General features: G+C 38.0%; 1 protein-coding gene, 1 non-coding gene and 2 pseudogenes across 2 annotated transcripts; all 4 read left to right on the top strand.

The window, feature by feature from the left end:
* Nucleotides 1-612: 612 nt before the first annotated feature.
* Nucleotides 613-1,292, top strand: LOC114505690 (annotated as a pseudogene).
* A 15,879-nt stretch (nt 1,293-17,171) lies between these two features.
* Nucleotides 17,172-17,484, top strand: CRNDE (colorectal neoplasia differentially expressed; the record flags this gene model as incomplete). The annotated part of the gene is given in 3 exon segments (XM_028523459.2): nt 17,172-17,373; nt 17,376-17,405; nt 17,408-17,484. Coding segments are annotated over 3 exon segments (309 nt in total), but the record flags the coding sequence as incomplete, so codon positions are not given.
* Nucleotides 17,485-58,911: 41,427 nt separating this feature from the next.
* LOC114505688 lies at nt 58,912-63,150 on the top strand (annotated as a pseudogene).
* A 4,143-nt stretch (nt 63,151-67,293) lies between these two features.
* Nucleotides 67,294-67,424, top strand: LOC114505859. The gene has a single exon (XR_003685318.1). It is a non-coding gene; the product is annotated as a small nucleolar RNA SNORA1 (small nucleolar RNA).
* The last annotated feature ends 4,665 nt before the right edge of the window (nt 67,425-72,089 follow it).

The following is a 72,089-nucleotide window of genomic DNA, read 5'->3' as shown; positions in this document are numbered from 1 at the left end:
GAGTGTGATTAAAATTATTTCAATATAAATTGAATATACTTTTGGATGAGTGACTTCAGATGAGTTTCCTCTAGAAGAGTGACTTAAATTTCCACCAAAATATAAATGACAACCACAGGCACATTTACTGAAAAGGGACAGGTGGCAATTGATTAAAGCCAGACCAGTTGGAAATCACTTATGGTCCCTTAGAAGCACCTCATAACCTAAAAGAATCAGTGAGTTTTTGGCTTTTGAAAACTGCCCTCTGTATGTTTCTCCTGAATATACTTGTTGGGATTATTTTAACAAATAAGGCTTTTGGAGAGCAGCGAACAGATTCTGTGAAGCCATCTTCAGGAGCTAGAGCTGTCGCATTACCTCCTCTTTCACTTCTGGTTGCAACCAGCAAAAGCTGTTCTTCACCATAATAGGCTTCTGCTGCAGTGTGGGTGACATTTCATAGAGGGTTCTCTGGCCAATTTGCTGGCATCTCTGGATGGCTGCGCTGTGCAGAAATCTGCATGTAGAGATCATGGCTATGGAGAGGCACCAGGCTTTGACCGGTTATGTTGCACAGTTCTTGCAGTGGTTTGGTAGAACTGGGGACCTGATGACACATGCCTTCCACTCATGTCCACAGGCTCCCTGGCCAGTAGCTGCCTGGCAGATGGCTGCCTCTAGGATGAGCTCCATGCCCAGACGTGTCAGCAGGGACCCCACCTTCAACTGGTTCTTTGGGTATGAGAAAGCCCAGGAGCTCCTACTGCGCTTGCTGCTGGGGGCCCAGCCTCCTTGTCCACTGCCAGTGTAAGATGTGGGCTGTGGGGCCTTGAGCCTGCGTACAGGCCTCTACAACAAGTGCCTGCACCCTGTGGACGTGCTGGGGGTGGACTTCTCCCTTGTAGCTGTGGGTCACATGAACATCACCCTGAAAGATGGCCAAGGCCTCTGTGCCCTGGGCCACCCTGCCTCCTACCTCCACTTCATGCAAGCTGATGCCCAGAAACTGGAACCAGTGGCTTCCTCAGCCTTCTTCCTACTAGTGCTGGACAAGGGCACTTGAGATGCTATTGCAGGTGGTGGTCTGCCTGGGACTTACTAACTGCTGTCAGAATTCCTCAGGGTTGAAACCTCTATGGAACCCTGATTTAATTTTCAGATGAAGACCCTGATGCATGGCTTCCTGGCCTGGAGCAAGGATCCTAAGGCTGGACTGTGACTGTGCAGGAGATAGGCCCTTTGAGGAGCATCATCTACTTTACTTACTTGGTTCAAGGCTCTCATTAAAGACTTTTAGTTTTGACCCTAAAGTTTTATTGGGTGAGAGGTGGAGAGAGCTTTGCCTTTGCAAGCAGGCTGGGAAATGAGAATTTCTCATCCTGGCTTTCACGTTTACTAGCTGGGTAATAGTATTAACTATTTCTGTCCCCCAGTTTACTCATCAGCTGGGTAGGATTAATACCGGAAGTTATGGGGATTACATACGTGATAGTTGAAACACTTAGCAGGACCAGGCCAAAGATGAGTGTTGAGTAGAAATGGTACAAGTGGATCATTCCCCACCCTCAACTAACTGGAACTCCTAAAAGCAGCAGATCCAAACCCCAGCATTGACTGACCTGTGTGACCCAATGGCCTAACCTCTAAACTAATTTTTCTCACTTATAAAAGGGGAAGATTGTGAAAAGATGGGTAGAAGGGCTCCAACCTAGGTGAAATGTTCAAGGGAGAGAGAACAAACAATACTTACCCTCAAAGCTCCTGGGAGGCAGCAGATGGGAGTATTCTACAAAGTGGCTTCTGCAGACATGAAGCCTGTTGCTGGGTCCCAGGGAGAATCTAGAGGGGTTGGGAACTTTCTGACAGCTGTGTCCTTGGGAATCCAGGAGGCATATGTTTTTCTACCTGTTCCTGCCCACACCTGAGCTCTGGGTTAAAGGTCCTTAAGGAACATCTGGTGTCCAGTTGGCTCCATGTCCAGCCTGGGTGGAGAGAGGGGACTTAAAGAGACCATCAACAATAAAAAATATTCCTAATATATAGAATTTTTTTAAAAGATAAAATGAATTTGTGATACTTGTTTCACTTTAGATCACATAAATCTTTTGCCTTTTACAAAAAAAGCCAGCAAGATCACAGTGTGTTTAAGAGTAGAGAGGAACAGTGAACACTTGTAGCCCCAGGATCACAATGTCACTAATCTCTTCACAGAGGCAGTTGCAGATCATGTGGAAGTGTGTAAGAAGTGCTAAGGAGGGAAAAAAATGATGAGTATGGTAGTATAAAGTATATTAAGGAGAAAGACAATGGAATAGAGAAAGATGGCTGTATTTTTCCGTAATTAAATACTGTATAAGCAAATGTGTTTGTGTGTGTTCATAGGTGGCAGGAATTGATATGCAAAATCAAAAGGGAAATGGAGTGGATTATCCATCAGTTATTGCTATAATCTTACTGTAAAGCAAACCAACTCAAAATCCAGTGGCTTAAACAATCATTTCCTTTCACTTGCACATTTCAGGCTGTGCTTGGCTCAGAGGTCTGCTCCATCCCCAGAGCATGTAATTCACATGGCAATTGCCAATGAAAGGGAAGCAGCCCAGCTGTGCAAGTCCATGTCAAGGCCCTGCTTGCATCACTTTTACTAATATCCCTTTGGCCAAAAAGAATCACTTGGCTGAGGCTGAATTCAAGGACTGGAAAAATAGATTCCATCTCTAATGAGAGGAGCCACAAAGTTACACAGCAAGGGATATGGAAATAGGAAGGGAGGACAAGATGGGAACAATCTACCACAAAAGGAACCAATTAACAAGGGAGAAAAAGGCTTATTTGTTTTTCTCATTAGAAAACAAAGCATTGCAATCATCTGTGTTTGAAGATTTATATTTTTATTTTTCCAAATAGGCTGTTGGGCAAAATCTTTCTGGTACATGGAAAAGAGACTGTCCTTAGCTGCCAGCCCAGTCCTCTTTGCCAAGCCACATCACATTAGAGGCAGCATAAGATAAAGAGAGGCTGAGTAGTATAATGATTTAGAACACAATTAAATTTTGGTTTCATTATTCACTGGCTGTGTGACCCTGGGAAAATCACTAACATACCTATGCCTTGATCTCTTCACCTGTAAAGTGGGGATGATAATAATGCCACCTACTGCACAACTATGAAGATGAAGTGAGTCAACTTAGAACAGTACTTGCCACATAAGTAAAGCTATATGTACAGCTCTAAAGCCAAGTGGTGGTTAAGCTACCCTCTGTGCAGCCTCCCTAAAAGATTTCAAGTATTGCCTTATTTTCAGCTCAAACCTGCTTTCCAGAGGTTCTAGTGGTGTTTGTTCAGGCATTTCATAAACCAATAAAAAGACGACGCTATTTGAATTTTACCAGATTACAGGATTCAACTCAATTAATAGACCTCATTAATTTCTAACTCTTAATTCATTACACTAATATGCTCATTTCATGGACAGACAGTTCCCCTAGCTATATCCATGGTTTAAATTTTATTACAGGTTTTAACATTATCCTCTAAATACCTTTTTTTGGCCTTGCTCCCTGATTTCATGAGCTGAAAAGCACACCATTGGATGGTGCATGGCATGGGGGCCTTCCAAGAAGCTCCCATAGGAAACATGGCAAGCCCTCATTAACTTGGATTCCACTGACTCTGAATTTGTGATCATTCTGACAGAGGATAAATGAGAGGTTCTCAGTGTTATTGTAAGAAAAAGGTGTCACACTCAAGTTTTTCCAGGTTAAACTTAACATGTAGTTTTACATCTGAAATGAGGAAAGAAGAAAAGAAGCTTGGAGAGCAGAAAAGGCCCAGATCTTTGAGGACGACTTGGCCCAATTTTAAGCTTGGACATTCACACGGTAAGTAGATTTAGGAAGTAAAAACACTCTGAAAATAAAGCAAAGTGACTAACTTTTAAAACTGACATGAGTGTTTGTGACCCAATTGGTCCCATGAAAAATCAGCAGGTTGGTGATCTGAGCTTCAGTATAGCTGGGTTTACTTGGGCATGTTCTCTAGCTTCTTTGACCTTATCAGTAAAATGGGGCTAATGTTTACTCTGCAGAACTATTGAAAGGATTTATGGGAGTAATCTGTGTAAAGCCCCTGACATTGCATCTGGTGAGAAGCCAGAGGCTCATTCCAAAAATACTGTCACTACTCAAATTATATTTTTGAAACTCATATTTTAAAAGTGATTTCAGATTTGGTTTGAGCAACCTGGGAAAGAAAAGTTTCATTACCCTGGAGTCATATTTCATTTTTGACATTAAAAAATATTCTTCAGATTGGTCTTTTGACCTACTTATCAAACATGGGTGGCTTTTGACTATTTCCAAAAATTAAATCACCACTAAAGGAAAGAAATGTATTGCCTCTCATGGTATTTTAAAAATCACATATCATAGTTTGTAGGCAAACCTAATAAAATATTTCAAAAAAATGTTTGAGCAATGATTTCATCAACTTTGGCATTATTGCAAAGCCTCGTAAAAATACTACTTAGAAGGTATTAGAACTTCTTAGAAGTGTACATTCTAGTGGGTTTGTTTAAAAAAACACATATAATATTATAATTTTATCTCAGCTTATATCAGAAACATTGGATTTTCAGTTGTAAAATGATGTAATTTCCCTGATATCACATTTGGTAAGAAACCAATTTCAATTTCTAAGCATAAAGAGGATTTATAAAAGCACTGTAGTTTTCTTTTAATCATTTGATGCAGAAGAGAAGTCAAACCTTGAGACCAGTTAACAACAAAGTCCCAGAAGTGCCTAGAATCCAAAATATGTGACCCAGGGAAATTATAGAGAAGATATGTGGCCTAAAATAACAGCCATTGTATGATCATCAGCAGGAGGGTGAGACTACCAAGAGTCAAAACACAAAGCATGAAAAGATTTTTTTAAAACCTTATTGTTTGATTTTTAAAAGAGCTTTATCCAGATATAAATCACATAACAATTAACCCATCTAAAGTGTACAAGCCAATGGTTTTGAAAATATTAAGAGTGTGCAACCATTACTACAATATCATTTTAGAATATTTTCATTATTCACCAAAAGAAATCCTTTAACAGCCACTCTCTATTTCTCCCAACTCTACCTCTCCCCATAGCCCTAGGGCAACCAGTAAGCTACTTTCTGTCTCTATATATTTGCCTATTGTGAACATTTCATATAAGTAGAATCATATAATATGTGGTCCTTTGTGACTGGCTTCTTTCATTTAGCAGAATGTTTTCAAGGTTTGTCCAGGTTGTAGCAGGTATAAGTCCTTCCTCCTTTTCATGGTGAAATAATATTCTACTGCACGTAGCCAAGATATGGAAGCAACCCAAGTGCCCATCAACAGATAAGTGGATAAAAAAGTGGTGGTACTTATATACAATGGAATATTACTCAGCCATTAAAGGCATGATGAAATCTTACCATTTGTGACAACAGGGATGGACCTGGAAAGCATTATGCTAAATTAAGTAAGTCAATCAGAGAAAAACAAATACCATTCAATTTCACTTATATGTAGAATCCAAAGAACAGAATAAACAAACAAAATAGAAACAGACTCATAGATATGGAGAACAGACTGATGGTTGTCAGAAGAGAGAGGGTCTGGGGGGTCCAGGTGAAAAAAGGTGAAGAGATTGAGAAGTACAAGTTAGTTACAAAATAGTCACAGAGGTATAAAGTACAGCATAGGGAATATAGTCAATATATTATTATAACTATGTATGGTGTCAGGTGGGTACTGGGAATATTGGGGGAGAGTGTCTTTGTGAAGTATATGGTTATCTAACCACTCTGCTATACATTTGAAATGAAAAATAATATTGAATGTAAACTGTAATTGAAAAGTAAAATTAAAATGTTTCTATTGTATGGATATATTTCATCTTTTTCATCCATTCATCAGTTGATAGGCATTTGGGTTATTTCTGATTTTTTGGCTACTATGAATAATACTGTTACGAACATTTTTGTACAAGCTTTTGTGTGGACACAGGTTTTCATTTCTCTTGGGTACACAAGAAATATATAGAAGTGGAACTGCTGGGTCATATGATAACTCTATGTTTAATGTTTTGAGGAACTGCCAAACTCTTCCACAGCAGCTGCACCATTTTACATTCCTACTACCAATGTATGAGGGTTCTGATTTCTCCATATCTGTTTGATTTCATTTTAAATCAGACTTGTAAGATGGCTGACAGCAGATCAAGACTGTTAAGATGGAAAGAATTAGAAGGAAATATAACAAACATATATAAAGTGTTTCAGGACAGCTGACAGTGTTATAAGTGTTATGGCAGTGGATGAAGAATCAGGCAAAAAAAAACCCGTATGTAAACTGTTGGCGGGAATGCGGGCTGGTGAGGCCACTGTGGAAAACAGTATGGAACTTCCTCAGAAAACTAAAAGTGGAACTGCCTATTGACCTGGCAATAGCACTGCTGGGATTATACCCTGAGAATCGTAAAACACCAATTCAAAAGAACCTATGCACCACAGTGTTCATAGTAGCACAATTTATAATAGTCAAGTGTTGGAAGCAACCTAAGTGCTCATCAGTAAATGAATGGATCAAAAAGCTGTGGTACATTTACGCAATGGAATACTACACAGCAGAAAGAAAGAAGCTCCTACCCTTCACAACAGCATGGATGGAACCGGAGAACATTATGCTAAGTGAAATAAGCCAGGTGCTGAAAGACAAATACCATATGATATTACCTATAAGTAGAATGTAATCAACAAAACAAACAAGCAAGCAAAATACAACCAGAGTCATTGAAATAGAGAACAAACTGACAGTAATCAGAGGGGAGGTAAATGGGAGGGGATAATGGGGGGTAAAGGGGGAAGAGTTATCAAGGAACATGTATAAAGGACACATGGACAAAGCCAAAGAGGGGTAGGATTGAGAGTGGAAGGTGGGGATGGCTGAGGTGGGGATAGCTTAGGTGGGTGGGAGTGGTGGGAGGAAAATGGAGACAATTGTACTTGAACAACAGGAGAGAGGGGGGAGAGGGAGAGGGAGAGAGAGAAAGAGGGAGAAGCCAGACAGATATTTTGTGGAGGAAATCCCACGTAAAATAAAATAAAATAAAATAAAATAAAATAAAATATTCTGGGCCTGGCTGGCGTAGCTCAGTGGATTGAGTGCGGGCTGGGAACCAAAGTGTCCCAGGTTCGATTCCCAGCCAGGGCACATGCCTAGGTTGCAGGCCATAACCCCCAGCAACCGCACATTGATGTTTCTCTCTCTCTCTCTCCCTCCCTCCCTTCTCTCTCTAAAAATATATAAATAAAATATTAAAAAAAAATATTCTGAACATTATCATCATCAACAAAGATTGCATGTCACCACATGTTCTTTTGTGCTTATTGGAAAAGCAAGACCAATTGTGTGTCTCCCTCCTAGGCAGCATGCATATTCATATTTTGAGACTTTAAGAACAAAAACTGAAAAGGGGGGAGCTTAATGGAAAATAATAATTGAAGATAATTATATTTGAGGGGGAAAATGGAGAACTATTTATGATATTATTTCAATGTGCTGTATTGTCAAGCTAAATGTCCAACTGCACCTCCCCCATTCCCTTCCAGAAAACTCCATTCCAATCAGTACCTCAACAACCACTGTCCCTGTCCCACCATCCAATGACACTGCTATCCCATTTACCCTGGAATCTTTGGCAATGGCTCCATTTCTACTTCTGAATACACGGCCTTTACTCCTCAGATTACTCATTTGGCACCTTTTGACATACACTAACGTCTCTTGTAGTTACTTAACTTTTGATGCACAAATGCATTGGCTCCTCCCTTCATCACCTCTTGAGTATCGTCAGATCATTAAATTTGTATCAAACTTCCTAATTCACCAAACACAACTTGGGGCTATAATGTAAGAATTTCATAAGGGCATTCAATTTATCTTTTTTGAATGATTCAATTCTGAATCATGACATAAATTTTAGTGATATCACGAGATGACAAGGCACAAATTTTTTCAACTTCTGTACCTTGAAAATAAGCCCAAAGAAATGCCAATTTTTAAAAACAATATATCAGGTTTACCATATACCAATAAAATATACCAGTTTCCAAATAGCAACACCCAATAGCAACCATAAGTAAAAATTGACCATAAACTGATACAATCAAATGTCTGACTCACCCTGTGTACAATCCATTTCCCATATGAGCATATACACACATGCACACACACCCACTCCATCCACACAACTCCAAGAAAACTTTACCTGTCAATATCTGCTTCTGAGTATACCAAATTTGAGCAGCAACAAAAAATAGGAGTTGCCACTTTCACAAAAACCAGAAAAATCTGTTCCCAAGACTAGGAAGATAATATTTATCCTATTGAACCAATGAGAGATTTTATTTGTGGCTTTTTATGCTGCAGAGCTTATGAAATAAGATAACAATGCAACACAGTATACTTTGATTTTATATAGCATCTTCCAACCAAGGGGCTTAAGAAACTCACTCGTTATTCATTCACCTTCATAAATTTTTTAAATTGAATTAACAGGTTGTCTACCAAACAAAAGTTAAAAGCAATAAAAACAACCATATTTTTTGGAATGACTCTCCCAAATGTTCCAGTTTCCATTTTCTTGACTTACATGAAGTTATTTAGCCTCTCATTAGTTTCAACCTCCAGTAGATAAGGCAACAATGAACTGCTGATATGTATACATAAAAAAAATATTCAAAGCTTTTGTCCCCTTTGTGTTTCCCATCTAATGTAGAGCTTTAATTCTGAAGAATGAAAAATCTGTGATATATTTTTTACCTTTTCAACTCAATATGTATTTCATGTTTTATGACAACCCCACTAAGCCTGTAATAGAGTTTAAGCTCTTGGGGGAAATTCTGATGACAAAAAAGTGACATATTCCTGGGACACTACACATATTTTTATGGCCTAGCCATTTGTTCTTTGATGCTGATATTACAAAGCCCAAGTTTACTTAAATTATATGTTTATCCATGTGGTGGGGGTACGCAGTGGGGAGAATCTTTTACCAGTTGGGAAAAAACGTGATGAGGCTACTTGAGGATGCTGATTTATACAGTATAATTGCATTGGAGGTCTATCTTTTCAAGGATTTCTGTCTATAGCTCTAGGACTCTTAAGACCCATTATTGGAGCTCCAGTAAACTTCATGGCTGTTTTCTTGAAGTGGGTACTAACCATTCTAATGAATTGTTTATTAAATTAACAGAAAAGCAGGATAATGCTCAAAATTAACATTAGAATGTCAGAACTGCTTGCAATGGGCAATAATAAAATGGATTTTCTTTTTTTTAAATTTATTTATTTATTTTAAACAGAGGGAAAGGGAGGAAGAAAGAGAGGGAGAGAAACATCAATGCATGGCTTCCCCTTGCACACCTGCCGCTGGGGACCTGGCTCACAACCAACCAGGCATGTGTCCTGATTGGGAATCTAACTGGTGACCCTTTGGTTTGAAGGCTGGCACTCAGTCCACTGAGCCACGCCAACCGGTGCTAAAATAGATTTTCTCTAGGAAAGTAGGAGCTTCCATATTTGAATCACTCTATGCTCCACTCCAGATACTTCTCCATCCATATTTTTGTCTGTGGTCTGTTTGCTGGGAAAACTTCTCACTGTTTGGATGTTGAACTAGACCAGAAACTGTAAAAGTGTTTTATAATCACAATTTATGAAGTTCTAGTCTGTTATAAATGCCAAGGCAAATGTGTAGATGAAGATAAAGTAAAATATTGTCTGTAGCTTAATTTTTCTAAATAAATTATCTTAAAGGAATATTTAACAATGTTCAAGTGTTGTAGCTGATGTGTGATTTTAACCCTATTTAAAGTATGAAAAAATAGTTTATTTTAGGGGAAATCAAGACAAAATAGTCCCACTTATTATTTGTCATAGTGCAAATAAAAGAGAATAAAAATTTGTTGGTTTTAAAATCTTTTATTACAGAACACTAAAAACATACCAAAAGACAGAGAATAATGAACACATACATCCTTTACCACAAAAGAACAAATATTAACATTGGTCTTGGTGACTTTATTCTCTAAAATAAAATAAAATTAAAATAAAATAAAATAATATAATATAAATTGAATTTATTCTTTAGCTAAAGCTTCATACTTTTCCCTTACCCTTGTGGTTGATAAAAGGGCCACATACCAAATCAAACAAGCTCAGTGGAAGCCTGCATGGTAGACCTTACAAACACAGAGACCAAAGTAACCACATGGTATGGTCTGAAGTTAAGACTTCCTAACTAAAAGCAGTCATGGTGGGTAGTCATGTCCTAGGCCTATAGCTTCCTTGACAAAGGTCAATTTTACCTTAAGTTAGTCTGTCTATTATCTTTTTGCATCAATGAAAACATATCTTTAAGATGTCAGAGTAATCTCCTTATCCACACCCCTTGGGACACACCCACAGAACCTGAGCTTCAGACCACAGAGCCCCTCTTTGTTATCTTGCTCCCGAGTACCATCTCTGTGTACTGCAAAAGTTAATTATTAACTATTCTGTACCCACCAATGTAAAAGAAGTGTGTGTTTCTCTATTTTACCTCTTTTTTCCAATCCTAGAGATTTCCCACTTTGTTCCCTCCCCCATCTTAATCTACCCCCACTGAATTTCATGTAACCCTCTTTATGTTTCCTCCTTTTATTCTCATGTATAAAAATAGGCTGCAAAACTGCCATCCTCGAGAGCATTTTCTCAATCTATTGAGATTTTGCTTCCCAGCAATTGTCTGCAGTTTGGCTCAAATAAACTGATAAAAATTCTCTATAGGTTTTGATGTTACATCAACATCTTCTTTCATTACTAAAGAAAATCAAGATCCTAAAGTGGATGTGCATCATTCACATACATATATGACTCAACTGAGAAATTACTATTGTTGGCTATTTAATCATTTATTGATCCTTAAATTGATGGAAGTGAAATTTATTTCCATGTTGCAGTAAACACATGTATATATTTATTTGGACACTTGTGGGAGAGTTGGTTTAGTGTGTATGTGGACACGTGGAATCTTGGGTTGTTGGGTAGTGACATAATCAACTTTGCTATGTATGGTCAGTCTGCTTTCCAAATTACTCAAATGAAGGCTTTTGTAGTTTCAGATCCTCACCATCACTTAGTGTTTCAGGCTTTCATACTTATTAAATTTTTGCCAGTCTGCTGTGTGTAAAATGATATTTAATTTACATTTTCTTGGTTACAAGAGCAGTTGATCTTTGAATGTATTTCACATTTCTTGCCCATTTGGGTTCCTTCCTCTGTGAATTGCCTATTCAAACTTTTGGCCATTGTTTTAATGGGTAAATTATAATTTTCTTATTGATAAGGTGGTGTTCTTTATATGTTGAGATTACCAAATCTTTATAAATATATGTGTGACAAAAAATATTCTCACATTGTGTCTATTTTTTATTGTTGTTCAAGTACAGTTGTCTCCATTTCCACCCCCCAACCACCCCAGTCTCCCACTCTCCAACCCACCCCCTTTGGCCTTGTCCATGTGTCCTTCATACATGTTCCTTGATGACCCTGCCCCTATTATCTTTCTCTCTCCTCCTGTCTGGTTACTGTCAGATTGTTCTTTATTTCAAGATATCTGCTTGTATTTTGCTTGGTGTTTGTTTTGTTGATTAGGTTCCACTTATAGGTGAGATCATACAGTATTTCTCTTTCACTGCCAGGCTTATTTCACTTAGCATAATGCTCTCCAGTTCCATCCAGAAGGAGCAAAGGGTAGGAGCTCCTTTTTTCTCTGCTGCATAATATTCCATTGTGTAAATGTACCACTGTTTTTTGATCCACTCATTTACCGATGGACACTTAGGTGCTCTCAGTACTTGGCTACTATAAATTGTGCTGCTATGAACATTGGGGTGCATAGGTTCTTTTGAATTGAAGTTCACTGTCACATTGTGACAGTGTATGTGGGGAGGGGTCCGAGAGGAAACAGTGCCACTTGCTCTGTTGTCTGCCATATTTCAGTCACTTCCCCTGCTACCCACAATCAAATTGGGCCTTCCTGGTGCTGATTTCTGGGTGGGTGGGCTTGTGTACATTCTAGGACCCTGTTGGTCTCTCCAATGAACTCTCCTGTGAGGCTGGGAGTTTCTCCCACTGCTGCCTCAACCCCCATAGGTGTTTTCAGTCAGAGGTTTGAGGCTTTATTTCCCTGCACTGGAACTTGGGGTTGGATGGTCTCACTCCGGAGTTGTTCCTCCCAGTTTATCTGCACGCAAATGTGGGACTGTCCAGTCTATAGTCTGCCATTTTTCCCCAAGCCATAGCCTTGCCCATCCAGGTAATCCAGCCACTGCCTTGCCTCGAGTCCTCTCTGCCCTTCCTACCCATCTGGATGAATATTTTTTCTTTAACTCCTTGGTTATTGGACTTCCACACAGTTCAATTTTCTGTCAGTTCTGGGGTGTTTTTTTTTGTTTTTTAATTTGTTGTTGTCCTTCATTTGGTTGTGCAAGGAGTCACAGTGTCTACATGTAACAGGGTGCAGCCGAGAGGGGAGCCCCAAATAGGGATTTGTAATAGGGTCCAGAAGAGCTTGGAGATAATTGGCTCCACACCACAGGGCCACACCTGCCCAGAATGCTGGCAGCTGTGGCCAATTATGAGAGGAGCTGGAAATGGGGCTGCAGAGGAAGATTAGTGCTGGGATTTAAACAGAGGCATAGAAGACATTGGGCGTTTCTCTTTTTGGGACTACGCGTCTGTTTAGGAGTATGCGGCTTTGGTGTCTTGGTTGGGACCATGAGACTTGGGTGAGAGTCAGGACCACGAGGCTTTGGAGGTGCTCTCTTTTGCCACATGGAAGGTGCTGGGAGGACTGTGTGCATTTGTGGGGAACTTTAGTTTGTGTTATTTCAAATGAAAAATAAATTCCTTTCCTTTTCACTGATTTCTGGTATTAAGAGACATCTTTCCTCAGGCAGAGGGCAGAACGAACCCAGATAGGTGGGGAGGAACCCCCTGTAGACTGTAACATACCTACACCTCCATCTTGGCCAGAAGTCCTATTTTTTTAGTCTTTTTTCATGCAGCTGCTCTACCTGGGTATTTCTTTCTACCTTGTCTTCCATCTCACTAATTCAGTCCTCTGCTTCATCCAGGATGCTTGTAACTCTTTCTAATGTGTTTTTGATTTCAGAAATTGTATTATTCATTTCTTCCTGGTTCTTGTTTATAGTTTCCATTTCCTTTTTCATACTGTTGTGGTTCTCATTCAGTTCCTTATAGTTGTCTGTGAATTCCTTGAGCATACTTATGACCATCCTTCTGAATTCTATATCTGATAGCTTGCTTGCCTCCATTTCATTTAGCTCTTTGAGTGGGGAGTCTTCCATTTCTTTTTATTGCAGGTTCCTTTTTTTGTCTCCCCATTTTAGGTGACCCTTTGTTTCTGTGCTTCCTGATGCTCTCTCTGCTTTGCTAGCTGCTTATGTACAGTGAACTTCTATGGTAGGAATTCTATGGGATTCAGGAGTATGGTCCCTTTGATCTCCTTGTCTGGATGTTCTAGGGTTGCCCTTTCTTTTGTTTGTGTGGGTTCTATTGTTGTACTTGGGTTTTTACATGTTGGTGGTTCCTTTTTATTGGGTTCTCTCCTCTAGTGGGTTTACTGGTGTGCACAATTCCCACCTAATCTTGCATTTGATCAGTGGCAGGGGGAAGGCAAAATGGATTAAGACAGTGAGAGTGTATTCTATGGGGTTTAAGGTACCAACAAGTAGAGAAAAGATAGGAGATCCTTTGGAGAATTACAGCATTAACTGTGATATTTCACCCCACCAGGCACTTTTTATAAAAGCTGAAAAAGAGAGAAGACTCTTATTAGAAGGGAGAAAGGATGTGAGCTCAATTTAGGGAACAGAGCTCTTGTGTGAAGTCGGATGGTGTGATATAATGAGAGTCAAGGATAGAAACTAGGCATAGTGTGGGAGAGAATAGAGTTAACTACAACAGTAATAAAGCTCAGGAAGATAATGAAATGGTCTAAGACCAGGGAGGGGTGCTGTGTAGGATTTACAATTATATAAAACAACAATTTATAATAATACAGGAACAATAATAACATGACAGGAACTATAGGATCTGAATTAAAAATAGAAAGTTAGATTGTACACAACCAAAAATAGTGTATTGTTGTAACACGAATGAAGTGAAAGAAGGAAAACTAAAATTCAATATGAAAGAGGGAACAAGGGAAACCAGTGAAACAATGCAATTAAACAAACAAAACAAAATAAACAGAAAGAAGAGAAATAAAAAATACTAATAAAATAAAAATAGTAAAAATAATGAAAAATAAACAATAAAACTGCAAGTTCTGTAGGATAGCAAAGTGAAATTTGTCTGTTTTTCAGTTGTTGGCATTAGTCTTGTGATCCCTCCCTGGATCTGTCTCTGGACCTTTCACAGCTCCAGGTCCTATTGTCTGACACTTTGGGGGAAAAAAAGCCTCCTGCTGACTTTAAACTTGCCAAGAAAGTTCTGCTGGTTTTCCTGGATGCCACAGGCAGAGGGAGGCTGGGCTTCACTTTCCTCCCTTCTATGGTTTTGTGAGGATGGGGACCAGGTCTGAGCTGCAATATTCACAGTTGCCCTGTCTCCAGCCCAGGTCCTTTGTGTGCTGCTGGCCCCCACTGTGCATCTGCACCAGGCTGGCATTTTTAATCCACCAGTTGTGCCACCCATAAGGTGCTCTGATTAGGAGCAACTCACACCCCACCTCCTCCCTCTTTGCTGGCCTGGGTGCTTTGCACTCTCAAAGTCCCTTCAGAGCAGTTCAGCTCCCCCACTAAATTAAGTCTCTCTGGGGACTGCTAGCTCCCTGAGCTGTGGGGCCCTCCTCTGAACCATCCTGTAGCACACTTCCTCCTCCATCTTCACTAGTCCAGCTGCTGCATGAGAGTCCCTTAAACAGTGATTAAGGCCTTTTTTTTTTTTTTTTTTAGTAAAATCCTCTTGTTTAAGCCTGCTGTTCTTAACAAGCACCAGGCTTTTCATGTAGCCCAACTCTTGGACCAGTCCGGAGGCTATCCAGGTCAGGGACCAATACGGCCCAACTCTCCTTCCTTCTTCAGGTATCACCCAGCTCCCTAATTTCTCTGGTAATGACCTAGCCAGGGACCACAGCCCCAGTGGGTGAACACTGCCTCTGTCTTCCCTGCTCTGGTAGGGGAGGTAGTCACGTAGTCACATATCTGATCTGGCTCTCCTCCAAAGCTCCTCCGGTAGCTGCTGACCCTAGCACCAGGTGCAGGCCAGGGACTGCAGTAGCCTTGGTCCCCATATGGGTCCCAGGGACCTTACCATCCCAACACAATCTCCTTACTATCTGTTATTCAATGTCCTCTACAATTTTGGCCTCCAAACTTCATAGAAGCTGGGATTCCATTGGCTATTCACTCTGTTCCTCAGAAGATCGGCTAGATGTTCCGGCTGGGCGTAGAGGCAAGTGGGCTCTGCTCCCACCTACCTTGCTGCCATCTTCATGAGAGCCCAATTTCTAATATATTTTAATTATAATTATTTCTTTCTTAATTCACCAGCAAGCATCATTAATACAATATTAAAGAAAGTAGTGATAGTGAGGATTCTTTTTTGTTCTTAAGTTTAAAGGGAATATTTATAATGTTTCATGTTAATAGTCAAGTTTCAATCAGAGAAGCAGAAAGAAACACTAGAAGAAATCTATTTGTTACAAGGATTTAAACTTACACAATTATAGGAGCAGGTTAAACAGTCTCTGTAAGGCTGCTGTCCTCCCATCTGATGCTGGAGCTTGAAGTCCAGGGAAGACAGTGGTGGGAAAGGAAGATGGATGTAAAGTGGGAAAGTCCAGGAAAAGATTGAACTCATAGTCAATTATATCTCAATAAAAGTAGGAAAAAATAAGATTGAATTCAAGCACAAGCTGGAGCACAGAAGGAAGAATTGAAACCTATGTCAGTTTTTATTACCTCTGTCCTTGGTGGCTGGCCTCTTTGTTACAGAGTTCAATACACACAGCTCACCCAGGAGTTGGAAAAATCCCTCCAGGTAAAGAATCATGAGAGCAAAGGCAATATGGAATGGGTAGTGGAAGAAAGCAGCCACAAACACCAGCTATGACCACCATATAACCAGTTGTGGAAATGAGGACAGGAATAATTATTTCTTCTTTATTTTAATGTGAATAAGTTTATACAGATTAGCCAAATATTTTTTTCCCTTGGTGTCTTAGCTATCAGGGAGCCCAGATCCACCTCACCTATCCCCATAACTATAGTGGCCCTTATTATTGGCATAATTGTAGTCTCCCCTTTTTTCTCAGGGGTTTCCCCATGACTGCACTTGTCCTTTTTTTGTTAACTAATTCATATGTTTGGGGGGAGTGGTAAGGAAAAATTTAGTAAGTAATGATTCTAGCAGTAACTCATAAGTAATGAGTAACCAGTATTTGGATAACTCATTTATTTTCCTTTTTATATAATATAGATTTATAGTGGTAAAACATATTTTTTCCTTTGGAACATATTATACCTAATAACAATGAAATGGTGGCTGAATGACGATTTTTTTTTCTTAAAGAGGCTTTATTAATCAGGGTTCAGTCAGAAAAGCAGAGCTGCCAAGAATGAAAGTGTGTGTATACAGTTGCAATCATAGGCAAAACAGTCTCTGTAAGGTTATTGTGTTCACATCTCATGCTGGAAATTCAACTCTATGGGCCAAGCAGCCAGCAAGGGAAGATGGATGAAAATTAGGGGAGATAAAAAACAAATCAGAACTCACAAATACAAGCTGGAGTTTATGAGGACAGACTGAAACCCATGTTAAGTTCTTGTTACCTCTGACCTTGATGGAGAACTTGTTTCTGCTGCCTCACACAAAAAAGATGAGCCAGAAGATAAGCACAAATATGTGGGTTACAAAATAGCTGCTGCTTCACTTCTGCTCTCCAAATATCATCCAAGAATCTGTCTTGGCCTGCCACCATCCCAGCTCCTCATGGTAATAGAGCCACCCACCTGCTGGGGTCCATACCAGCAGCAAGGGAATGTCCCTGGCCCCCAATCCCATGAGGCAAATGAGAGGTGATAAGTATGATGCTTCCATAATACATTTGGATGTCTTCAACTAAGTTTAGTTCTGAACTATGTGGTTCCTCCTAGGCTCAACTTTGTCCTTGCACATCTCCAGGCTCATCTGCAAAATCTACAGTTCATAATAGAGCTACTGTACTGGCAATTGGAAGAAGATTCTGAAGATAGGGAGATTCAGTTCTTGATCTTTGAAATTTCCTGTGGTCTCGTCAATCTAGATGTAAATGACATGGAAAAGTCCAGTGCTGAAGTGGTTTAAATATGTTTTGGAGGTTACTATTTATAGACTACAGTATTTTTTCAATTACAATCCTTAGTTGTCATTCAGAAGGTTATACTCTTATCACCAATTTTATTTGAAATGCTTCGTATTGTAGAGTATCACCATACATTTTCTGTTTTTAATCAAAATATAGAGCCCTGGCTGGTGTAGCTCAGTGGATTGAGTGCCAGCCTACAAACCAAAAGGCTACTAGTTTGGTTCCCTGTCAGGGCAAATGTCTGGGTTGGGAGCCAGTTCCTTGTTGGGGGTAAGCAAGAGGCAACCCCATCAATGTTTCTCTCACACATTGATGTTTCTCTGCCTCTCATTTGGTTGGGTGTCATCTGGTAGAGGGAAAGGTCGCTGATTTGATTTCATCAGGACGCACGCCTGGATTATGGGTTTGGTCCCAGTCAAGGCATGTAGGTGAGGCAGCCAATCAATGTCATATCAATGTTTCTCTCCTCTTTCTCCTCCCTTCCCCTCTCTCTAAAATAAATAAATAAATAAATAAATAAATAAATAAATAAATAAAATCTTTAAGAAAAATAAAAAATAAATAAAATAAATTTTTAAAAAGAAGGTTGACATCCAGTTTTCAGAGTTCTTACATTTGAGTAGACTAAATACTGCCTTGCCATTGTGAACTTCCTTGTTTAGGCTTGTATATTTGTGCCATTTGTGGAAACTAGTGTGCAGTACAATGTTGTGAGTGACCCAGTTTGTACTTCATTTGCTTCTATAGTTTTTACAAAGAACCAAAGTGCTATGATAAATTCTTAAGCTCAGATCGCAATACAGCAAAGTCAATTCATCAGGTCAGAGTGTTTCTAATTTTATTTTAAATTAAACACTATATTTTGAGATAATTATAGATTTCACATGCAGTTGTACTAAATAATGGAGAGATCCCTTGTACCCTTTACCTACTTTCCCCCAATAGTAATATCTAGCAATAGTATATATAATACAATATCAGAACGTGGACAGTGGCATTGACACAAATACAGAACATTTCTGTTACCACAAGAATTCTGCACCTCACTGTTTTAGGTCCATACTCAGTTCTTTCTCACCCTCCTCCAGCCCTGGCAACCACTAATCTGTTCTCCATTTCTATAATTTTGTCTTTTCAAGAATGTTACACACATGGAATTATATATTATGTAACCTTTTGGGGATTATCTTTTCTCACTCAACAGTTTTCTGGAGATTCAACTCACATGTATCAATAGTTAGTTCTTTTTTTTTGTTGGGTAATATTCCATAATATGATTGGCCTATGGTTTGTTTAACCATTCACCAGTTGGAACAGGGTTGTTTACAGTTTTTGACTATTATAAATAAAACTGATATAAACATTAAAAAAAGAATGTTTCTTGTGGGCCTCTCTCACTGGAAACATGAAAGAAGGGGAATACTGGGAAATGCAGTTCAGCTTAGCCAAGTCAACAAATGACAAACCCACCCAAATTCTTTGTTTTTTAAAAAATCAACTTTATTGAGGCATAATTTACAATAACATACCCATTTTAAGTGTATGATTAGATGAGGTTTGAAAATTGTTACTGGAAACAGTAATCAGCACAATCAAGATATAGAATAGTTCCATTCCCAGCTCCAAAAAATGTTCCCTCCTACTCCTTTGAAGTCATTTCCTCTCTCATCCTCAGCTCCAGGCAACCATTGATCTGTTTTCTGACAATATAGATTAGATTTGACAGTTCTAGAATTTTACATAAAGGAAAGCATACAGAATTATATTGTCTTGTGTGTGGCTATTTTCACTCAGCCTAAGAATTTTGAGATTCACATATGTTGTTGCATGTACCAGTACTTCATTCTTTTTTTTTTTTCTGAATAGTATTCTATGGCATGGTATATCACAATCTGTTTATCCATTCCTGTTAATGCACATTTGAGTTTTTCCCATTATTTGGCTATTATGAATGGAGCTCCTCTGTATATTCATGTATAAGGCATTGTATGGACATATTCCCTCTTTTCTACAAATGCCTAGGAGTAGAATTCCTGGTTTATTTAAATATTATCCCATTTTTAGAATGTGGCTTGTTTTTCTTCTTGTAATTGAGTTGTAAGAATTCTTTATGTATTCTGGATAAAAGTCCTTTGTTAGATATCTGATTTGTGAATATTTTTCCCAAGTCTATGCCTTGCCTTTTTCTTTTCTTTTTTTAAGGTTTTATTTATTTATTTTATGGAGAAGGGAAGGGAGGAAGAAAAAGGGAGAGAAACATCAGTGTGTGGTTGCCTCTTGTGCAGCCCCCAATGGGGACCTGGCCTGCAACCCAGGCATGTGTCCTGACTGAGAATTGAGCCTGTGACCCTTTGGTTTGCAAGGTAGCACTCAATTCACTGAGCCACACCAACCAGGGCTATTTTCTTAAAGATATATTTCAAATAGCAGTTTTTAATTTTGGTGAAGTCCAATTTATCAATATTTTCCCTTTTTGGTTAGTGCTTTTTGTGTCCTGACATCTTTCCTACCCCAAGTTACACAAATGTTCTAAGTTCTCTAAGTTTTTTATAAATCCTCTCCTGAGGATGTTTATTGATTTTAGAGAGAGAGGAAGGGGGAGAGAGAGAGACATCTATTGGCTGCTTCCCACATGCATCCTGACCAGGAACAAACCCGCAAGCCTTTGGTGTATAGGATGATGTTCTAACCAACTGAGTCACCTGACCAGGGCTGTTTTCTAAGTTTTATAGTTTAATTTTTATATTGAGATACATCATCCATTTTGAGTTAATATTTATATTTGTAGTGAGTACTAAGATCTATTTTTAAAAATATGAATACTTAATTGTTCCAGCATTACTTTATCTTTTTCAAAGATCAATTGAGTGTACACATGTGGGTCTATTTCTGAACTCTCTAGTTTGTCCCATTAATTTCTATGTCTGTCCTCACACCAATAGCAGGCTGTTTTGATGAATAGCTTTATTAAAAGTCTTGTAAGACCATCAAGACTATTCTTTTTTTTATTTTAATTGTTGTTCAAGTACAGTTTTCTGTCTTTTACTCCCATCCAGACCACCTACCCCAAGTCCTCCCCACCTCCCTCCCATTTCCGCCCCACCTAGTTTTTCTCTCTGTGTCCTTTATACTTGTTCCTGTAAACCCTTCCCCCTTTCCCCTGAAATTCCCTCCCCTCTCCCCTCTGGTCACTGTCAGCCTGTTCTCTATTTCAGTGTCTTTGGTTATATTTTGCTTGTTTGTTTGTTTTGTTGATAAGGTTCCTGTTAAAGGTGAGATCATATGGTATTTGTCTTTCACTGCCTGGCTTATTTCACTTAGCATAATGGTTTCCAGTTCCATCCATGCTGTCACAAAGGGTAGGAGCCCCTTCTTTCTTCTGCTGCATAGAATTCCATTGTGTAAATGTACCATAGTTTTTTGATCCATTCATTTATTGGGAGACTATTCTTGTTTCCCAAAACAAGACTATATGGGAAGACTATTCTTGTTTCCAAAAAATGTTTTGGATATTTTCAGTCCTTTTGCATTTTCATATAAATGTTATAATTGTTTATCAATTTCTATTAAAGAGCTTGCTGGGATTTTGACTGAGATTACATTAAATCACCATATCAATTTAGGGGCAATTACACCTTAACAGTAATGAATGTTCCAAACTGTAGTCATTTTAACTTTTTCCATTTATTTATGCCTTCTTTTATTTCTTACAACCATATCTTATCATTTTCAGTGTAGAGATTTTATACATTCTGTTAAAATTTTCCCTACACATTTCATTTTTTGTTGCTGCTTGTAAGTTGTATTTTTTTGAGTGAGAGTTTTTTTTTTAATTTTAATTGTGGTTGAAGTACAATCTTCTATCTTTTACTCCCATCCCAGCCCACCCACCCAGCCTCATATTTTTTAACACTTAAGTTTCCAGTTGTTTATTGACTGTCATTGACCTCTGTTCTTATTTTTATTATTTCCTTTTAATTTCTATGGACTTAGTTTGCTCTTCTTTTTCTATCTTTTTATGGTGGGAACTTAGGTACTTGTTTTTAAACTTTTTCTTTTTTGTAAAATGAATATTTATACTTATAAATTTCTTTTTAAGCAACACTTTAACAGCATCCACACATTTGATATATTTTTATTTTTATTCACTTTGAGTTTCCTTTTGATTTCTTCTTTGACATGTGGATTTCTTTAAGTGGGCCTCTTTGGGTTCATCTTGATTGGGACTCTGTGTTTCTTAGATTTGTGTGACTTTTTCTCTGATCAAATTAGGGAAGTTTTCCATCATTACTTTTTCAAATAGGTTTTCTATCCCTTGCTCTTCTTCTTCTCCTTCTGGTATCTCTATAATATAGATATTATTACATTTCATATTGTCTTGCATTTCGCTTAATCCCTCTTCATTCTTTCTGAGCTTCTTGTCCTTTTCTTGCTCTTTCTGAGTGGTTTTTTTTTTTTTTTTTGTATTTTGTTCTCCAATTCGCTAATCCGGTCTTCTGCTTCATCGGTCTTGCTTTTCATTCCTTCTACTGTCTTCTTGAGTTCAGAAATGGTATTCTTCATCTTCTCTTGGCCCTTGTTGATAGTTTCTATTTCCTTTTTCATGTTGATATAGTTTGCAGTGAGTTCATTGTAGTTTCCCTGTAGTTTCTGGTGGCTCATGGTGAGCTCATTGAGCTTCCTGATAATCATTGCTTTGAACTGAATATCTGATAGTTGAGTTGCCTCTATTTCATTTAGCATTCTTTTTGAGGCTTCCTCCTTTCCCTTCATTTGGGGATTGTTTCTTTATCTTCCCATTGTTTGTGAGACTCTTCTTGTTTGCCTCAGCTTCTTAAATTGGTCTGTTCTGGCTCCCTGGGTTTATGGTGTGAACTTCTGTGGTAGAATACCTGTGAGATTCAGTGGTGCAGTCTCCTTGATCTCCCGAGCTCACTGGTCTTGGGCTGTCGTTTAAGTTGGCTCTGTGTTTGTCTTTGTGTTTTGACTGTTGTTGGATCTTTCTTTGGTGGGTCCTTCCCACCAGCTGGTTAAATGAGGATCACTCTGATCACCACCTCTTGTATTTTGTTGTGCTGGTGAGGGAAGGTTCTGTTGAAGCTGGTTCTTCCATGTGTATAAGGTTTTGAGAATTCTCTCTTGCTCTTGTTCAGTTGTTTGTACTGGGTAATGTCTCTACTGTTTGGTTGTATTTCCATATAGGTCCTGGATTGAGGTTTGTGTGGTTTCCACTCCCTCCTTCACCTTCTTCTGTTGTTATCTGTTAGTGGTTCCTTTGTTGTTGGCTTTCCTCTTCCAGTGGGTATCCTGGTGTTCACCTCTTCAGCCTACTCTTTTTTGTGATCAGTTGGAGGGGGAAGGCAAAATGGTTTAAGACAGCAAGAGAGTATTCTGTGATATTTACTGCAGCAGCCAGTACACAAGAGATAGGAGATCCTTTGGCTATGTATAGTGTGAGCCGTGATCTTCCACCTAGCTAGCCGATTTTTAGAAAGGATGGAAAGAAGATAAGACCCTTGTTGGGGAAGGAAGGATTGTGAGTTGGATCTAGAAAGCAGTGAGGTTGTGGGGCATCAGATTCTGAGGTAAGGTGAGAATAAAGGATAGTTAATAGGTGTAGTGTGTGAGAGAATAGAGTTAACTACTACCGTAATAGAGTTCAGGAAACTGTGTAGTGGGCTAAGATCTGGGAGGGGTGTTGTGAAGTATTTACAATAGTATGGAACAGCTATTATTTACAATAATATTAGAGCAACAATCATTTGACAGAATCTATTTGATTTGGATAACAAGAATAGGAAGTATAGGACCTTGAGTAGTGTGCTAATGGGACACATGTGAAGTGAGGGACAGTAAATTAGCAATACACTGTGAAAGAGATATCAGGGGAAACCTGTCAAATGATACAATATAACCAGCCTAGCAAAGCAGACTATACAGAGAGAAGAGGAATACAAAAATACTATTAAAATAAAAGATGTAAGAATAATGGAAAAAATAATAATAATGCAAATATGCAATAACTTGCAGGTTCTTTGTAATAGCGGAGTGAAATTTGTCTGTCGCAGCTGTTGTGATGCCCCTTCTTTGGGTCCACCTCTGGTCTTTTCACAGTTCCAGGGTGTTTTTTTTTGTTTGTTTTTTGTTTTTGGTCTCACTTGTAGGTATTTTTAAAAAAAAGCAGATGAAGGAAGGAAAAGGAGATAAAATTGGAGGAAAGAAAGTGAGAGGGAATAAATCAAGAAAGAAGGAAAGAGAAAAAAGGAATTGAAAGAGAATAAAATAATAAAACTTAAAAAATTAAAAACTATTAAAATATTAAAATAGAATAAAATTAAAAAGCCTCTTGGTTTCAAAGTGTCCAAACCGGTTTTTCTGGCCTTGCTGGCTGCAGCAGGCTGAGGGGTGATTCGTATGGCTTTTCTGCCTTCCTGATCTGCCCTCAGTCAGCCATGAGCACTGTCTGGGGAGCTATCCTGGCACTTCTTCCCTGCACCTTGGGTGTGGGAACCAGGCCTTTCCCCAGGGTTACCACTGTGGGCAGGGATGCCAGCGAGCATGCAGGGGTACAAGCGCACACTTGGTTAGGCTGCCTCACCTTTCTCATGCTATGGGGGTGCGCAGGGTCTTCTGCTCAAGCACAACCTGCTGTGCAATCTCAGGATCGCTGCCCAGCTGCATGGCAGGGAGGCCAGAGTGACTGCTGTAGGAGAATTCCCCAAACAGTGTCTGTCTTTTCACTTTTTCTTTTTGAGAAATTCCTCCTACTCAAGCCTGCCGCTCCATACAGTGGCCTGGCCTCTTCCACAGCCCAATTCTCCAGCCAGACCAGTGACTATGGGGGTCAGGGCCCGTCAGGCAACTCTCAACTCTGCCAGTGTCCACAGACTCTGAGGGTCCTCACAGCCTCTGTGTTTGTTAGCAACCGGGTTTCTCCTGGTGCTGATCTGACCTTGTTTGGCTGGGGAGGGAGCAGTTACCCTGGCTCTCTCCCAAGGACTCTGTGGCAAAACCAGCAGCGGGTACTGGGCCTGGGGCTGCAGCCCCGGGACCCCGTGCTGGTCCCTGGGACCCTACCATGTTGCAGCACTCCTCTTAGGGTCTGGTTTTTCAGTTCCGCCACAATCCTTTGTCCCCTATTTTCATATGTTGAGGTATTATTGGTTGTTTGCTCTTTTCCTCTGTAGATTGACTAGGATATTCCCCCTTGTGTAGGGGGGGAGTAGAATCTCCTGTCTCCTACCCTGATGCCATCTTCCTCCTATATGATGACATGTGTATTTCTTTAAAGTATGTTGTTTAATATCCAAGTATTATGGAGAGTTTTAAATTTATCTTTCTATTACTGATTTCTAATTTTACTCCATTGTGGTCAAAGAACACATGCTGTATGATTGCAATCCATTTAAATTTATAGAGACTTTTGTTCTTTAAGATTTTATTTTTATTTTTAAAATTTTTATTGTTCTTCAATTACAGTTGTTCTGATTTTCCCCATTATAGAGACGTTTTTATGGCACAGCATATAATCAATCTTAGTGACTCTTCCACATGCACTTGAAGAGAATGTATATCCTGTTGTTAGGTAGAATTTCCATAAATGTTAATTATGTCAGTCTGGTTGATGACATTTAAGTCTTCTATAGCCTTACTGATTTTCTGTCTACTTGATTTATTAATTATTGAGAGAGGAATGTTGAAGTCTTGAAAAATAACTGTGAATTTGTCTTTCTCCTTAAATTTTCTTAGGTTTTGCTTCATCTCTTTTGAAGCTCTGCTGTTTGGTACATATGAATTTAGGACATGTTTTCCTGATTAGTTGATCTTTTAATCATTATGAAATGTCCCTCTTCATCTCCAATAGTATTTTTGTTTTGTTTTCACAACGGATCTGTTTGTAGTAAATTCTCTGTCTTTTTCTGAAAATGTCTTGATTAAATGATAATTTAGTTAAATATTGAATTCCAACCTGATAGCTATCATCTCTCAGCCCTGTGAAGATGTTATTCCATTATCTTCTGTCCTCTAACATTGCTGTTGTAATATCTCTTCTCAGTTTAATTGTTGTTGTTTTTAAGGTGCTCTGTTATTTTTGGCTGATGGCTTTTAAGACTTATGTAACTTTGGTATTGTGATGTCTCTTTGCAATGTGTTTAGGTTTGGGTTTATTTTTATTTTTCCCTCTTGGCATGGAATACAGAGAAAATTGTCAGTCATTTATGTCTTAATATATTGATTTTCTATCATCCTACCATCCCCACACTCTTTCTATGCTCTCTTTGGGGAGTTCCTGTTAGAGATATATTTGACTATATAATTCTATCCTTGATATCTTATAAACTCTTTTTCATATACTCTGTAATTCAATATTCCATCTTTTTATCTTGCTGTGTTGCATTTTGAGTAATTATTCAGATACACTCTCCAGAGACTTCAGTGATTCTCTTTAGCAATGTAGAATCTGATTTAAAAGTCCACTGAGTTTTAAATTTCAATAATTATATATTTAATTTTTAAGAAAGTAGTTTTCTTCAAAACCTGCTTGTTACTTTTTAAATAGTGACTTATTCTTATGGATTACAGTGCTTGCTTTATGTCTTTAACCACTTTAAACATACTTATTTTATCCTCTGCATTAGGTTATTCTAGTACCTGAAGTACTGTGGGAATATAGAGCTACTATTTGTGTGCCCACTTTTATTCATAATGAAATGTTTTTCTCTTATGTTTTATAATTTGAAGTTTAAACTCAGTGTCAGTGGAGCTTTACCTGCGAAATTCTGTGCCTCTCAGACTTGGGATGTAAGCCTCCAAAGCATTTTTGCATTTGTTTCTGCCAGTCAATAGAGACTGGGAAGAATGCTCTGAATTTATGTGGAATATGACAATTCTAGCTCCTTGCATCATGCAAGTCAAAGGCATTCATCATGTAGCTGAACCACTATTCAAACAAGTGGGTTAAATGAAAACACTTATAGACAAAGACTTAGACAAATATACCACTAACAAATTAGTGCTGAGAAAGAGGCAAAGGATTTTTATAAGAAAGAAAGATATTTGAACAAAGAAACTAGAAATTACATGGAAGAACCATGTAAGCAAAGACATTGATAAATATGTAAGTAAAGTTGAATAATAAATGGCTGCATATGTTTAATGATAATTAGGGGGGCATTGAACTATAATGAGGCTAAGATGTTGGACAATAAAAACATCTAAAATGGAGATCATATCAAATAAGATTAGACTGTAGCAGAAAACACAATTACAACTGGCCTAATCCATCCAGAAAAAATAATTTTCCCATTAACAAGAAATTGAGAGATAGGTGGCCCTTGAGTTGGTTAAATTAGAGGTTACTCAATGCCATCAAGGACCCAGATCTTTCATCTTCCCCTCTGGCCTCCTCCTCTTATGCCTGTGTTAGTGTTAAAACTCAAATCTAATAACTGAATTATTTTCTCTTGAGATCTCTCCTTGTGACATGTATCTTGGAATTTCCATGTCTCACCTAGAAGTACTGCTTCTGTGTATGTGTGTGTATACATGCATACATAGACACATATATATGTGTGTATATACACACATGCATATATATGTATAATTATGCATATACACATACATATATGAGGACTTGAAGGAGAGAGCTGGATTTGGAGAAAGGACCAGGATGGCAGTGGGAAGAACTAGATATGACTTAAATTTCCAACAGTACATGTTTGAAAAATGCCCTATTTTTAGTGGCATACTATGTAGCCATTAAAAATAAGAGACTTCTGGTCAGGGTGGAGGCATAGGTAAACACGCCATGCCTTTATGCACAACTATAGCAAAAAATACAACTAGACTATAAAACAAATATCACTCAGAATTGTAAGACAATCAAGCTATGTGGAAATCTGAAAGCCAAGGATCTAAAGAAGCCACATTTATCCAGATGGGCCACACTACTAAGATAGGGAGTCAAAGCAACTCTACCTAATACACAAAAACAAATACAGGAAGGCTGCCAAAATGAAGAGACAAAGAAATATGACCCAAATGAAAGAACAGAACAAAACTCCAGAAAAAGAACTAAATGAAATGGTGATAAGCATCCTATCAGATGCATAGTTCAAAACACTTGTTATCAGGATACTCCAGAAACTCATTTTGGTACTTGAACAGCATAAAAAAGACCCAGGCAGAAATGAAGTTTGCATTAAGTGAAATAAAGAAAAATCTACAAGGAACCAACAGTGGAAAGGATGAAGTGAGAATCAAATAATTGATTTGGAATACAAGGAAGAAATGAACAGCAGGAAGAAAAAATATTAAAAAAAATAAGGATAGACTTAGGAATCTCTGGAACATCTTTAAATGTACCAACACCTGAATCATAAGGGTGCCAGAAGGAGAAAATGAAGATCAAGAAATTGAAAACTTAGTTGAAAGAAATAATGAAAGAAAACTTCCCTGATTTGGTGAAGGAAATAGACATACAAGTCCAGAAAGCACAGAAAGTCCCAAACAAGATGGACCCAAAGAAGACCACATCAAGACACATCACAATTAAAATGCCAATGGTTAAAGATAAAGCAATAATGTTAAAAGCAGCAAGAGAAAAGCAGACAATTACTTACAAAGGAGTTGCCATAAGATTGTTAGCTGATTTCTCAAAAGAAACTTTGTAGGCTAGAAGGGACTGGCAAGACATTTTCAAAGTGATGTAAAGCAAGGATATACAACCTAGATTACCCTATCCAGCAAAACTATCATTTAGAATGGAAGGACAGATAAAGTGCTTCCCAGATAAGGTCAAGTTAAAGGAGTTCATCATCACCAAGCCCTTATTTTATGAAATGTTAAAGGGACTTATCTAAGAAAAAGATCAAAACTATAAACAGTAAAATAACAGCGAACTCAAAACTATCAACAACTGAGTTTAAAAAACAAAAACAAAAACAAACTAAGCAAACAACTAGAACAGGAGCAGAATCATAGATATGGAGGTCATTTGGAGGGTTATCAGCTGGGAGGGGAAAGAGGGAGAATGGAAGAAAACGTATAGAGATATAGAAGCATAACTGAGTAGGTAAAAAAATAGACAGAGGGATGTTAATAACAGTATAGGCAATGGGGAAGCCAAAGAACTTATATGCATGACCCAGGGACATAAACTAAAGGGGGAAATCACTGGAGGAAAAGGGGATACCAGGTGGAGGGAGGTAAAGGGAAAAAATTGGGACAACTGTAATAGCATAATCAATAAAATATACTTTAAAAACTTGGAATAAAATTCAAGAACTGAAATTGATGTGTCAGTGAGTATGTGTGCTTAAAAACATTTTAAACATAAAATTTCAAAAATATATTTTTGATGGATGAGAGAGCAGAACTTCAAGGGTTCCAAGGAAATGGAGTGCTAAATTTCATCTTTTGGGTTTATTTTGATTATGAAAACATGTTCAAAATAGTTTCCTATGGATGAACACAATTTTGCATTATTAAACGTTCTTTAATAGGTATTTAAAAATTAGGTATTAAAAAATCTTTTGTGTATACAACCAAGTGAAGGCAAAAGGCCAGGCTTTTATAATTACCTTGTGCTTTTCAGAAAATTCAAGTACAATACTACTAGGTTAACAGAGTTTAAGAGCTCTGTTGGGTTCCCTGGGTTGTAAATTGATATAGAGATTATTCACTGAGGATGACAGATTTGTCTATTGAATGATCTAAAAAGACAGTCTCTGAGCATAGAAAACCTACTGCAACTCTCTCTCTTGGGAAGAGCATGAGGTTCACGTGGAAAGATTTGTCAATGGAGACTTGAGGGCAATTTCTAAAACAGCTAAGGGCATAAAGTGGTTTGACTTAAAAGCATCATGTAGATTTATACCTTATAATTCTATTACTAAAAGCTTTACATTCTCCTGCCTTTTCAAGGCATTGTATGGACTGGCCCAAGAGCTGCCTATATCTCCCAGTTAAAATGTGAAGCCTGGGGTCAATTTAATTTCTGGAAGCAAAATTGAGTATGAGAAAGAGTCACATTACTTAATATTACTGCAAGTGTCACGGTTGCCAAACTTTTCCTGTAAAGGGATAGGCAGTACATACTTTAGGTATTATGGACTATGCAGTTCCTTTTGTAACTACTCAACTCTGCTATTTTAGTGCTAAAGCAGCCATAGACAATATATAAATGATTGAGCATGGATGTGTTCCAATGACACTTTATCTGTAAAAGGGGCAAGTGTGGGGAGAGGGGTATGAGGGGACTAAAAGGTAATGTAAAAAATACAATAAAGATTAAATTTTAAAAAGGGAGAGGCTAGTGGCAGGATTTTGCCAGAGGGCTGTAGTTGGCCCACCTGTTCCCTAGAATAAAATCAGAATCCTCACAGGGCTCTATCACTTCATGCCATAGAGTACTTTGTGGCCTTTAGTGCTCTGGCTCTCGACCTGAGCCAAGCTCTCCCATGGGACAGCTGTAATATCTGAAATGCCTTTCTCTGATAAGAGTCTGCATATGCTTTCCTCTTAGCTCAGAAGTCTTTTGGATGAGAGTGAGTGTACAGGGGATGTTGATATGATGTCCTTGCATGAGTTTGGGGATCCATGGAGAAAATGTCATTCATGACAGAACATTAGAGAGTGAAAGAACAAAAGTAAAAAATCCAGAGGCCTCTGGTGTCATTGGTCCTTGAAGTGGATTGATTGCAAAGATGGCTGCCAACAATCTTTTGTTATCTCCACATGTGCCTGTTGCAGCTACCATCAAGAAGGGAAATCTATTTCCTTCCCCTTGAAAATGTGTGACCTTGGGACTTGCTTTGGCCACTGGAATATGGCAGGAATGATGTGGTGCCAATTCCAGGCTTAAGCCTTAAGCAACTTGGTGACTTCAGGTTCACCCTCTTGGAAGCCAACTGTTAAGTACAGAAACTTGAGCTAGACTTCTGAATGATGAATGACCACATAGAGAAAGAAGAAGAAAAGTCAGATGGAGTAAAACTTAGGTGTTAAATCACTCCTGCCATCTAGGCTGGAGAGCCAGATATGCAATTGTTGTGTATCTTTATATACAACATGTGAATGAGGTCATCTTGGATATTTCAGAACCAGTTAGCTTCCTGCTCAATGTGGCCATATGACTGACCTCATAAATCATCACATGAAGCAGAGAAATATCATCTCGGCCAATATCCAGCCAAATTGCAGAACTGTGAGTGAATAAATAGTTACTGTTTTAAACCATTAATTTTGGAGATAGTTTGTTATGCAGCAATAGTTTACTTGATACTATGACCCAATAGCAGGGATGCATATTAGAGAATTCCTGGCTTAAGGTTCTCCTGACTCTTGACTTTCTGTTCTTTATAGCATCCATACTCAGTAAATACTTAACCTGGCCTCTCCACTGCCTATTATCTTTCCATCATTATCTCTGCCTGCTCCACTGCAGGGAACTTCCCTTTTGGAGAGCAGTACAGCTTAGGTATTAGGAGCACTGTGTCTAGAGACAGACTGCCTCACATTAGCTGTGTGACAAGTTGTTTAACCTATCTGTGCTTAGTTTCTTTCTTTTTTTTTTTAGATTTTAAAATCTTTATTTGGAATTCCGATGCTAGAGTAAAAACAGGAATAAAGGGGTAGAGATGATTAGATTGGCATTTTTGTCAAGAATCCTCTGAAGGGGCCTCAAGTTGTTCTTCAAGGCTGTCAAATATGACCACCACTGGCTCTTTTGTTTGAGGTCAGAACTAGGCTAAATCCTACACATATTAGGGTATCCCTCCAAGTTTAAGTGTGTACCCACTGTTTTTTTAATTTTATTTTAATCATTGTTCAAGTACAGTTTTCTCCTACTTACTCCCATTCCAGCCCACCCACCCAACCCTCCCCTCTTCCCCCCCATTACCCCCCACCCGTAGTTTTTGTACATGTGTCCTCCAAATTTGTTCCTGTAAACCCTACTCATTCCCCCCTGAAATTCCCTCTTCTCTCCCCTCTGGTCACTGTCAGTCTGTCCCCTATTTCAGTGTCTTTGGGTATATTTTGCTTGTTTCTTTGTTTTGTTGTTTAGGTTCCTGTTAAAAGTGATATGTTTCTTCATATATATATAAGGTGAGTAATAATAGTCCCTACTTCATGTGGGGTGGTGGTGAACATTAATATATTAATATGTGTAAAGCACTTAGAACTTGCCTGGCATTGTGCTGTATATGATTTTGCAAGGTTTTGCTTGAATATTCCATGCTGCCAAGGTGGCTCTCTCTGCTGCCTTTTCTCTTTCCTTTTCTTTTAGCCTATCTGGAGCCCCATCTTCTACATAGCCCCTGATTTAATACTCTCACTCATCTAGGTCTTCCTTCTCCAATATCCTATCTGGAATGCTAATTTGACATTTCTGCTTTGAAGTCTGTGGTCTTTCTTTCTGAAGTTTGAACTTTCTGGAGATTCCATTCTGTGTCTTGAAGGCAGGGACTGTTGTATAAAGATATACAATTGCATTGCTGCCCCTGCAGTGTATGCACATTTTCTTGAAATGAAAAACTAAATGAAAATTTGAGGTGAGCCAGTGACAGTGCTTTGGGATAAGTAGGACCTGAGTTCACCTTGGAGGCCTAACAACTTTGTGAAGTTGGGGATGGGTCCTTCTTTTGATGCACGTGATATATACCTTGCACGTGATATACACTTTACACATGTGGGCTCTGCAGTCAGTTTGTCATATCCAGTTCCTTGTGCTGTCACTTGGTAGCTCTATATGTACTGGGCAAATACTTACCTTAACTCTTCAGTCTCCTTATCTGTGAAATGGGGAATTTAACAATAATACTCCTTTCATGGATTGCTGTGAGTATTTAATAGTTTATTTTTCTAAAACCCTTGGGACAATGTCTGGCGCAAGGAACTATTTCATAAATGTGAAATACTGGGTCTGGCACAAAAAACACCCCTTTTATTAAAAAATCATAAGCATGTAATTCTGTAACATAAGAATATCACACTCAAGCACATCATATGACATTTGAAGTGAAATGATCAAATTATTATACCCATATTATTACCCTATCAACCACACACAAGTAGGTGTTACTTCTGCCAGACCCTATATATTTTTTGTGATATTAAGTCCTTCAATTTCCACAGTTGCTGTCAGCTTTATAACCCAATGAGGGGACCACTAAAGAATATGTGTCTGCATTTGTTATAAAGATCACCATACCCAGGGACCACCACAGATTCCCCAGGCCCTAGCTGAGTTTGTGTGTGAGCAATAAGGCTTAAGGAGGACTGCCCCATGGACATCCTATCTGGTCATTCCTTATTCCAGAGAGATTTCTATCTGAACTGTGTTCTTTTAGCCCTTTGTAGAGTTGCTTTTATTGGATTGTGGTTTTGACACTACACATATATGGTCTACGCTGCAAGACATTATAAAGAATAGCCCCAGGCTGGGTGAAAAAGATGAAGGAATTAAGCAAAAAAAATAAAAACAGGGACAAAAAATTCATAGACACAGATAACAGTATAGTAATTACTAGAGAAAAAGTGGAGATGGGGGAGGTAGAAGATGGTAAACGGTAAAGGGGAGATAAATGGTGATAGAAGGAGACTTGACTTGGGGTGGTGAACACACAATATAATATACAGATGATATATTATAGAATTATACACCTAAAACCTATGTAATTTTATTAACCAATGTCACACCAATAAGTTCAATTAAAAATAAATTTAAAAAATAACCCCAGGAACTACAGATTTAAAGCTCACCATTAAAGAGATTAACTTCATTTCAGTGCCCTCTGTATAAGGAAAACTTTCTCTCATGTTTCATTGCTAAGAATAATCATTCTTTTCTCATAGTTTTTTCACTGTTTGGCCCTGTGATATATATGATGGAATGGAAATGACTCTGGGCCTTTACCTGCCAAATTTGTGCCAAGTGGACTTCTAGCAAGTAGACAGGTTCTTATAGTGTATTTTGGGGGAATTATAACCTAACTTCCTGCTTCATCAATTTTTTTCTACCCTCATTTTCCCTTCCCCCAAATCATCTTGCTTAATTTTTCAAAATGTCAATCCAACTTAATTCTTTTTGTTGTAATGAAGCAAGATAAAACTAGTGATTTAAAAATTGCTACTTGGGATAATATGTGAATAACATAAACATGCATTCTGTAGTTTAAGCAGTCATATAACTCATTTGTGAGGTTTTTCTTGGCCTTGAGTTTTTGAACAGTTAGTGAATAAAATTAATAAGATTTGAGCAAGAAACTGAAAGAAGATACCTACCAGCTCTTATTTTCAGGCTCAAAAGATATACTGGTATAACATTCACTGTAACCATCACAGCCACCACTACCATAGAGCATTTATCTACTGAATGCTAGGAATTCTACTAGATTTATTACATTTATTATCTTATTGATGAACAAACAGGTGCCATATTAAATGTGTTAATCAAATAAAATATATGTTAGACATAAATGTGTAGGAGATGCAGTGGAATAAAGCCAGATAAGATCTCTGCTTTTATTGTACTATAGTAGAATTAAATGTCTTTCATAATGAATTTATAACTTCTTGCCTTTTAGTAAGTTGTCTTTGTGCTCTGAGCTCTTAGAGAACCTTATGATGATGATAAAGATGGTGATGCCACCTCACATTTTTTAAGCATATATCCCAGGCCTTCTTCTAAGTGCTTTACATGTATTAGCTCATTGAACTCTTAGATAATCTTATAAGGTATATACTAATCTTAACTTCATTTTATAGATTAGGAAACTAAGGCAAACAAGGGTTATATTAGGGCTTTTGAACCTTGGCAATATTGCCATTTTGGGCCAGAAAATTCTTTGTTGTGGGGCTGTCCTGTGCATTGTAAGATATTTAGAAGCATTTTTGGCCTCTACTCACAACTAAGTCCCAGTAGCAACTGCCTGTCCACAGTTGTGACAACAAAAACATCTCTAAACATTACCAAATGTCACTCAAAGGGCAAAACTGCCCCAGGTTGGAGAACAACTGAATTAGATGGTTTGCAAAAATTCACACAACTAGTAAGCATCAGAGCTGAGACTCAATACAGGCATTCTGGTTCCAGAAATCAAACTATTAAAAACACAACTCTAGGTATAATCATCTTGCTCATAATTACAAGCAGTGGAAATGCAAAAATCATGCCCTAACATTCTAAAAATTGTGGACATAGCATTGATGTTGAGATTTAATAATTACTAGCATTTTACTTATTCCATGTGTATCATTCAGTGTCCCAGCAGGAAACAAAAGCAATCCTCTAATTAAGATAATTTGAGGAGGGTTTACTAAGCTAACTGTCAACAAAGTTGTGGGATAGGGAGAGTGCAGTACACTGAGGCTGGTAACAGCAGCAAGCTTTTACCACCACTAGGCTCATAGTATGAGGGAGGGAGGAGGGAGAGCGAGAGCGAGAGAGCGAGAGAGAGAGAGAGAGAGAGAGAGAGAGAGAGAGAGCACTGTAGAGCTACACTTTGAGAACACAATTTCTGTTGAGGGACCCAGTTAACCCAGGTGACTGTAAGGAGAGTGCCAGAATAGATACTATAAATTCACTCTCCTTCCTCCCTTTGGGATGTGTGTGTGTGTGTGTGTGTGTGTGTGTGTGTGAGAGAGAGAGAGAGAGAGAGAGAGAGAGAGAGAGAGAGAGAGAGAGAGAGAGAGAGAGAGAGAGAGAGAGAGAGAGAGAGGCTCGTTGGCTAAGCTCAAAGCCAGAAAGCACTGGTGCCCACTAATGTGCTCTATTTAGGTCAGCTTTCTGGGAGGAGACCAGGGAAGAAGGGTGGAGAAAGATGTATGCATACTGCAAGTGTTTTCTCATGGAATTTCCATCTATGAGCTTTGACATTTTAAACATTAACCCATTGACTTTACTAATTTGTGATTTATCTTGGTAAGAAATCTATTTTGTCTAATATCTTTGTATAGATTTCCCATGAACTCTAATTTGTATAGTTGACTAACCAGCTTGTGTAGAATTTGAAGGGGAAAAAAGAAAATTATTGTAATGCCTGCTTTGGAAATATGTCACCAGGATGCATCTGCTGCAAAAACGTTGGACTAGTAACTGCCTCTTCCCTTCAATTTTTTAAACTGTTACCAAGACATAAGGTTCATCATTATGTGTTTATATTGGCAAAACCTCAAATGCGAAAATTCTTTTCTAAGCAGCTTTTTGAAATATTTGGATATTTGCTTCAAACTTTTTGTCATGCCCTTAATTGAGTACACTTTTAGTTTGAAGAGTTTATATGCAAAGTGTGCCTGAATTTGAAGTTCTTCTGTAGAACTTTTAAAGATCACATCTACACAAAAATTTCCCATCAATTCAGTGAAATCAAATCAACTTATGAGGAAAAAAAAATACCACTATATAGCTGATTATATGATGTCCTGTGTGTCAAATAGCTCTTGGATTGACTGTAATTTTTATCTTTCTCACAGTGGATTTTGGTACTATTGGGCACAGTTTGGCTAAGTCTCTTTCCTGCTCACCCTTGAGTGCTTCTGTCTTCTCCATCCCTTCTGTTATGTTCCTTATACATTGTGAATGCACACTCTTGCTCTGAACTATGTTCTGGAAACATAGAATCTTGGAACTGAAAGTGCTGTTAGTAGTCACCTAGTTCATTTTGCCTCCCAGTGAGCACCCTCTTGTGTAATGTATCTGACAGATGGCTACACAGCCTGTGTTTGAGCATCAACTAGGACAGGGAATCCTCTGCTTTGCAAGGCAGCTTGTTTCAATGTAGGCAAGCTCATTCTGCTAAACAGGTCATCTCCCATTGGGCCAAAACTTGCTTTTCAGACATTAGGGTAAGGCAATAGAGGGCAGTAGTGGAGATCCTAGGTTCTGAGCCAGACAGTCTCTGTTCACATTCCAGTTCCCCCACTTATAATCTGTGTGCCCTTGTGCCCTTGTGCAAGTTATCTAACCTTTTTAAAAAAGATTTTATTTGTTTACTTTTAAAGAGAGGAGAAGGGAGGGAGAAAGAGAGGGAGACAAACATCAACATGCAAGGGAAACATCAACCAGTTGCCTCTTGTATGCTCTCGACCAGGGACCTGGCCCAAAACTCAGGCATCTGCCCTGACCAGAATCAAACCAGTGACCTTTCAGTTTGCAGGATGATATCCAACCCACTGAGCCACTTTGTAAAATGAGGATAATAGGACAGTGGTAACTTAGCATTGTATCAACTTTGCTGAGTTGGAACTAAGGTTCCCCAACCCCTTCCTTGGTTGGTTCTGGGTCAGGGTTACCTATAAGAGAAATGGGCCTTTGCCAGGTAGCTCAGTTGGTTAGAATGTAGTCCCGACACACCAGGGTACACCAAGGTACACCAAGGTTCACCAAGTTTGCAGATTCAATCCCCCGTCAGGGCACATACTAGAAGCAACCAATGAATATATAAATAAGTGGAGCAACAAATCAATCTCTCTCTCTCCCCTCCCTCCCTCCCTTCTATAAATTAAAAAAAAAATAACAGAGAAATGGAAGGGCAGAGTATAGGGCTGGTTCTGTTGCAGTTTTCCTATGTTGTCACAAACCTGGTTTACTTTATTTGTATAGGGCAGCGACTGGGCCTGCAGTTCCTTCAGCTCCTACCAGATCTTGTTCAGCATCTCTGAATTCTGGACCATCTTTATGTGAAGTTCCAGGGTCAAGTGTACCACCTCTTCTGCAGGTCACATGCATCTTCAAAGTCAGAGACCAGTCTGATCAGTATGAGTTCTGATGAGAGATAGATGCGGATTTCAGCTCCCTCTTGCTCTCTCTGACTTCATATCCATCTTTACTTCTCAACTGCTGGCCAGGCTGACTTTGGCCCAGCACCAGCTACAGAAGCAAGAGCTATACAAAAACTCTATAGCTCCCACTACTCCAGAAGGTCTATTCCCTCGATTAAATCTTTTGTATTACTCACAGTGGTTTTGCCTCTCAGATCAAACCCTAATGATACCAGTTTATTAAGAGGAATAAACAAAATAATGTATGTAAAGTACTTAGTACAGTGCCTGGAACATGTATAAGTACCCAGAATCTTCAAACCTATAGTCTTCATCTTAATAAAACTACCAGCTCCATTCTCCAGGGCATTACAGAACATATTTCGATCCTCTTAACCTGACAAAGAATCCATGTGTTTAAATACATATTTTTGAGGACTTGTATATACCAAATAATCTGTCAAGTAAAATTTTATGGTACATAATGCACTCAGTGATTTAGATTATCTTATTTAACCCTCACCAAAACTCTAGGAATTTTATAGATGAGGCTAATGAAGCTCATCTTAAGATGACATACCAATACGCATGTCAATTTAAGCTTGTTAGTGACTTAGGGGGACTCTTAGACCATCTATAAGTAGATGAGTTTTATATTTATATTCAATTTTTAAACTGACATATTTTATTTTTCTTAAAATATTAAGTTCAATTTGTGAATAGTTATGCTATTTATAAATTTTATAATTGCTGTATAAAATAAGAACTATTACTTTCATCTAGTCTCTGATTAGTAGTCAGCACAATTCAAATAGATTAAATTTACTTTAAACAATTAATCTCAAATATAAACTTATTTAATTTCCCCTTTAAACTATATGCATACATTTAATGTATTTGAACTTTCAAGCCCTTCAAATGCCTGACAAGACATAAACATAATCCTAACAAACAAAATCCTGCTAGGTGGTTAAATCACTTTGGTAAAGATAATAAATTAAGCCTGTAAGTTTTTTGAATCTTGACTTCCTTTAAACATTTTAATACTATCACTACACTTGCTGAAATTCTCTTATACTTTTCTATGTGAAAATTTAATTCAAAATCAATTACTCAAGTCTAATCTGACAGATTTCTTAAAATGGAAGATTGTCTTAAACATTACAAAGAGATTAGTTTTATTTACACAGAAGCATTACTACAATAGTTATTTACCTCATTATATCATTCTAAATTCTCCTCAGAATTGAAAAGTCACTTACTCAAGTAAAGGTAGCAGATTTACCTACCCTAGTAGGTAATGGAGCTGAAGTTAGAAAGTGGCTTTGGCTATCAGAGTGTGTTTGTTTATTAGTCAGAGATTCAAGACCAAGACATAATATTTAAGAGTTTTAGGCTTCCGCCCTGGCTGGCGTAGCTCAGTGGATTGAGCGTGGGCTGCAAACCAAAGTGTCGCAGGTTCGATTCCCAGTCAGGGCACATGCCTGGGTTGCAGGCCACGGCCCCCAGCAACCGCACATTGATGTTTCTCTCTCTCTCTTTCTCCCTTCCTTCCCTCTCTAAAAGTAAATAAAATAAAATCTTAAAAAAAAAAAGAGTTTTAGGCTTCCTAAATGAATCTACCTTAGCTACTGAGCACAAAGGGATTCCTCTTTTTTAATAGTCCCTTGTTTCATGGCAAACCCCAATGACATACATTTCAATACAAAGTTTTAGCCACTTGATTTGGATAGCTGTAAATCTGCAACCCTGCTCAGGTAGTATCTAACTCTTTTTACCCCCAAATGGACTCTGAAATCCTTGAATATTCTATTTAATTATGTATCATGAGCTAGTAGAGCTGGCTTTGAACACAGATGTCCTTGAGCCAAGCATTTAGGCTGTGATCCACTATGATATGCTGTTTTATGTATCTTCTCAAGTCATTTTTTTCCTTTTAAGCTGCATCTTTTCTTTTATTCTCAGTCTTTTCAAAAATAATTTCCTCTAGTTCTTATTTTAAGATTTTCCAAGTGCTTCACTATCCTAATTTTTATCCTCAGAACTCACTTCAGTTGTCAATATACTAAAATGCAGTGAACTAGAGTATCATGGGACAATTGCCCACCCGGATCTAGATAAGAGTGAGAAAGTATTCAAGGATCAATCATCCAAGAAACTTTAAAACTTCACTTGCCTATGACCCTTCTTCCTTTTCCTTTACTTCCTTATGATGTGCTTTTAAGATAAAAATATGTCTCTGCTTCTGATTGTCTTAGCTCTTAGTGTGTTGGTATAGAAGAAGTTGTAAATCAGTGATCTTGATACCTGGCTTCTTTTAACAGGACTCTGGTTTGAGCTGGTTTTTATGTGCCACATGAAACTATTAGCTCAGGTTGATCCTTTATGGAAATGAGTAAAATAAAATTCTTAATTTGTTTTATACTCAAACTACCTTATCTTCTCCATTCTGAACTTGTATAATTGAATTTTTTTGACTAAATACAGAAATGTATATAAAATTTATTCCTCTTAAATTTCATCTTGCTTATTGGGCACATCATTCTAGCCTGTGGAATTCTCTTTATATCTTTACACTGAGGATATTGTCTTTCTGAGCTTTATTCTCACAAACCCTGTGACTTTAAAAAGGCTTTGTATCTTCATTTAAATTATTAGTAAAAGTAAAGAGAACTGACTGAAGATAGGTATGATCTAAGAGATTTCTACCCTGGTTGATGTTGATCCATTAATTAATTTTTTATATAATCAATTAATCAATTATAAATTTGTCAAATTCTTCTTGAATACCATCCAATATTTCTACCTTTTGTCCATGATATCATGAGACTCTATCAAATGTCTAACTGAAATTAGGATACTTTATTTCTAGTAATGTTGATGAAAGAATATACAGCTTATAGAAATGTTTTATAGGAGTTTATTTGAGTCAAACCTTGAGGGCATACCTGGAAGCAAAATCTTTTTTGTTTAATTTTCTATTTCTCTCTTTTAATCATTTTTTAAATTACTGTTCGAATAATGTTGTCTCCATTTTCCCATCACCACTTTCCTCCACCCCACTCACCCCCACCTCCCACCCTCAATTCTACCCCCCTTTGGCTTTGTCCATGTGTCCTTTATAGTTGTTCCTGAAAACCCTCCCCCCCTTTCCCCTCATTATCCCCTCCCCCCTCCTCTCTGGTTACTGTCAGTCTATTTTTAATTTCAATGTCTCTGGTTGTATTTTGCTTGCTTGTTTGTTTTGTTAATTAGGTTCCACTTATAGATGAGATCATATGGTATTTGTCTTTCACCACCTGGCTTACTTCACTTAGTATAATGCTTTCCAGTTCCATCCATACTGCTGCGAAGGGTAGGAGCTCCTTCTTTCTTTCTGCTGCATAGAATTCCATTGTGTAAATGTACCACAATTTTTTGATCCACTCATTTACTGTTGGGCACCTAGGCTGTGAAAGCAAAATCTTAATAAATTGAGAAAATGCTCTGTAGAATGGCAGTTTCGCAATTCACTTTATACATTAGAATCAAAGGAGAAGAGTAAGGAGAGTTACATGAAATCCACTGGTGGTACATTAAGGAGGCAGAAGAAAGCAAAGCAGGGAAGTCTATAGGATTGGATAAAAATCATGATGGAGAAACACAACCCTCTTTTACATTGGTGGGTATAAGATAGTTAATAATTTAAATTTACAGCAAATAGAGATGGTATACAGAGAACAAGATAACAATGAGAAATTCTGCAGTCTGCTGCTCTGGTGGTCTTGTGCTCTTCTGCTTTAGGTTGCACATTTGAGGGTTCTAGAAAAGAAATACTGATGTTTCAAAGGTATGTTATCCTCAGTGCATAAGAAGAGTGCACAGGGCTCACTTAAGGTAAAGATTGACCTTTGCTAATGAAGCTATAGGCCTGAGACATGACTACTCACTTGACCTGCTCAGTTCATAAGAATTTATGATCAGACAATCCTGTGTGGTTACTTTTGGTAACTGAGCTTGTCAGGCCTACCATGTGGTTCCCCTGAGTTTGTTAGGTATATTACACGGCCCCTTTTTCATTCATGGTACCTACCACAATGTCAGACACAATCTGTCACTTAGCAGGTACTCAGCTGAGAATTAAACTAATGGATATTCCATAGTATTTCAGGACTACTGAGCATATTCTAGAACATTTTATATAGTTTTTATTTCTATGTTCCTACCTCTAAAATAAATGAAAGCATATCGGCTGAACACTGGTTGGTAAAATAAATGCAAACTGTGATAGCTATATTATCTTAAGAGTACAGAAAGTCCTAAATATTCACAACCGTCATGGGTTCCAGTTAACCACAGCACTGTGATACATATTATTGTTCACCTGTATGGTCTTAAATAGGATGAAATATTGGCCTGTTTTGAGTGTATTGTGATTCTTTTTTTTTCTGTCCAGTTTGCTGAATTTGGAAAACAAAAGGAGGTTCAATTTCAAGTCAAAGGAGTCACTATGTTGGTTTTAAAAATTTTTTATTTTGTATTTATTTTATTGGAGGGAGGGGCTCTTCCTCCTTGGTAAATTAATTCAGTTCATTGTAGTTTGGGTTCATAGCTTATGTCAACATAAGTTTTATGTGAAATAGTTTTAATCTCAAAATTTCCCCAACACATTTCAGGACTTCACAATTCTTCTACTTGATATTTGACTACAAAATCCAGGTAAAGTTTAATAAAACATGAAATGAGCATCAATAAGAATGAAATTTTGGGTAAAGGGGAGATGGCGGCAAGACAGGTAGGAGCAGAGTCCACTTCTCCCTGCACATGAGTGAAACACCTAACCTATCTTCTGAGGAACAGAGCCAACAGCCAACAGTATCCCAGCATATATGAATATTGGGGATCAAAAATTGTATAGGACATTGAAAAATCAGACAGTATGGAGAGTGCTTCAGGACAATAAGTTCCCTGGATCCAGCATGGGGACCAGGGTGGCTGCAGCCCCAGGTCTGGTGTCCACTGGGTCTGCCGCAGAGTTCTTGGGAGAGAACTGGGTCAAGGGCTCCCTACCCTGCCAAACAAGGTTTGTACAGCACCAGGAGAGACCTAGTTGCTTGAAATTGCAGGGAGGAGAATAAGGACAAAGTGGCAAACATGTGGGGGCTGTATACACCCATGGAGACTGTGGATGCTAACTGCAGCAGCTGCCTGGCCTCCTGTACCCCTACCCCTGAACTCACACCAGAATCCCAGGGGAGAGTGGACACCTGAACCTGCAGGACCAGTAGCTGCCCATCCTGCCACACCTGCAGGCCTGGAATGGAGTGCACCTGACCCCACTGCCCAGAGGCTTCACACACCCAACCCTTGTGCCCCCAGGGAAGCAGCAGAGGATGTGTACACTGGCATCTGCAGTGACAGCCAAGGTGGCACCCCTTCCCTGTAGGGCTGACTGGCTCTCTAAGAGGAAGGCAGAGATGCCCCTGCAGAAGAGAACTGCAGGGATCAGGGAGTCAGCAATTCCCAGAAAGACTTAACTCAGTGTGGGTGCTGAACTAGTCTGAAGAGGTGCTGAGAGTCCCTAGCATCTAGGACAGCAAAGAGTGAGAAGGTGGTGTATGAGTTGTCCTTAAGTGATGCACCAAGGACAGCACAACTAGTGGACTGATGGCCTAGGCTGGGTGCAGAAGTGCACTGGGGGCCCAGCAGCGAACTGAAGAACTGGGCTGAAGGCTGGGTGAGTGCTGCTCAGGAAGGGAGAAAAGCAAAACTAATTCCCCCTCAGCCTGCTGCAGCCAGGAAGACCAGCAGAACTGGTTTGGCCAGTTTGAAAGCAGCAGGAGGCTTTCTTTTTTTTAAGTACTTTTTTTCTTTTAACTCCTTCCTTTCTTTCCTTCTTTCCTTTTTATTCCTTCTTCCCTTCTTTCTTTCTTTCCCTTTATATCTCTTCTTCCTTCCTCCTCCTTCTTCTTTTTTTAATTTCCACAAGTGAGACAATAAAACCTGAAACTGTGAAAAGACCAGAGTTGGACCCAAAGAGGGGTCATCCCATTAGCTGAGAAAGTGAGACACTTCATTTTGCTACTCCAGAGAACTTGCAAGTTATTGTATATTTGTATTATTATTTGTTCATTATTCCTACATCTTTCATTTTATTAGTACAGCTCTCCCTCGCTATATTGTGGTCCACTTATTGCAGCTTAACTGTATTGTGGGTACACTGTAACCCTCATACACTGTATGAGGTTTAAGAGTGTAGAAAGTATTTAAGAGCATATGAAGTGTTTATAAGGGTGTGTGAAAGGTTTATAGGAGTGTGGGAAGGGTTTATAAAGCTTCAAAATATATATAAATAATAAAATAAATATAATGTCATTGCTTCGTGAATTTTCACCTATTGCGTGGGTCTCTGGAACATAACTCCCACTATAGGTGAGGTATCACTGTATTTTTGTATACAACAACTTCTTTATGTTTAGTCTTCTTCACTTGGATGGTTGAATTGCATTGCTTGACTGGTTTCCCTCATTCTCTCTTTCATAGTGTATTTTTAATTTACTGTCTTTCACTTCACTTGTGTTTCATTAGCACACTACCCTAGGTCCTATACTTCCTATTCCTGTTATCCAGATCACATAGACTCTGTGATATAATTGTTGCTCCATTATTATTATAAACAACTGCTGTTCCATATAATTGTAAACACTACACAGCATCACTCCCAGATCTTAGTCCACTTCACAGTTTTCAGAACTTTATTACTGTTGTGGTTAACTCTATTCTCACACACTACACCTATTTCCTACCTTTCACTCTCACTTTACCTCACAATCTGATTACCCACAAGCTCCCTGCTTTCTAGATCCAACTCACAATCCTTCCTTCCCCAACATGAGTCTTATCTTCTTTCCATCCTTTCCAAAAATCAGCTGGTTGGGTGGAAGATCACAGTTCACACTATACATAGCCAAAGGATCTCCTATCTCTTGTGTACTGGCTGCTGCAGTAAATATCATAGAATACTCTCTTGCTGTCTTAAACCATTTTGCCTTCCCCCTCCAACTGATCACAAAAAATTGTAGGCTGAAGAGGTGAACACCAGGATACCCACTGGAAGAGGAAAGCCAACAACAAAGGAACCACTAACAGATAACAACAGAAAAAGGTAAAGGAGGGAGTGGAAACCACACAAACCTCAATCCAGGACCTATATGGAAATACAACCAAACAGTAGAGACATTACCCAGTACAAACAACTGAACAAGAGCAAGAGAGAATTCTCAAAACCTTATACACATGGAAGAACCAGCTTCAACAGAACCTTCCCTCACCAGCACAACAAAATACAAGAGGTGGTGATCAGAGTGATGCTCATTTAACCAGCTGGTGGGAAGGACCCACCAAAGAAAGATCCAACAACAGTCAAAACACAAAGACAAACACAGAGCCAACTTAAACGACAGCCCAAGACCAGTGAGCTCGGGAGATCAAGGAGACTGCACCACTGAATCTCACAGGTATTCTACCACAGAAGTTCACACCATAAACCCAGGGAGCCAGAACAGACCAATTTAAGAAGCTGAGGCTAACAAGAAGAGTCTCACAAACAATGGGAAGACAAAGAAACAATCTCCAATTGAAGGGAAAGGAGGAAGCCTCAGAAAGAATGCTAAATGAAATAGAGGCAACTCAACTATCAGATATTCAGTTCAAAGCAATGATTATCAGGAAGCTCAATGAGCTCACCATGAGCCACCAGAAACTACAGGGAAACTACAATGAACTCACTGCAAACTATATCAACATGAAAAAGGAAATAGAAAGTCTCAACAAGGGCCAAGAGGAAATGAAGAATACAATTTCTGAACTGAAGAACACAGTAGAAGAAATGAAAAGCAGGACTGATGAAGCAGAAGATCGGATCAGTGAACTAGAGGACAAACTTGAAAAAAACACTAAGAAGGAGCAAGAAAAGGAAAAGAATCTCAGAAAGAATGAAGAGGGATTAAGAGAAATGCAAGACAATATGAGACATAATAATATCTATATAATAGAGATACCAGAAGGAGAAGAAGAGCAAGGGATAGAACACCTATTTGAGAAAGTAATGATGGAAAACTTCCATAATTTGATGAGAGAAAAAGTCACACAAGTCCAGGAAACACAGGAGAGTCCCAACAAAAGGAATTCAAAGAGGGTCACATCAAGACATATCATAATTAAAATGGCAAAATTCCAAAATGAAGAGAAGATCTTAAAGGCAGCAAGGGAAAAACAGGAAGTAACATACAAGGGAGCCTCAGTAAGACTAGCAACTGACTTCTCAGTGGAAACACTCTAAGCCAGAAGGGAATGACAAGAAATATTCCAAGTAACAGAAGCCAGAGGCCTGCAACCAAGACTACTTTATTCAGCAAGCCTCTCAATCAAGATAGAAGGTCAAATAAGGAGCTTCCCAGACAAAAGTAACATCAAAGAATATACCTCCTACAAATCAGCTCTGCAAGAGATGTTAAAGGGTTTCCCTTAAGAACATGAAGAAAAACAGTGAAAGAGAGAGGAACTCAGGTATGTAAAAATGGCAATGAATAAGTACCCATCAATAATAACTTTAAACATAAACGGATTAAGTGCGCCAATCAAAAGACACAAAATAGTGGAATGGATAAGAAAACATGACCCACATATATGCTGCCTACAAGAGACCCACCTCAGAACAAAAGACCTACACAGACTGAAAGTGAAGGGCTGGAAACAAATATTCCAAGTAAATGGACAGGAAAAAGAAGAGTAACAATACTCATATTGGACAAAATAGACTTCAAAAAAAGAGCCATAAAAAGAGACCCAGAAGGTCACTTCATAATACTCCAGGGAAGAATCCATCAAGAAGACATAAACATTATAAATATATATGCACCCAACAAAGGAGCACCCAAATACATAAAGAAAATCTTGGAGGACTTGAAGAAAGGTATTAATAGTAACACAAGTATAGTAGGAGATTTCAGCACCCCACTGTCAAAAATGGGCAGACCTTCCAAACAAAATATCAACAAAGATATTGTGGCATTGAACAATACCCTAGATGAAATGGACTTAACTGATATATCTATCTATCTATCTATCTATGTATATATATATATATATATATATATATATATATATATATATATAGAGAGAGAGAGAGAGAGAGAGAGAGAGAGAGAGAGAGAGAGGGATAGGGAGCCTTTCATCTCAAAGAAGCTAAATACACATTCTTTTCAAATGCACGTGGAACATTTTCAAAGATAGATCACATGATAGGTCACAAAACAAGCCTGAACAAATTCAAGAACATTGTAATCATATCAAACATTTTCTCTGACCACAAGGGACTGAAACTGGAAACCAACCTCTAGGAAAAAAACCCAAAACACTCAAACTCATAGAGATTGAATATCATGCTATTAAGCAATGAATGGATAAAGGAAGAAATCAAAAAATTTCTGGAAACAAATGAAAATTAATGAAAACATTCCAAACCTTATGGGACACAGCGAAGGTAGTCCTGAGAGGGAAATTCATAGCTATATAGCTATACCTTTCTTAGGCCTACCTAAGAAAGATAGAAACATTTCAAATAAACAACCAAACCCTATGCCTACAAGAACTCAAGGAAAAACAAAAAAGACAACCCAAAGTAGAAGGAAGGAAATAACCAAGATCAGAGCAGAATTAAATTACATAGAAAATAAAAGCACAATTCTAAGGATCAGTGAATACAGGAGCTGGTTCTTTGAAAAGACAAACAAAATTGATAAGCCTTTAAGCAGGCTCATCAAGAAAAAAAGAGACAGGATCTAAATACACACAATCAGAAATAAGAGAGGAGAGATTACAACTGATACCACAGAAATACAAAGGATTGTAAGAAATTACTATGAAGAACTATATGCCAAGAAATTGGAAAACCAAAGGTAAAATAGACAAATTTCTAGAAAAATATAGTCTTCCAAAACTCAATGAAGAAGCAGAAAGTCTGAGCAGATAAATAATAGATGATGAAATTGCAGCACTAATCAAATAATTCCCTGAACACAAAAGCCCTGGACCAGATGGTTTCACAGGTGAATTCTAAAGGCACAACAAAGAAAACTTCATGCCAATATCAATGATGAACATAGACTCTAACACGCTCAACAAAATATTGTCAAACCACATCTAGCATTACATTAAAAAGATCATACACCATGACCAAGTGGGATTCATCCCAGGGATGCAATGATGGTACAATATTTGCAAATCAATAAACATAATACACCACATAAACAAAAGCAAAGACAAAAATCACATGATCATATCTATAGATGTGGAAAAAACATTTGATACAGTGAAGCCCTCATTTATGATAAAAATACTCAGCAAAGTGGGAATAGAGGGAGCATTCCTCAACATAATAAAGGCCATATATGAGAAACCTACAGCCAACATCATACTTAATGGACAAAAACTTACAGCTTTCCCACTAAGATCAGGAACAAGACAAGGATGTCTGCTTTCTCCACTCCTATTCAACATAGTACTGAAAGTCCAAGCCATAGTAATCAGACAAGAAAAAGAAAAGAAATAAAAGGCATCCAAATTGGAAAGGAGGAAGTAAAACTGTCACTGACATAATAGTGTACATAGAAAATCCTATAGACTCCACCAAAAACCTACTTGACCTTACAAATGAATTTGCAAAACAGCTAGATAAAAAGTCAATACTCAGAAATCAAAGGCGATTTTGTACACCAACAATGAAATATCAGAAACAGAAATCAGGAAAAAAATCCCATTTGATATAGCAACAAGAAAAGTAAAAGTACCTAGGAATAAACCTAACCAAGCAGGTTAGACCTGTATTCAGAAAACTATACAACACTGAAGAAAGAAATTAAGGATGACACAAACAAATGGAAGCATGTACCATGCTCATGGATTGAGAGAATTAACTTAATAAAAATGGCCATACTGCCCAAAGCGATTTATAGATTCAATGCAATCCCTATTAAAGTACCAATGACATATTTCACAGATATAGAACAAACATTTCAGAAATTTATGTTTATGTAATTCAGAAATTTATGGAACCATAAATGACCTTGAATAGCTGAAGCAATTTTGAATAAAAAGAACAAAGCAGGAGGGATCATAATACCTGATATCAAAGTGTATTACAAGGCTACTGTAATCAAAACAGCGTGGTACTGACATAAAAACAGACACATAGATCAATGGGACAGAATAGAGAGCCCAGAAATAAACCCAAGTCTCTATGGTTAATTAATATTTGACAAAGTGGGAAGAAGCATAAAATGGAGTAAAAATAGCCTCTTCAACAAATGGTGTTGGGAGATCTGGACAGCTACATGCAAAAAAATGAAACTCGATTACCAACTTACACCATACACAAATAAATTTAAGGTGGATAAAAGACTTAAATATAAGTTGTGACACCATAAAAATCCTAGAGGAAAACACAGGCGGCAAAATCTCAGACATTCCATGGAGCAATATTTTCACCAGTATGTCTCCTAGAGCAAGGAACATAAAGGGAAGAATAAGCAAATGGGACCTCATCAAATGAAAAAGCTTCTGCATGGCTAAAGAAAACAGTATTAAAATAAAAAGAGAGCTAACTATATGGGAAAACATATGTGCCAATAATACCTCAGACAAGGGTTTGATCTCCAAAATATATAAAGAACTCACATGACTCCACTCTAAGAAGACAAGCAACCCAATTAAAAAATGGGCAAAGGATTTGAACAGACACTTCTCCAAGGAGGACATACATAGGGCCCAGAGACATATGACAAGATGCTCAACATCACTAGCCATCAGAGAGATTCAAATGAAAGCCACAATGGGATAGTACTTCACACTAGTCAGAATGGCCATCATAAACAAATCAACAAACAAGTGTTGGAGAGGATGTGGAGAAAAGGAACCCTAGTGCACTGTTGGTGGGAGTACAGACTGGTGCACCATTGTGGAAACCAGTATGGAATTTCCTCAGAAAACTAAAAATGGAGTTGCCCTTTGACCCAGCAATTGCACTGGTGGGACCATATCCTATGAACCCTGAAACACCAATCCAAAAGCACCTATGCACCCTAATGTTCATAGCAGCACAATTTACAATAGCCCAGTGCTGGAAGCAACCTAAGTGCCCATCAGCAAATGAGTGGATCAAAAGACTATGGTACATTTACACAATGGAATTCTATGCAGCGGAGAGAAAGAAGGAGCTCCTACCCTTTGTGACAGCATGGATGGAACTGGAGAGCATTATGCTAAGTGAAATAAGCCAGATAGTGAGGGACAAATACCATATGATCTCACCTTTAAATGGAACATAATCAATAAAAGAAAAAAGCAAGCAAAATATAACCAGAGTCATTGAAATTAAGAACAATCCAGCAATAGCCACATGGGAAGGGGGAGGGGGCTATGGGGAGAAAGGTATTCAGGAACTACTGTATAAGACACATGGACAAAACCGAGGGGAAGGGTGGGAGCAAGGGAGGGATGTGGGTTTGACTGGAGTAGCGGGGAGTGGTGGGGTGAAAATGCAGACAACTGTAATTGAACAACAATGAAGTAATTTAGAAAAAAGAATGAAATTTTATTAAATGTATTAATGTTTAAAATAATTTTTTTGTTTATTTTTAATTGTCTTTGTATTACTTTGTGCATTTAATCAGACAAATTGGCATTTAGTTGTATTTGCATAGCAGTTTTTGTGTGTGTGTATATGTGTGTGTGTGTGTGTGTGTTGGGGAAGGGAGTATAGTAGTGGCATTTGAGGTATGACAGATCTTTATTCTGTTAAACACCCTCTGGAATTGTACATTGTTCACATCCATAGTTTGTAGTTACTAAATGCATTAGTAACTCTGACTCATTGTGACCCCAGTGCACTCCCATTTATATAGGTGGCCCCAGGTGTTGAGAGCTGTTGAGTAGTAAAAGGAATTATACACTGAGAGTCAGTATACCTGGTTTCTATTCTCAACCCTACCACTAGGTGTTAAGACTTGATCTCCTTTGCTTATATAGCTCTCTAGTAAAATTATAGGACTGAATTATACCCCAAGAGTATAAATGCTCAAGCCCAGGAACATAAAGGGGGAGCAGCCCACTTGAACCTTTTTAAGCACACATGTCTTAGCTAATTTAATAGAACTTTTAATTAATTAGTTGGTATTCATAATTAATAGACCACATACCATTACCACTCTTGTCATCAGGCGCCTGTTAAAAGAGGTTATCACTGAAAAGTTACTAATGAAATGAAACCCAGATAATTATATCATTATAAATTGACCATCATTAATTGTATTAAAGTCCCCTTATAAAATTGAGGTATTATGAAGGATGAGTAACAAAAAGGAAAACAAATGTGGATGAGGCTACCTTTGTCAACACATTGTTGTTTCAACAAGATATCTGTGGATCCTCCACACATGAAGATTTCTTTGATTCTCATTTTTATTATTATGTACTTGAAACTTACAGCATAATAGAAAAAATAAGAAATAAAAAATCCTTATATCTACTAGCTACTTTCAACAATTGCTAACCTTTTGCCATATTTGTTTCATTTCTGAACTATTGTAAAGTACAGATATCATAAGACTTCATTCCTAAAAATTTTAGTATTCACCTCCAAATAAATAACTTTCTCCTACATAACCACAATATAAGAAAATGAGCAATAATTCCAATAATTCCTTACTGTCATCTAATACCCATTTCCTTTACAAATGTCCCTAGCTGCTTGGAAATGGTCTTTTATCACTGTTTTTCAGAGTCAGAATTCAGTCAAGAATCACTGACTATCCTTTGTAATTATGTATCATTTCAATTGTTTCTTTTTCTACAATTAATCTGTAAAGGGGAAGTTAGATCTAAGGGTGTGATTAAATTCAGATTTAAACATTATTTTCAAGAATACTATATAGGTAGTATGTGTCCCACTTTGGGTGGGGGTTGAAATATTCTTTACTTTGTAAAGATCTGTGTTTAACATAAATGGACCCTGCTCACAATTCATATACTGGACCTAAGACACAGTACACAAAGTTGACCCATCACAGGGAGGTGGTGGGAGCTCAGGAGCAGGTTGTGTGCTATTTTTTAATGTCTCCATTATTACCGATAATAACTTTGTTCACTGAATTAAGGTGGTTTCTGCTTGCTTAAGGGACATTTTTTGAAAAAGGTAAACTCAGGCCTCTCATACAAATATAAAATGAACATGTATTAAAGCAAACGGGGTGGGTGGGGTGGGGGTGGCATGGTGGGGTGAAAATGGAGACAAATATACTTAAACAACAGCTAAAAAAAGGAATAAAATCTTGGCACCTCAAAAAAAAAAGATGTTATTTAATTCATTAATTAAGAGAGAAAGATGTGACAATGGCTTAAAAGAAAATCCAAAGAGCAGATACATATACAGGCTGAATAAATGCTGAATGCATTTGTTTAAATTGGTCAATATCAATAGGACAGTAGTCAACTGCATCTCTGCCTGACAATTTCAGCTTCTACGGACAGGAATCATTGGCATTATTCTCAGTTTTGTGTAACCTAAAGGAGTTGTAAAATACCTCAAAGACAATGAAAGGCCCAGATATTCAATGGAATCAGATAACCTGTACATTTAGATTTTCATTGAAGAGTGGAATCCTAGGTCCATTTTAAAGCCTTTCACAATTTTCCCCTACATTCTAGATCACTCCATTATAGTTAACATTTTTTACTTTTCAGCTAAAAAAGTTATCTGTAGTGCTCTGGGAATATCCAGTTCTCCATGAGGAAATAGAGATGTAATGGTTTTGTATGTTTTAGAATCCACTGATGCTCTTTGTACAAATCAATTATTTCACTGATGGTAGCAAAATGGTGATTATTCTCATTTTATCATTTCTCCTTCAGTTATTAGCAGACATTTTGCAGAAATGAAGAGCTTTCCCTTACAGCTTGGACTATTTTCATTGTACCTGACTCACGATTTCTACTGACAAGGCAAAAAAACAAACAAAAAAAAGTTACCAGATCTTTCCCTTTAATTACAAGTCTTCAAGTTAAGAGTATATATAATAATCACCTCTAAGGTTTTGTTATGTTTGGGGATTTTTTTTAATTTTATGTTTTTTATTCAATTACATTAATTATTTTCTATGCTCAAATTGTCCCAAAGTTAATCAGTGAGAACCTTTTCTATTTAATTCCTTTATCCTTTCTGCATGTTTCCATTAATCTTTGAGTATCTTGCTTCTGAAACAAAAGTTGCACCAGACTGATCAATAAAAAAAGACAGAAGACACAAAATCAATATCAACATCTATATCAATATCAGGAATTAAAGAAGGTTCATTACTACAGATTGTACAGACATTAAAAGGCTAGTGAGAAGATACTATGATATAGATATATAATAGAATGTTATTTGGCCATAAAAAGAAGGAAATCCTGTCATTTGATATAACAAATATAAAACCTAAAGGCATTAAATGAAATAAGACAAATACTTCACACATACTGTATGTATGAAGACAAATACTGTACACTCTCACACATGAAATCTAAAAAAGCCAAACTCATAGAGTAGAATGGTGGTTGCCAGAGGCTGGGTAGAATGGTGGGGGAAATGAGGCAATGTTGGTCAAAGGCTATAAATTTTTAGTTAGAAGATGAGCAAGTTCTGGGGATCTAATATGCAGCATGATGACTATAGCTAACAATACTGTATTATATACTTGAATGTTGCTGGGAAGAAAGTTCATCTGAAATGTTCTCACCATACCCACACACAAAAGGTAATTATGTGAGGTGATAGATTTATTAACTAACCTTATTGCAACATATATGTGTATCCAAATTATCACATTGCATACCTGAAACTGTGTTATGTCATACACGATGTCATATGTGAAATAGATCTCAATAAAGCTGGGTAAAATACAACATTAAAGTGTTTTTACTTGAATCTGTTTTCTGTTACACTGAAAATCTTGGTTCCTAATGTTAACATAATTATGTATTTGCTCTGCCTTACAATATACATAAAATGTTTTTCAAACGATAATAGTATTTTACTACTAACAAACTATGAAATGAGGTTAAAGATTTGCTTGTATTGTTTTTGTCTTAGAACATGCACGAATAAGGTCATATACATTTCAGTATTATAATGTCACATCAAATAATTATGTCCTCTGTGTAGTAATATTTATTACATGATATAAATTTAAAGTCATTCATTTAGGTTTGTTTTCCATTTTAGGGTTCTTAAAATATTAAATTATATTTTTGAGTAGCAGAACATTTACATGTTTCAAAAGCCAAAACTATATAAAAGGTATACTACTCAGAAGTCTCCCTTTTATCCCTGTCTTTTCACCTCCCTCCCCACCCCAGAATTAACCATTTCTATTAATTTCTGGTTCATTATTCTGGTGTTACTGCTTGAAAATATGTGCACTTGTATACACCTACATATGTGTGTGTATTCTTGTTTCCCCTCCTTTCTCATACAAAATATAGCATACTATAGACACTGTTTTTCACCTTGCTCTTTAAACTTAATGATACATTCTGAAAACTAATCCATATTACTTCATGGAGATTATAGTGGGTTGAATTGTGTTCTGCAGAAGATGTGTTTACCTGGAACCTCAGAATGTGACTTTATTTGGGATAAGGGTCTATAGAAAAATAATTGAGGTAAGGATCTCAAGATGAAATCATCTTGGATTAGGCCAAACCTTAAATCCAATTATGAGTATCCTTCTAAGGGAAAGGAGAGGAGGGTTTCATACACAGCAGGACAAGCCATATGAAGGCACACACAGAGATAACAGCAATGCAGCTACAAGCCCAAGGATTGATGGCAGCCACTAGTAGGGGAGAAGCATGGGACAGATTCTCCCTCAGAGCCTTCAGAAGGAACCAACCCTGCCAATGCTTCAATTTTGGACCTCTGGCCTCCAGAACTGTAAGAGAATATATTTCTGTTGCCTTAAGCCACTTAGTTTATGGTAATTTGTTAAAGTAGTCACATTAAACTAATTCAGAGATCATCCTCTTTTTTTTAATGATTACATAGCTGTACAATGGTTTACTCAATCTGTTGCCTATTGACTTGTGGGTTGCTCCCCAACTTTTGCACAAATAATGCACAATGAACTTGTGCATAGGTTCATTCAAATCTGTTTAGGTGTAATTCACATTTGAATCTTAAAAAGGTAATTGCTGGGCAAAACTGTACATGTATTTACAGTTTTACTAGATATTGCCAAATTCCCCTCCATGGGGGCTGTAACATTTTACACTCTCACCAGCAATGAATAAGAGTGATTATTTCCTCCACAAGCTCACCAACACAGTGCATTTTCAATCTTGAGTTTTTGCCAATCTGATAAACAAGAAATGCTATTTCAAGGTAGTTGTAATTTGCATTTCCCTTGTTATGAGTGAAGTTGAACATTTTTTTATGTTTCAGATTCTTTCCTGTTTTTTTAAAGAACTCTCCGATCATATTTTTTAACCTATTTTTCTACTGTTTTTTTTTTCTTTGATTGTTAAAAGCTTTTGCAATATATGATCTGTAAATATTTTTTTGGCTTCTTTTTTTAATTTTGGTTATGTCTATGGCTTTTTACCATGCAAAAGTGGTGGTTTTTTTCCACTCAGTTTTTAACACACAAAGATTGATGATGCTCCAGCCTAAGGAGCCTTCCTGAACTATATATCTTTCTCTGAGTTATTACTCACCAATATCTGACTCTTTTCTTCCTAGGAGCCCTTCTCAATTAAAATCAGAGATTTTAGCTATGTGGTAGCTACTGTCACTCCCTTTTCCTTTCAAGTCTTTGACTGATTTCCCCAGAAAGCAGAGCCTGAGGCAGAGGTCATATATGCTGTTACCTCACCAGGGAAGAGAAGCAGAGAAGTAGAGAATCATTACCAGAGTATGTTATCAAGCTGCCCACCTTTAAGTGCAATAATTTTCTCCATCTGTGGGAGTGTGTCCCATAGAAGCTTTATCTACTCTGTTTCAGGACTTCCATGGCTGGAAAGGCAGGAGGAAGAGGGGTGGGGACAGCAAAAAAAATTGAATGAATTTAACCCAGTCATCAAATCTAAACTCTTAATAAGGTCAACTCACTGAAGAATCGTTTTCTGGCAGGGTTATGGTTAGTTTATTCAAAAATTAACATGGAGCCCTGATTGGTATGGCTCATGGGTTGGACGTCATCCTGGAAACTGAAAGGTTACCAGTTGATTCACGGTGAGGGCACATGCCTGAGTTTCAGGCCAGGTCCCCGGTTTGGGGCATGTGAGAAGTAACTAATTATGTTTCTCATGCACATCAATGTTTGTCTCTCTTTCTTTTCCCTCCCTTTCTCTCTCTCTAAAACTAACTAAATAAAATCTTTTAAAAAATGAGCATGGAGACTTTTTCACAAGCCTCCAGGCCATATTTCTATTATCTGACCTAACAATCCAGGAATTATCTCAATAGTAAAGGAACAAGTAATGCATTCTTTGTGTAGGCCCATGATTAGAGAAGGCTGGGAAGGGAGCACTCAGCACTTTTTCTTTAAGGGGAGGAATGGAGTGTGAGCAAAGCTTTCATACACAGCAGTGACTTGTCTCTAAGCCACCATTAAGGTTGGTCCTTTGGGTAAGAAGGCAGTGTTGAACTGAAATCTCCATTCAGTAATACCTGATGTTATGGATTATCTCTAAATCTTCAGACAAGGCCTCTGGAAGGGAAGTAAGAGATGTTTTCTGATGAAGTCAGAGGATCTTTCTAAGTTACCAGAGAGAGGACGGGGATAGATGAAGCATCACCAGGGTTCCCTGGGAAACAAATGTTGGGGCCTCACAAAGGTCCTGAAGAGCGTGACACTTCGTTTGGGCTACTATAACAAAGTACCATAGATTGGGTGTTTATAAACAACATTTATATTTCACAATTCTGGAGGCTGGAAGAGCAAGATCAGAGTGTCAGCATGGTCAGTTTCTGATGAGGGCCCATTCCCTGGTTGAAGACAGGCCATTTTCTCATTGTATCCTCACATGGTAGAGGTGGAGAGAGAGAGAGAGAGAGAGAGAGAGAGGAAGAGAAAGCAGGAGAGAGGGGGAGAGAGAGCTCTGTGGGCTCTCTTATAAGGGCACTAATCCCATTCATGAAGGCTCCGCCCTCATGACTTAATGACCTCCCAAAGGTCCTACCTCTTTTTAAAAATATTTTTTATTTTAATTGTTGTTGCAGTACAATTTTCTATCTTTTACTCCCATCCCCACCCACCCACCCAGCCCTCCCCTCCTCCCTCCCATTTCCACCCACCCCTAGATTTATCCATGCGCCCTTTATACTTCTTCCTGTAAACCCTTCCCCCTTTCCCCTGAAATTCCCTCTCCTCTCCTCTCTGAACATTGTCAGACTGTTCTCTATTTCAGTGTCTTTGGTTATATTTTGCTTGTTTCTTTGTTTTGTTCTTTAGGTTCCTGTTAAAGGTGAGATCATATGGTATTTGCTAAGCGAAATAAGCCAGGCAATGAAAGACAAATACCATAAAGCCCTACCTCTTAATACCATCACATTAGAGGCTTAGATTTTAACATGAATTTTAGGGGGACACAAGCATTCAGTCAATAATAGATGCTGATGGAGGAAGAAAGCAACAGAGGAATGAAGGCAAGTGTTGTCTATGTCACAGTGAGGGTCCTGCCTGCCTGTCCTTTACAGAGTGAGTCCAACATCATATCCCTGAATAGCCACAGTGCTCTAGTATCACTGTGGAGGGGAGAACACCTACGGTGAGGGCACATGCCTGAGTTTCAGGCCAGGTCCCCACAAATCATGCTCCAGAGTTTCATGTGAGGCTTAGGTGTTTAAAAAGTGTGTATGGCCCTGGCTGGTATAGCTCAATGGATTGAGTGTGGGCTGCTAACCAAAGGGTTGCCAGTTTGATTCCCAGTAAGGGCACATGCCTAGGTTGCAGGCCAGGTGCCCAGTGGAGGCCATGTGAGAGGCAACCACACATTGATGTTTCTCTCCCTCTCTTCCTTCCTCCCTTCCCCTCTCTAAAAATAAATAAATAAAACATTTTTTAAAAAAGTGTGGTTATGATGACTCCACTCCAGGAAGACAAAAAACCCAATTTAAAAATGGGCAAAAGACTTGAACAGATACTTCTCCAAGGAGGACATACAGAGGGCCCAGAGGCATATGAAAAGATGCTCAACATCACTAGCCATCAGAGAGCTGCAAATGAAAGCCACAATGAGATACCACTTCACACCAGTCAGAATGGCCATCATAAACAAATCAACAAACAAGTGTTGGAGAGGATGTGGAGAAAAGGAACCCTAGTGCACTGTTGGTGGGAGTACAGACTGGTGCACCATTGTGGAAACCAGTATGGAATTTCCTCAGAAAACTAAAAATGGAGTTGCCCTTTGACCCAGCAATTGCACTGGTGGGACCATATCCTATGAACCCTGAAACACCAATCCAAAAGCACCTATGCACCCTAATGTTCATAGCAGCACAATTTACAATAGCCCAGTGCTGGAAGCAACCTAAGTGCCCATCAGTAAATGAGTGGATCAAAAGACTATGGTACATTTACACAATGGAATTCTATGCAGCAGAGAGAAAGAAGGAGCTCCTACCCTTTGGGATAGCATAGATGGAACTGGAGAGCATTATGCTAAGTGAAATAAGCCAGATAGTGAGGGACAAATACCATATGATCTCACCTTTAACTGGAACATAATCAATAAAAGAAAAAAGCAAACAAAATATAACCAGAGTCATTGAAATTAAGAACAATCTAACATTAGCCAGAGGGGGGAGGGAGGGGACAATGGGGGGAAGGGTATTCAGGAACTACTGTAAAGGACACATGGACAAAACCAAGGGGGAGGGTAGAAGCAGTGGAGGGAGGTGGGTTTGGCCGGTGTAGGGGAGAGTGGTGGGGTGAAAATGCAGACAACTATAACTGAACAACAATGCAATGTATTTTTTAAAGTGTGTATGTGTTGAGGGGTGGGGAATGCAATACCTAGCAAAAATGCAAATATATTTATAGATTAACCCAGGAATCCCACTTCTAAGAATCAAATTTGAACTACACTTTAATAGATTTGAAAAATGCACAGGATTATTTATTGAGCATTATTTGAACACAAAAAGTTTGGGAGTAACCCATATGTTCATCAATAGGGAGCAGATTGAATAAATCACTGAACAGCCACTCAGGGGATACTGATCAGCAGCAGATATTCCAAACACATAGAGCTGCATATTCTTGAGTAAATTCCTTTGGAAACATTAAATCTCTCTAAATTACATCAACAAGTAGTCATCATGTGTGGAGCTTTAGGAGTTTCAAACATTTTCAGGAAATTAATGACAGAAAAATAATACAAATGTAAGACTCCCTCATATTAATCTCTGCCTCCACCCTATAGCCTTCTGATCTTTTAATGAGTCCAGAGGAACCTTAGCCTCAGCATGACAAAGGCTTAAGACAAGTATTTAACATGGAAGATGTTTTCCAGTGACTCTACCTTGGGAGTATCACAATCTGATACACTGAAGGAGGAAAATGATGGCTTAGAATATAATATTCAGAAACCTAGGACCATAAAAACTGAAAACATGCAGAAATTGAGGAAATTAAAGGGTTTATGATCTTCAGAGGTAAATAATTCTGGTATATATTCCAGAACTCCAGCTATTTCAAGATTTGAGAACATAATATGTGTATTTCCAAGAAGACCTTGAAATACAGGTTCTAGCACAAATAATGCCCCTTTTTATTATAAAATATTTTATTACAAAATCATAAGCATGTCATGCTGTAACATAACAATATCACACTCATGCACACCATATGACATTTTAGGTGAAATGTTCAAATTAAAATTATAAATTATTGCACCCACATTATTACCCTACCAACTATACTCTAGCAGGTCTTACTTCTGCCGGACCCTGTGTTTTCAAAACAGCAGATGCATAATTTCTGTTTTTATTGTTGTTCAATTACAATTGTCCCCAGTTTCACCCATAGTTTCTTTTTAAAGGGTAAAGAAGAAGTGTTTTGGAAAGGGGGAGCTAAAGAATCAGAAAAATCTGGTTTGAAAAATACTCAAGGGAATAGGCTTCTAGTTTTAAAAGAAATGACTTCTTGTGTTATGAAAAATACTTTCCATTATTTTGTATTTCAATTCAGCCTTTACCTTGGGAAGGTTACTATACACATTTATAAGTAGTATCAAAGATAAAACCTGTCATTAAATCAAAGAACATTAAACACTTCTCAGTTTTCCCCTCTTTTTTCTTTTGAAGGGGAATAATATTTGGGGGGGTTTGACTGCTATACTAGGGTAGAGTTTGATTAGACTTTAAGAGTGGTTATTATGCTCAGAACATTCAGGCATAGTATTCTTAGGCACCAAATTATACAGTGCTGGCTGCATAACAAAATTAGTTTCTGCTTTGTTTTATTTTGCTTTGATTTTACACTCTAAACTTAATGTTTGGAAATATATGAAATAAATAGAAATGTGGCATAGCTAGGATTTCAGTTCTTGTTTTGCTCTTACATTGTACTTGGATGAGCAAGTAAGCCTTCTTGGAAGATGCCCTTTTTTGAACTCTTAAAAGCATAAAAACATATACCCACATATGGCTATGCTAACATATGGCCTCCCTACTGACAGCACAAACAAGATACCTACTCATCTTCAATAAATTTTTGAAATGACACATGAGTAACTTCCTGCCTCAGTGGGTCTTTAGTATTTGGATAGTACCTCTCTCAAGACTCAGCCTATGGCCTACACTGCATGTCTTTTATGTACTTATTTCACCCCTGACCAGAGTGTAAAGTCTGTAAGGGCAGAGGTTGTTCCTGATTTCTGTTGCTATGTTCCATATTAGAACATCTTATTCAATGTGAATTTTGGTTAAATAATATACATTTTTAGTCTAAATATGTCCCAAATATTACATTGGACATACACTAAAAAAATTATTCATTGTGTATCTGTACGTCAAATTTAACTGGGTGATCTGTATGTTTATTTGCTAAACTTGGCAACTCCAGGCCTAATTTATCTCTGAAGTTCTAAGGCTATTACCTGTGAAGGGGTATGGTTCTGGTCTAATTCAGGGGTTCCAGAACAATAATGTGGATCAGCTTTAATGAGACCATGTGGATCAGCTTTAATGAACTCAATGCTTCGGGACTCAGGCCTAGGTCCATAGGCCCTGAGAATAGATAGGCAATCTGCAATCTGAGGACCTGACCAAAGCTGGTACTTGGCCTCAGAAATTCTGATAACAGTAACAATGGAATCTGTCATAATTTTCTGGCTACTCATCCATGTCCTTTATTGATAGATCCCAACAGAATCAAAGCCATAGTAATTTCTTCATAGAACTTTCTTCTGAGCATAACTCCTGTGGTTTCACATTGTTACAGGAACTTTTGAGAGGCCAGGGAAATGCATTTAATATCTCATGCATTGATTTTTGATATTCTGATTATGAATTTTTACTAAATTTCCCAGACTCTAGTCATGCATATGTTTTATAAATTGTTTTATAGATAAGCTTTATATTCCTACTGCTTATTTGTAGTCAATTTCAGTTAATAATGTGAACAGGGTATACATTAATATGCCTTTATTAGTTTCCTGAGGATGCTGTAACAGATTACCACAAATTTACTGATGTAAAACAATAGAAACATTCTCCCACAGTTTGGAGACCAGAAGTCTGAAATTGGGCTATACGTCCTCAGAAGGCTCCAAAGAAAAATCTGTTCCTTTTTTTTCCAATTCCTGGTGGCTGCCAGAGCTCCTGGGTTTGTGGCCACATCACTCCAATCTCTGCGTTTGTCTTCACGTTACCTACTCCCCTGTATGTATGTATCTCCCTTATAAGGACTTAGCTCTCACTTATAAGGACACATATGATGGCCTTTAGGTCCTGCCTGATAATCCAGGGTTATTGACTCCTCTCAAAATCTTGAATTTAACTACATCTGCCAAGATCCTTTTTCCAAATTAGGTAACATTTATAAATTCCAGAGATCAGAATTTTTGATATCTATCCTTGGGTGAAAGTTAGTCAACCTACTACAATACAGATGAATTAATCCCTTTCTCTGTCACACTAGAGTTAAAACTATTTAGAAAAATCCAGCTATAAAAATTCTTATAACGGAAGGAGTAAAATGATTTAAAAAATTAATTGAGGAAGAAGAAAGTAGTAATTCTTTGCAGTCAACGAAGAGAGGCTAATATAAACTCAATGAGATTGAAGTTCTGCTTGAGGAACATATTTTGATTTCCTCAGCACAACTCATATATTCTGGGTCAGCTAGTTTAAACATTAGACTTTAATATAAAAAATATCACCTTGGATGTTAACTAGACTAATCATGGTGACTGTCTCCCAATATATAAAAATACTGAATTATTATGTTGTACACTTGAAAAGTAAAGTTATATGTCAATTATATCACAAAAAATTCACCATACACCATACTTGAAGGTTTAAATGATCTCACCCACTAATTTTTATCCTATCATTTTATGTGAAAGTGAATGTTGGGTTTTGAAACATCCACATTTTGCCTTTGTTCAAAGGTGAACCATTGTAGAAAGATAAACCATTGTCATGCTTACTAAAAATAGGAATAAAAAGGTATACTTCCCCCTTTAAAATATTTAAGAGAAAATTTCCAAATGCACCAAATTCTGTTAAATTCCAAGGGAAATAATTTAAAGTAAGTTAAAACATTTTGTGGCACAAGTATTCTCAGGCCTCAAAGCAGTGCTTCGATGTTGGCTCTTTGACAACTTGGATGAGATACATAACCCTCTGAGTCTTAGTTTCTTAATCCTTAAAGTGAGAGAGCCTGATTTTTTTTAAATTTTATTTTTTATTGTAGTAAAAAAACACATAACAGAAAGTTGACCATCCTAACCTGTTTTTTACAGTTCTTTTATGTTAATTATGTTAATATTGTTATACAACACATCTCCAGAATTTTTCATCTTGCAAATTTATAACTATATCCATTGAACACCCCACAATTACTCACCCCCTTAGCCCCTGGTCACCACCCTTCTTCATTCTGTTTCTAAGAGTTTGACTACTTTACCTTTTTGGTGAGGATCTGCCATCTTCCAGCAATTCACAAAATGACTAACACAAAGGGAAGAGAAGCGGCACATTATATATGTTCTCTAAGTTTTTTAGAAAACAGGGAGCTGTCTGTTTGGCCATATACATACAAATTTACAAGAAAGGTGATATTGTAGACATCAAGGGAATGCACACTGTTCAAAAAGGAAAGCCCCACAAATGTTCCCAGGGTAAAACTGGAAGACTTGACAATGTCACCTAGCATGTGGTGGGTATTGTTACAAACAAGTTATGGGCAAGATTCTCGCCAAGAGAATTAATGTACTTACTGAGCATATTAAGCACTCTAAGAGCCAAGATAGCTTCCTATAGCATGTGAAGGAAAATGATCAGCCCTGGCTGCTGTGGCTCAGTAGATTAAGTGCTGGCCTGCCAACCAAAGGGTTGCTGGTTCAATTCCCAATCAGGGCACACACCTGGGTTGTGGGCCAGGTCCTCAGTAGCAGGCATGTGAGAGTTAACCACACATTGATGTTTCTCTTTCTCTGTTTCTCCCTCCCTTCCCTTCTCTCTAAAAATAAATAAATAAATAAAATCTTTTTTGTTTTAAAGAAAATGATCAGAAAAAGAATGAAGCCAAAGAGAAAGGTATCCGGGTTCAGCTGAAGCAACAGCCTGTTCTGCCCAGAGAAGCACACTGTGTGAGAACCAATGGGAAGGAACCTGAGCTGATGGAGCCCATTCCCTAGGAATTTATGGCATGATAAGTGTAAAAAAATAATAAACAATCTCTGTAGTGGTAAAAATGTTTCTCCTGAGTAGAAGTGTGGTATCTCTTTCTCCCCCCAAAATATTTAAAGAGACTTTTGTGTCCTTAAAAAAAAGTTTGATGACTCTGGAATCACAGAGTATTTGTCCTTTTGTGAGTGGTTTACTTCACTTAGTATAATGTCCTCAAGTTTCATCCATATTATAGCATGTGACAGGATTTCCTTCTTTTCTAAAGTTGAATAAACAAAATATTCCAGCCCTGGCTGGTGTGGCTCAGTGGATTGGGTGCCAGCCTTCAAGCCAGGGATTGCCAGTTTGATTCCCAGTTGGAGCACATGCCTGGGTTGCAGGCCAGGACCCAAGTTGGGGGTAGATGAGAGGCAACCACATACTGATGTTTCTTTCCCTCTCTTTTTCCATCCCTTCCCCTCTCTCTGGATATAAATAAATAAAACTTAAATAAAATATTCCAATAAATACATCACAGTTTGTTTATCATGGTATTACAGTATATGAATTGCAAAACTATAACAAATGTTCTCTGTGTTCCTTCAGCAGAACAAAAGGGCAGAAGGAGTTGATTCCAGCCCTGGTCTCTTGTATCTCTTTTGTGCAGTTGATTATTTATAAAGAGCTAGAAGGTGAAGAAGATGCATTCTGTCATACAAAGACTTTATCATGGACACTTGGGTTGCTTCATCCCTTGGCTTTTGTGAGAAATGCTTCTATGAACATGAGTATGCAAATATCTCTTCAAGACCTTGCTCTCAATTCTATTGGATATATATCCAGAAGTTGGATTGCTGGATTATATGGTAGTTTTATTTTTAATGTTTTAAGGAACTTCCATACTGTTTTCCATAGCAGATGCACTATTTTATATTCCTATTAACAGTGCCAAAGAGGTTCAATTTCTCCACACCCTCACCAACACTTCTTATTTCGTTTTTTTATAGTGGCCATCATAATGGATATGAAGTAGTATCTCATTATAGTTTTGATTTAAAAGGGATGACTTTTCAGAAAGTAATTATTGCTTTAAAAATTTTGTCTGAATAAATTTTGATAATGCACATAAAATATTGGGCACAATGCCTAGAAAACAGCACATGTTTGACAAATGGTGATTATCAGTAATGCCATTGTCTTGGTCTAGGCACTGTGCCTGAAGCTTGAGACTCATAAACAGGAAGATCCAATGCCCTTGCTCTGGAGAAGCTAGGACAGATGTACATGGAGAGTATATTAGGTTTCTAAAATACAAAAGAGAAATCCAAATATTTTAAAGATAAAAACAAAGTAATTACTTTAAAAATGATTAAATTCAGAACAATATAGTAAAGAGTGAATGTGAGCTGTTATTAAACCAATCCAAAAGAACAAGAGAAACCTTTTAATGTACATGCCTACAAGTTAAAACAGCAGAGTTAAATTTTTACAGGCAGTATTTATCTTGAAATTAATGTATATGGCAGAAGGTAGGTTAATGCCTGTAGGCAAAATAACAGTTAGCAAATTCATTAATTTTGTTTAAGTTGAAATTGCTATTGTTAATGTACCAGGTTCCTGGGAAGGAGGGAGTTGCTTGACCTGTGAGTTCCTTGCTGACTCTCAGAAGCCCTACTTTGCAGATGGGGTAAAAAGTCCCACAGGGTCTGTCTACCTAGCCAGCTTCCTGTCCTCCAGTCAGCCTGGGCCTTAACATACCCTGGGCTCCACTGTCCATATAGATGAGGGACCAGTTGTCCAGGGTGAGCAAGGTGAAGAGGATGAAAATGGTGTTCTGGTAGTGCTTGAGGTCAGATTAGTGGAACAGTGCCTGGGGCACCAGAGAAGAAGATTGGCCATTTGGGGCCAAGCCTGGCTCACAGGGGCCAGGTCTCTTCTAGGGTTCCAGTCACTTCCTGGAGGATGGTTAGGAAGCTGTGGGCAGATGTTGAGAGGGAAGCTGATTTAGCAGTGGTTAGAATTGTGTCAGGAATCAGAGCTGACACTGAAAGCAGGAGATCCCTCATTTGCTGGTGACTTGGGACAGCCCCAACCCCTCTCTAGAAAATGAAGAGATTGATCCTAGTAGGTGACAGGAGGCTCATTAGAAGCTGGGTGAAGTCTGCATTCTACTTCTCTCCCATCCCATGAATAGGTCATAGCACATTACTTAGGCACCCAGGCCTCTGTCCCTCTTCCTTTTCTGTCTGCACACCAGGGTGGGCAGCCATGGCCTGACTGAGTCTGAGGGCTTGCCTGCTCTTGAAGACATTAAAGATCTGGTTGTAGATGGTACACGTGAAGGGGCAGGAGTTGAGGTGTATGAGCATGAAGTCTAGCACAGCCATGACTATGATGAAGTCTGAGGCAACAGGGGTGCCTGAATGTAATGGGCCCCTGCCCAGGATGCTAAGCCAGACCTGCAATCTTCCCAATGCCAACACCTCCTGACCCTGGCCTTTTTTATACTCAGCCTCCCCTAGGCAGTATAGTGGATCCCAGTACACATGCAAGATGCCAAGAAAAACGGAGTCCAAGGCCATGAAGATACACTCTCCGAGGACAGCAGCTGCTCCTTCAGGGCCATCCCCAGCAACCTTGGCAGTTCTTTCTTCTTCCCCACTGGAACCAACAAGCTGTCCCTAAGTGGCTGTGTGTCTTAGGTGCTCTGTGGCTCAGTTTTCTTGTCTGTAAAATGGTGATAATAACAGTCTGCCTGATATAGTTTTCATGAGCATTAAATGCATTTATCACAGTAAAGTGCTTAGGAAATAAATAAATAAATAAATAAATAAATAAATAAATAGCTACCATTAAGGTTAATAACTACCTGGCTCTAAGTAAAATATACCTATTTGAAAAAAAATATCAAATAAGGTAATAACAAGTGGTAAAACAATATGTACTGTAAAATCATGTTTTTATTTTATTTTTTTGAGATTTTATTTATTTACTTTTAGAGAGAAGAGGAAGGAGGAAGAAAGAGATGGAGAGAAATACCAATGTGTGGTTGCCTCTTGCACACCCACTACTGGGGACCTGGCCTGCAACCCAGGCATGTGCCCTGACTGGTAATAGAACCAGTGACCCTTTGGTTCACAGGCTGGCACTCAATCCACTGAGCCACACAAGCCAGTGCTAAAATCATGTTTTTAAAGCTAATAATAAATATGCAAATAGGTCACTTGCTATATTCAATGCATCAATTACTTTTGAAATTAAAAAAACATTTATACTCTTTTAAAAAAAGATTTTGTTTATTTATTTTTAGAGAGAGGGGAGGGGATGGAGAAAGAGAGGGAGAGAAACATCAATGTGTGGTTGCCTCTCATGCGCCCCTTACTGGGGACCTGGCTCACAAGCCAGGCATGTACCCTGACTGGGAATCGAACCAGTGATCCTTTGGTTCACAGGCCAGCACTCAATCTACTGAGCCACACCAGCCAGAGCTATTCTCTTTTTCAAAAAGATTTTATTTCTTTCTTTTATAAAAAGGGGAAGGGAGGGAGAAAGAGAGGGAGAGAAACAGCAATGTATGATTGCCCCTCATGTGCCCTCAACTGGGGACTTGGTCCATAATCCAGGCGTGTGCCCTAGACTGGTAATCAAACCAGCAACGCTTTGGTTCGCAGGCTGGCACTCAATCCACTGAGCCACACCATAAATGGCTACTTTTGAAATTTTAAATGTTAAGCAAATATTACTTTTTGAATTAGAAAACAACAGTAGCCCCTGGCTGGCATAGCTCAGTGGATGGAGAGCGGGCTGGGAACCAAAGTGTCCCAGGTTCGATTCCCAGCCAGGGTACATTTCTGGGTTGCAGGCCATAACCCCCAGCAACCGCACATTGATGTTTCTCTATATCTCTCTATCTCTATCTCTATCTCCCTCCCTTCCCTCCCTAAAAAAAAAAAATCTTAAAAAAAAAGAAAACAACAGTAGCAAAGCCAAAAAAAAAGAAGAAAACAATAATAAAGATACTAAAAATAATAACAAAATTAATTTCCAGGAAAGAAACAGATAATATTTTTCTGCAGAACACTTATGAACATTTTTTTCACAAATTAAAAAAGACCAAGCTCTAGAAAGACTGGTCAAGAAAAAAATAAGTGAAAGAAAATTCAGAATAAAAAGTAATTATTATTAAGTGACTGAAGAAATTTAAAAATAAGAAGATAATACTGGTGTCCAGAAATTATTACTGTGGCTACATTGAAACACAGGTTATGCTTTTATCACAGTGATTATTGCAGTGGTGACAATGAGACTTGTAACATTAAAAAAAGAAGATAATACTATTAATAAGTGTGTGCCAATAAGTTAAAGAACACATACAATGTATAATTTAAGGTATATAGATAGATATACAAAGTTGATTCAAGATGAAATAGAAAACATGAGCAGACTACTTACAATAAATAGTAATGTAATTATTAATAAAAAATATATATTCTCCTACCAATGTCCCAGGTTAAGGTAGTTTTACAGGTGATTTTATGAAATCCCCAAAATTCATTTTATGTAAGCTGCATCAGAGAATAGAGAAAGACAGTCACCTTATTTTTATGAGGTACAAGAAAAATCATAGGCTAATCTTCCATCTAACTGTGGATTGAAAGATCCTAAATAAAATATTAGCAACTTAACTGCAACCCTGCATTAAAAAATAATATATTTTGACTAGGAAGAGTTTATGCCAGGAGTGCAAGTGTTGTCCAGAATCAGAAAATTTTAACAACAGCATTTAGCACATTAACAGAGTGAATTAAAACTATGTGTTCCTGTTAGTAGATGGAAAAGGCAAGTGATAAAATTCAGCACTGATTCAGGATTGAAATTTACAGCAAACTGGGAATATAAAGGAATGGCCTTAACTTGAATAAACCTAGGGCAAATTTTCTATTTAATGGTAAAATTTAAGAAGCATTAACTTTTACACAGGACAAATAAGCCCATTATCACCACTTCTACTCCAAATTGTATTGAGTCCTAACCAATGAAAGAAGAAAGGGAAAGTAATTAGGAAGCATAGATTGCCAAGGGAGACATGGTGCAGTCATTTGGCAACAACATGATTTGTCTAGATAGAAAATCTAAGAAAATCTGAGAATTAGTAAAAAAGTTTAGCAGGATTGTTAAACACAAGATCAATATATAAACAACAGTAATACTCCTAAGTCTAATAATCAATTATAAAATGCAATTTGCATAAATATAACATTTGTAATAATGAAAAATATAAGAGAAAATACTAAACTTTATTAAAAGACAAAAGTAAACCCATTTAAATCTCTTCTTATGATATTAAAAGTTACATAACTCCATTTAAAAAAATAACAATCTGCTACAAATACAACCTTTAATGCATTATAATGCATTTTTTAAAAAATATTTTTTTTATTTATTTATTTTTAGAGAGGGAAGGGAGGGAGAAAGAGAGAGAGAGAAATATCAATGTGTGGTTGCTAGGGGCCGTGGCCTGCAACCCAGACATGTGCCCTGACTGGGAATCGAGCCTGTGATGCTTTGGTTCTCAGCCCGAGCTCAATCCACTGAGCTACACCAGCCAGGGTCATTATAATGTATTTTTTAAAGCATCTCTAAGATTAAGATGTGTCTTACAACCAATGGCTTCTTCTTGTCTCCAAGCATAGATTGTGATGTAGCTGTCATTGCCTGACCATGGGTAAACTTTTGGCCATAGCTGTTCACGATACTTCACTTGAGTTCTGTTCATTTTTGGACTACATGTTGAGTTTAATGGGCTGTTTAAAATGTCTTCAAAAACCACATCCATCCAGACTGGTAGGAGGGACACAGATGTGGAATGGGTGGGTCCCACATCACCTGTGGTAGATAAAAATTCAGGCAGTATACCTTGGAAGTGAGGAGTCCTAGCTCCACACCAGGACCCCCAGCCCAGGGTTCCAGTGCCAGGAAGGTAAGTCCCCACAACTTCTAGCTGCAAAAACCAGTGGGGATTGAGTTGGTGGAAGAAACTTCTGGAGTTTCGAGCAGTTCCTCTTAAAAAAACCACACACAGACTTACTCAGATTCACTCCCTCTGAGCTCCAGAACCAGGGTAGCTGCTTGAAAAGCACCAGTGGCCTACAGAAGGGAACTGAATGGTCTGGCAGAGGTCATTGTTCCTTTCTGGAATTCTCCCCTTACAAGGCACAGGGCCAGCAGGCTGATGCCATATCTAAGACTCCATCAACCTGGCTAACACTATTTTCCCTTTCCTGGAGATCCCCAGAGACACCATCCCACCCAACTTATGGGCCACCCAAGCTGCTTTTCCATATGAATGGCTGGTGTTGGCTCATGCTTCACAACTTCCTAAATTTTTTCAAACAAGCAACAGCCAGCCTCAATGAACCCCCAACCCCCATACTTCTTGCTAAACGACCCTAGGCCAAGCACTAGCAGCAGCCAACCTAGGTTCAGTTTGGCTTTACCTGGGAATCTTCAAGCTCAGCACAAGTAACAACCATCTCAGATTGCTTTACAGCTCAGGCAGGGTGGCCCTGAGCAAAACACAGGTGGTGGCTGACCTTGACTTGCACCACACAGGAAACCCCAGGGTCTGTGCCTCCAGTGGAGAGCTACAGACCATATTGGAGCACCACCACCCTGCCCCCCGACAGTTGATCCTCCATGGAGGGTAGAGATTGGTGGTCAGTGATCACAGTCAGTCCTTGCAGCTGACTGGCCTGGGTAAATCCCTCCCATTGACCTGCCAACAGCAATCAAAGCTCAACTACAAGAAGAGGGTACTCAGCCTACATGAAAGGCACACCACAAGTACCCAGCTTGGGTGACATGGGAGACTGTGCCACTGAATCTTACAGGACACCTACTACTTTAGGCCACACTACCAAGAGAGGGAGCCATAGCAACTCTACCTAATACATAGAAACAAACACAGGGAGGATGCTAAAATGTGGACACAAAGAAACACAGCCCAAATGAAAGAACAGATCAAAGCTCCAGAAAAAGAACTGAACAAAGTGGGGATAAGCAATCTATCAGATGCAAATTCAAAATACTGGTTATAATGATGTTCAAGGAACTTAGTGAGGACCTCAACAGCATAATAAAGATCCATTAAGAAATGAAGGATTCACTAATTAAAATAAAGAACAATTTACAGGGAAACAACAGTACAGTGGACCAAGTCAAGAACCAAATCAATGATTTGGAACATAAGGGAAAAAAAAAACAATCAAAACAACAAGAAGAAAAAAGAATTCCCCCCCACAAAAAAAAAAGACAAAACAAAGATGGTATATGCAGCCTCTGGGACAACTTCAAGAGATCACATTCACATCACAGGGGTGCCAGAAGGAGAAGAGAAAGAGTAAGAAATTGGAACTCTCTTTGAAAAAATAATGAAAGAAAACTTCCCTAATTTGGTGAAGGAAATAGACATGCAAGTCCAGGAAGCACGGAGAGTCACAAACAAAGATGGATGCAAAGAGATCCACTCCAACACACATCATAATTAAAATGCCAAAGGTTAAAGATAAAAAAAAGAATCTTAAAAGCACCAAGAGAAAAGCAGTTAGTCACCTGCAGGGGAGTTCCCATAAGACTGTCAGTTGATTTCTCAAAGGCAACTTTGTAGGGTGGAAGGGATTGACAAGAAATATTCGAAGTCATGAAAAGCAGGAACCTACAGCCAAGTTGCTCTACTCAGCAAAGCTATCATTTACAATTGAAGAGAAGATAAAAAGCTTCTCAGAGAAGGAAAAAACTAAAGGACTTCATTGTCACCAAATCATTATTATATGAAATATTAAAGGGACTTAAGAAAAGGAAGATCAAAAGTACAAACAATAAAATGGTAATAAATACATATCAATCAACAATTGACTCTAAAAAACAAAGTAAGCTAACAGAGACAGAATCATGGATATGGAGGGTGTTTTGATGGTTGCTAGATGGGAGGGGCTTGTGGGGGAATGGGTAAAGAGGTGAGGGGATTAAGAAGTACAACTAGGTGGTTACATAATAACCATGGGAATATAAAGTACAGTGTAGGAAATAGAGTAGCCAAAGAACCTACACATGACCCATGAACAATGAGGGGGTTGCCTGAGGGAGTGGGGGTGCTGGGTGGAGGAGAATAAAGGGGGAAAGTTGAGACATCTATAATAGCATAATCAATACAATATAATTTAAAAAGAATTTTAAAATGCATATGTTGATAAGAAATTTTAGATAAGGGATTAGAACACATTACAAAATTTCTTTAAGAAAATAAAATGTCTTTATGATATAGCATTAAAATGCCTTTATGATATAGCATTAAAATGCAAAATTACTGTGCGTGCAGAAAGGCACAGAAACAGAATAAGGACCATAAATTTTTAGTATCAAAGAAACAAATCTTTTTTATGAGAAGAATGACTGAAAGTGAATATTTTCTTGTAAAGAACATTCAAGAAACCAAGAAAAGAAGATATTGACAAGTAGGTGAAACTGAATTATGTTTTGGTGCCATGGCTGGGAAGAACATTTCAGAGACAGTAGTGAATGGATGGACTATTATAATAAATGCCACATTACCAATATCTTTGATGACACACAGTTTATTACCATGTGGAAAACACAGATAATAGAATTTTATAGTAATTCAGAAAAGTCAGACTCTGAATGTCAAGAAATTTTAGGGATATCTTAACCAATTTATTTCACTTATATTTTTCATTTTTATGGACACACAAGTAAAATATATGATAAAAGCCTATATCTAAATAAGTCCAAAGGAGCTTTTACAAACAGTATAAAATAAAACTTCTAAGTAATAAAAAACATAATGTCATAGTTTAATGGGCAGTAATTTTTTCTTTAGTGACACATAAAATAATGATGAGTCTTACAATCTATAGCATGGTAGAATAGATGAAATTTACAAATGTGATGCAATTCCAAAAAGCAA

Source organism: Phyllostomus discolor, chromosome X (assembly GCF_004126475.2).
Source record: "Phyllostomus discolor isolate MPI-MPIP mPhyDis1 chromosome X, mPhyDis1.pri.v3, whole genome shotgun sequence".
NCBI lineage: Eukaryota > Metazoa > Chordata > Mammalia > Chiroptera > Phyllostomidae > Phyllostomus > Phyllostomus discolor.
The sequence above is the reverse complement of the archived record's forward strand: the minus strand, read 5'-3'. Positions and strand labels throughout refer to the sequence as shown.